Raw genomic sequence first — 53,548 nt, 5'->3', positions numbered from 1 at the left:
TGAACTGACCTGCTTCTTCCTCTGTAGTTTGCCACTCAACTCAGCTACTTGTTTCCTTAACTTACCTTCTTTTGAGACCGGGCTGCAGCAAAGAAATTGACATATATGTCAGGGTTTGCTAAATCCCACTTGTAAGGGAGCCATGGTGCCTAGATTAAGATTCAGAAGCAGAATTCTTTAATAAAAGTCTTTCTGTCAGGCAGCTTTGTTTCTGTTCCAAGTATGTCACTTGTAAAGCGAATAAAGAGAAGCTCATTCACCCAGACTGACTTTTTGGAATGACTTCTTGATTCAGAGAGAATCTGTAGAGGCCTGTTTATATATTACCTGACTGAAAGCAACTGGCACAATATGGCCTGGATGCCACAGCACTCTAAAATCTGTACTGTGTCTGTCTGTGCCCTCCTTGCATTAGCACAGATCCTGTTAGTACAGCCCACTGCCTCAGTGAGCAGAGGGTACTTACACACACATTGCTTTTGTTAATCTGCCATAGCAGTTGGACAGAATGCAAATTGGAATAGTTGAAAAAGTAGCAGAACACAGCAAAACTTGTCTGTGTCTTCTGTGGAATATGTACAGGGTATAATCTGCATAAATCACTTTATTTCTTTTCTTCCAAGGCCCCTGGAGGGATAGCAACACCACCTGTTTATGCCCAGCTCCTAGCTTTGTACCTTTTGCACAATGACATGTAAGTACGCATTCTTTTTAATATATCTGTACTTGGTAAGAGGAGTGTTCTGCAATTTATTTAGGAAAGCAACAGCTCAAGGACCACTCTAATACCTGAAAATAAGCACAAGAATGTTGTAGCTTCACTTCTGTAACTTTTTAACTTTAATCTTGTCATAAACAAATAGGGACAACTTAGGAAATGTGTTTGAAGTAAAGGTAAAGTGTGCTGTAAAGTCGATTTTGACTCCTGGCGCCCACAAAGCCATGTGGTTTTCTTTTGGTAGAATACAGGAGGGGTTTACCATTGCCTCCTCATGCGCAGTATGAGATGATGCCTTTCAGCATCTTCCTATATTATTATTATTCACATTTTATGTCCCACTCTTCCTCCAAGGAGCCCAGAGTAGTGTACTACATACTTGAGTTTCTCACAACAAACCTGTGAAGTAGGTTAGGCTGAGAGAGAAGTGACTGGCCCAGAGTCACCCAGCTAGTATCATGGCTGAAGGGGGATTTGAACTTGGGTCTCCCCAGTCCTAGTTGCTGCTTCCTGATATAGTACCAGTAGGGATTCAAACCAGCAACCTTCTGCTTGTTAGTCAAGCATTTTTCTGCTGCCCCATTAGGTGGCTTGTGTTTGAAGTAGGGATGTGAAAAAACTTATCTGAGAAAATCTTCCAAAAGTTTCTTTGGGGGGAACTCTGACATCCTTTTCAAACTTCCATTTCTGAACCCTGAAATACTCTTGGAACATCTTCAAATAATTTTTGTTGTTGTTTCAACCTTAGTATGAAGGTGGAAGATTCTATAGTACAGACACCAAAAGACTGCCTACCTGACATTCCTTGTAAAAAAAGAGAGTGCAAACTATATTTTATAGAAGCAGCTAATCAAGTATTGTTGCATTAGTCTGATTAGTTGTTTCTTGTCTCAGTTCCAAATATCCTCTACCCTTTTCCTCTAATCTTGTTCTCCACTTACCTTTCCTTCGATTTCTCTTGTGTCAGCTTTATGCCACAGGGCTCTCTACCACTTAATCTCTCTACTCTTCCCAGTTCTTAGCTATTTCCCATGTCAGATTTTAATTCCAGTCAAACTGACAACTTTCCCTTCTCACCTAAATTGGACTGCTTGTTTAATTCCCCGAGCAACGGAACATTCTGTGTCACCTAGTGTTCTTGACCAATTGTTGTTATTGCAAACCTCAGGCCACATAATAGAGATTCTCCCTCAGAAGAGGAGAGAGATATTTCTTCAGAGGCTAGGCTTGGAACGCTACCTAACTGTGAAGTGCACAGAGCAATTTTCCTAGTGTTATGGAAATCATTAATAAAAGTTGCCTGTTTTTCTGTCACTCTCATAGTTTCTACTATGTGCTTTTTAACACTATCAGTTTTCTTTTTACAGTCTTTGAAATGAAGACTTACATATGTTTGCTGTTACTGCAGCTTATATGAATGTGAAATGTTCCTGGGAGTATGAATCTTGTTCTCTTTAGCCTGAAGTTCTGTGCTTCTTAATATGTTTCTGGTAATAAATATTTAGTGCATTTTCAAAAAATATTCTAAACAAATTCTTTATTTTTATCAGGAATAATGCACGATATCTTTGGAAAAGAATCCCTCCTGCTATTAAGTCTGTAAGTACTTTTCAGTGCTGCAAAAGGGGAAGGTGGCATAATTTGTAACTTAGACCTATGGTATGTCCCAAAAGTGGTACCAAAAAACTTGCTGGTTTTTTTTAATAAAGGACTTTTCTAGTAACTAAATGGCATTTCTACTGTTAATACTGATGCACTATTTGGGAGTGTTGTGGATCATTGTGGTTCACTCCTTTTTACTGCCATTGTTATAATAAATTGGTATTAGTGTTTTATTTTTGTGTTTAAGGTTTAAGACCTTTTTAAAAACTTCATATTGCCTCAGGTGCTCGAAGCAGAAAGTGTGGTTTGAAAGTTGATGAATGGGTACCTATTTTATGTCTGAGCTCAGCCACTTTTCTAGAGTATGTTCTGGATGAGATGAAAATTGTTTTGACAGAAATGCATGCTTCTAACAAGAAATAGCCTGTCAGTGGTATGGCAGACTATTTCTTGTTGCAAGCATGCATTCTGTCATGACCCCTCTTACTTCACAGTAACGTTGTGTTCTTAGGCTTTAGAATACAGAATTTAGTTTTTTGCTTGGGAAGAATTGGAGAAATATCAGTTCTCCCTACTTGTTGCTCTTGAGTTGTCCAGTACTCTGTTGTGCAGTCTGTCCACTGGGAAGCAGGTTCTTTGAAGAAATACTTGCTCAAATATGGCTTAGGAGGTGCTTCCTAATTCCTCTCAGAGCCAGTTTGGGAGTTATGTTGAATATCACTTACTTGGGATGGGTTTTCTTGAGTTCTGCACCTATCATAAGAAACCAAATTATTTTCTTTGAAACACTTTGCACTGATCCAGCAGACTAGAGAAACTTTACGTTGTCTAATAAAATAAAACCACCTTCCCAAGAAGACTGGCCCTGTCATAGTCTGCTCCCTGTGCCAAGCAGCCTGCACTACTTGGGAGACATCTCATGCTTCTATGAATACATTTACACCACACCCACTGATCAGTGGCCTCTCCTCTTCACTGCACTAACCACTGCCATCTGTCTAAATGTGGAAGGCACTTTTTCTGTGTTAAAATGAGACACTTTTTTTTTACACACACACAAAGATGGGGGGCAGGTGCATGGGTGCATGTGCTTAATCACCTCCCAGAACAATTTATAGGTATCTTTCTCCCAGCTCCAAGACAGCTCAGTTATACTGCCTTCTGGCATCCTATTCTCCCCTTTCCCCAGTCATTCAGGGCTCAGGGATGAAACTATGTTTTCTGCATAATGGTGATGCTTTGGTGGCAGCATTCCAGTGCATCCTTGTTTTCTCCCTTGGGATGAGGATGTATTTGGGGAGGTGTGTATCAGTGTTCCCTCTAACAGGAATTTCCAGATGTTGTTCACTACAACTCACAGTATCTGCAGCTGCAATAGCCTTTGGCTGGGGATTCTGGGAGTTGTAGTCAACATCATCTGGGAATGACTGTTAGAGGGAACATTGGTGTATATGAAGCATCCTGGTCTGCAAAGGTTGGAGCAGGAGATGTGTGTTGATGTTTTCCCCAAGACACACTTTAACTCCTCTCCTGGCATATGGCTTAAATGGATAACAGATAGCTTTTAAAAAATGGTTATGGGGCTCTGTACTCATCTGTGTGTTGTTTTCCTTTGTAGGCAAATCCTGAACTAGGTGCAATTTGGTCAGTAGGGCAAAGAATCTGGCAAAGAGACTTCCCTGGAATTTACACAACAATTGGTGCACATCAGTGGTCTGAAACTATTCAGCCAATCATGGAAGCACTTAGAGGTACCAACATCTGGTCATACTCTGGTCATTTTTACTTGCTGTTACAATCGTCTGCTTTGACTTGCAAACCACACTACCAACATATCTTCTCAAAACCATGACACTACATTGGCATTGAGGTGAGGTTACTTTGCTGCTGCCCTCAAGACAACATGTTTTGATCAGAGTGCAAGCATATGCAGATTAGACCTTGTAAACTAAAGCACAAGATTTACAATGGGTATTGTGCACATTGTCAAGACAGAAGATTGCCCTACAGTGGAAGAGGTCATTGAATGACTGCTCCCCTCACTCCAAGACAGGGCTATGTAAACTGAAAAAGAGAGACCTTTTGGGGATTGTAAATCTGCATGAGGAGTGACCACATACTTCTGGTGGTCGACACATTGGGCCCAGGTAGCAAACCTGCTTATTCGTCTGGGGGAGACTGTTAGCTCAAGGCAGAAGGTTGGACACCAATAGTAGTTCCTAGAGAGGGAATTCACAAATTGGAGTTGATTGGCTAGACTGTGTTTGGGGTGAGGAAAGTGAATGCAGTCCCTTGAGTCTCTGCTGGTTTGGCCTTCTGGTTGCAGCTTCCTTAATCAGCTTCATCTTAGCTATTTTGTTGGTCTTGTTTGCAATGGGGTGGAAACCATAGATGCACTTAACCACGTGTCTCCAGGGTATCCCATATGCCTCTGGTAGCTTCTAGGTGGCTGTAACGGTAGCATTTTGGCTCTGATGTTGGTGGGGGGGTGGGCAGTGTCTGAGCATTATGGTTGCTCTCAATCTCTGTGGCCCTTTGTCTTGGGCTGCTGCATCAGTTTAGCTTTTTGGATGTGTGTTTCAGACTCTTACAATATGGACTACAATACAGGAAAACTGGACACATGTCTACTTTCGAGAACCTTCTGCCTTTTCTTCACAATGAGATAGTGCAAGCTCCTTGTTCAAATATCTTCAAGTGCCCAGCAAACAGCCCTGCCTATCATGCTAGACTCTAGAGCCGGGCTGCTCAACTTCAGCCCTCCAGATGTTGGCCTACAATTCCAAGAATCCCTGGCTGTTGGTCACTGTGGCTGGGGAGTATGGGAGTTGTAGTCCAAAAACAGCTGGGTAGCCTGAGTTGAGCAGGTCTGCTCTAGCGCAACCCCTGGTTGGCTTTGTTTGCAGTGTTTTCCTTACTTGAGGTTTGGGGATTTCCTGTGGGATCTGCACAAGACTTTCAGTATTCTTACAGGAAAGGAATAGCACACTCTTTTGAGCTCAAAATGAAACACAAATCTCCAGAATGTTTTGAGTGTTTCGAGCGCCATTTTGGATGGCTGTTTTTCTGTGAACAACTGGGCTATCAATTGGGGTCAGGAGTAGACCAGGCCTCCTCTCTGGACTTAGCATGTTGGCCTGCCTCGGAGGACTGGTCTAGTGACTCCAATCAGTAGACCAGCTCTCCCTGGAAAAACAGCCCTCCAAAATGGCACTTGGAACACTTGGCATGTTCCAACTCAGAACAGGGTTGTTCTGTTCCAAGCTGGAAACAGGCCCTTCATTTGAATCTTGGAACACTCGAAACAGCCCATTTTGAAGTTCAGAATGTTCCAAGCTCATAATATTTTGCACATGATTTTATGGAGTTCTTATTTGTTTTAGTATAGCTACCTCTCATTGTGATACACTCTGATGGCCTTATTTAGGTGGAAAATTGCATATAACTGTCAAAACTAAACTTAAAACACTCTAGCCCTCATGCATATACTGTAAGATTCTTTTCAACAGTATTTTTTGGGTTTCCTTACAGGACTGGTGCAGTACCTATTTTCACCATTAGATGGTGGCAACTTGCACTTTTCCTAAAGCATAACTTAGCTGTATAGAACCAAAGCCTGTGAGTAGAAAACTGGTTTTAGACTTAGCAGTTCTGGTGTCAAGTCTCTCCTCCTGCTGTGTAGTCCATTATGTAACATATAGTGGTGGAATTTGATGAAATTTGGTTTTGAGCCAGCATATTTTGGAATGTTGCTTATCCTCTCCTATTTGTGAAAGCTCTTTCCTGGGGTGTTGAAAATACAGGCACTCCCCAACTTATAAACACCCGTATTTACAAAGTTCCATAACCTATTAAATTAATGAAGTCCACAACTTAAAAATGCCAACCTGCGCATACACACAAGTCAACCCTCATAGGAACTATATGTGTTCCAAATTATGAACATGCAACTTAGAAACGAACTGCTGGACCACACCCCATTTGTAAGTTGGGGACTTCCTGAATTTGTACTTGGACATGATTTCTGATGGGTGAAGGGCCAATGCTGTAACACTTGCCATATACATATATATACATATATATAGCCTACTTCACAGGGCTGTTGTGAAAGAGAAACTTAGGTATGTAGTACACCACTCTGGGCTCCTTGGAGGAAGAGCGGGATATAAATGAAATAATAATAATAATAATATACTTCAAGGCTGTAGGGAATCTGACTTCATTACAGTAATACACAAAGTGTTTTGTAATACACGAAGTGATTTGAACATATTTTTACACCTATCTTTCTACTAGATGCAACCAGGCGGCGAGCCTTTGGACTGGTCTCTCAGGCATATACCTCAATAAGTGCGGATGATTTTGCAGCCTTTGTTGGGCTCCCTGTAGAGGAAGCAGTGAAAGGTACTAAAGACTCTACTTCTACTAGATGCTGATGGAGCATTACACACACAGTAAAACTCATAAAGGTTACTGTAGATACTGGATAGCCCAAATCTTCCAGTTATCATCAGATACCATGTCTACTAATACTACTTCTACTTCAGAAATTTAAATATTGCTTTTCAGTAAAAGTTTCCAAAGTGGTTTACATAGAAAAATAATAAATAAATAAGGTTGATCTGATGCATGTGATCCTTTTCACTTCTTCTTTACCAGCATCTCTTCCTTCCAGCACTTCTGACCACACAGTGGGATGTTTTATACTTTAGACCCTCTTCTGTTCTTGCAATCCAGGCTGGGGGGAAACCCTACATATCTCATAATAGGTGTTAGGGCTGTGCAGTCATATCTGTCCAATAGGAATATTTAACTGATATGCCCACTGTCACACATTATCTGTAGAATTTCAGATATGACAGGTTCATTAGTCAGAATTCTGAGTAAAATCCCTGCTGTCCTATTAAATCTTTCTACTTCCGATAGTAATATCAGAACAAAACCAGCCCAATGGAAGACTGTACTCCTGAAATAAGGGTTGAGGAGGCAACAGTAGCCCCCCAGGAAGCCCCTCCTGGCCCAGTGGCTGCTTCCTGGGAAGTTACCTTGGCCCCCCATTCTGGGGGTACAGTGCTTAAGAATGAGGTCAGGAGCCACCTTGGAGAGACTCTCTCCAAGTTGGCTTCTGATAAGAATTATTGGCAAAATTCAGAGTTGGTTTGTTTTTTGTAGGGATGGGGTATCATTATTGGATCAGCATTTATCTAATATTTCTGGTGATGCACAGGCCTAATAGTCCTATTGTCATGCATCTTTAGTGGCAGGTGCTTAAGAATATTCTTAATAATGAGAGGTTATTTGGAATAATCATTGGAATTGCATTTCAAGATTTGCATCCAATCTAGAAATGTCTTATGTTCTTTATGTAGCTGTAGAACTGTAATGCTAAATATAAAACATTCCTTACTCAAAAGATAAGAGTTTTGGTGAAAAACTCTAATTCAGATGCAACTTGGCAAGTATTCTCAGGGGCATGTGAGCAAATGTGCGTGGTTGTACTGTATTTTCCTTCTGGTATGTCTTAAATTTGGAAGTGTTCCTGTAGTCATAGGATGCATAACATTCCAACTTGGGATTTTGGCAGTTATTGAGATTAATGAGATTAAACTCAAGAGTCAGGCTTTTTATTTTTATTTCATCATCACCTTTCAATGATGATGAAAGGGCTTTATAATAAAATAAAGTAGAACATCTAGTCTTTTTGAACAGACTTGGTCCACTAAGAAAACACTAAAATGAAAGCTTATAATGAGGAGCAGCATCCAGACGAAGATTTGCACACAAGCTGAATGCTTGTGCATGGAGTAGAGGGGTGTTTTTTGCTGATTTTTCTGTGCTTGCCAAAAATATGTCCCTGAGAGTTGGGGGACTGTAGGGAAATATTTTTAGCAAATACACAGGGCTTCAAAGGAAAGGAGAATAGCAACAATTGCCACTGCACCCTGCACAAGTGGACTGCTTGTGCTAATCTGTCTGGATGCTGCCTGCCGTTGCTTATTGATTGCTTAAGGGTAGAAAACTGCTGAATAGATCTTTACTCCCATTTTGTTTCTGGTTTTCAAATGGTTAAATAAATTTTAGTCGCTCAATTTATGGCAAAGGGAAAGTATACCTGGGTGCAGTGAAATTATTTTCTTATTGTATAGAAAAAAAATGACAGAAATCAGGAAATGAGGGATTCTAGCACACTTTCACATGCTAGAATTCCTGGCTTTCAGATTTCTCCATGAGACTGGGAATAGGAATTACTTCCTTGTGAAGTGTCTGTGTGGCATTATAATAACTGAATATATTATGTTTTCAGGCGTTCTTGATCAAGGATGGCAAGCAGACTTATCAACTCGCATGGTTATGCCTAAAAAGCCTGGTAGGTGGCGCTCTTGTTCCATCAGAAATCTGGGCTGTGTGAGTGTTTTGAATTTAGATTCACTTTTTACTGTCCATTTTTTAGTGTAAAGTGTTCAGTTAAAAACCAGCAGGGTGTTCATAAAAACATAATGTCAGAAATATGAATTGGTGCTTTTCTCTTATGGGCACAGGCAGCTTTAATTAAGTGAATGTTCCAGAATGTGAGCTACTTGGGCCGAAGGAAAACAGGATGTGCCTTAACTTCTCTTCTCTGCTTTTGGCAGTAGAGATTCAGTTGAACAAGTTTTTCAGTGACCTTAACTGACATGTCTTTAAATGAATAAAAAGTAGCAAAAATTGCTTTGGTTGCCATATTAAAATATCGCCTAATTTGGAATTGGTTCTGTGATATTTCTGCTAACTGAATTAATGTTCTGTGCTGATGAGGTAAAGAATAGGGCCTGTCTTGTTGCTGATCATGTGTGGCTGAAGCCTGTGTGCGGCCAAGCCAGTTAAATACCTAGGGTGTGTTTGCAGTGTGTTCTTTAACTCTTTCTGAACCTCTATAATATTATACTCATGAAACATTTTTTTAAAATTGGTGATTTATTCTTTGGTATATATAAGTGAAACTTCAGTCCCATACTTTTTCAAGTCTTGGCTTCTTTAACAGTGGCAGGATTTCCTTGAAGTGAACCTCTGCTAAACAAAGGAGCCTGGAACTATTCTGTAGTATACTTATATCCTGCTTTTATCTTCTATAAACAGCCAAGGTTGTCTTATAACAATTGCAATCCAAAAGAGTGTACCCAATAGAAATAATCATTAACTTAAATCAAGAGCAATAAACTGGTACACAAAGAGAACAAATAATAAGGAAACTGTCTATTTCTCAAAGTATTTCCAAAGAGTTTCCTATCTAATTAAGCTATGTGGAAGCATACCCTTCAGGGCAGATGGTGATGCCTCGGGTTCAGTCTGCATATAAATAGAATGGAAGAAACAAGGAGCTGCAAATATAGTTGCATGGTCCAGAAAACCCACAATTTATTATTTTTTTCTTCTGTGGAGAGGGTTTTGCAATGCAAAGTAGAGCTCTAACTTAGTTGTATACCAAAGTTATAGGATTCCAGTCTGGATCTGTGTAGTTTGCTATGTCTCCTTGTCAGTGTGATGGAACAGAGGTTACTCTACACTTTCCTGGGATCTATCCTCAGTAGAAAGATTGCTCTGATCCCAGTCTAGGTGCATGCCACTCCTTCGAGGTAGGCTGCCACCAGTTAAAGACTGATCTAAAGCCACTGACCAGGCTTAGGCATGACTTCAACAACCTAGAGCTGCCTGTCTTGGGATTTAAAGGCACTTAACTTTAGACAACCCAGCTCTAGACAGCAATACATTATTCAGGAAACAACTCAACAGTAGTGAATGACCTTATGAGGCACATGGGGAAGTGTCTTGCTAGTAATCCTCCAGAGCCTGTTAAGTCAGACTGAAGCCACTTTAAGTATAAAACCAAAGCAACATAATCAGCAAAAAGACTGATTACATGTTCCTTATCAGTAATTTTTAACCCCCTAATAAGATCTTTATCTCTAATTGCCTGAGGTAATAGTTCCATTCCTTGGACAAATAATAAAGGGGAGAGGGAGATCTCGGCCAAGTTGTTAAGCCATTCTTTTTCCGCCAAAGTGGGGGCGGGGGGGGGGGGGGAATCACTGAATGTAGAGCATCTGTCTATATATTTCTAAGGTGTACCCATGACAGCTCTTGCAAGAGTTTTCAAGTGAGCTGCTGGCGGGGGGAGAGGAAAGCAGCAGCAGACAGACTTGTGGGTGAGGCAAGAAACAAACAGCGGGGGGGGGGGGATGGCGGCAGGTGGGCAGGGAAAGAAAATGGCCGGGGGGGGGGGGAACTAGAGCCCGGCTCAGCTAGTAGAAAGTAAAATGTGGGTGCTAATAAGCAACTTGTTTCTCTTCAGATCATATTAAAAGCTCTAAATGTTAAATATTAAGATCTAGATATTGATTATTAGTGCATTGGGACCTTTAACAGGTTTTAGACAGCTTGTGTGTGTGTTTCAGGTCCTCAAGAGCCTTTGTTTAACAGATTTCACCCATTATCAGGTATGTATGTTGTATTTACATAGATTGATACTGTTTAAGATGGGCTAGAATTGTGTTGCTTTTAAATGCAGACTTGCTTCACCAATTTTTAAGCACTGATATACAAATGTAAGACAAACCTTAGATGCAATACTAACTTGGGGCACACTCTAGTCCCTCTGAATTGGAGTGGATTGCCATAGGACTCAATGGGACCCTCTCTCCTCTCCCCAGCCTATCTTCTGCTGGGGTGCACAGTAACCTTCAAATGGAGACCATCACACTTCCCATATGTTGATCAAATTAGCTTCCTCCTCCAAGATTTTGCTTTCACTCTTTCAGCTATTTCTGAATGTTCTAGAAATACAGAAACATTCTAGTCGGTGGGGGTGGGTGGTGGGTGGGAATGCAAATATATACTCCTTAGAATTACAGATTACGTATTTCATTTGCAATGTAAGCATATGGGATGTTAGTTCAGGGCAAGCAGTGGTTACTTAAGAATATAATAATGCACTTGTGGGACAAAGTTTAATCCATATAAAGCATCTGATTATTAGCTCATGAACATGGACAGACTTCTGCACATTTACAATTAAACAAAATGTAGTAATGTTCTAGATTTTGCAAAGCCCCATTCCTGTATGGATTGGAATGTCATGCGTTCTGTGTGTGCGTAAATATCAGTGTTCCATGCTTTCTTATTATAAATTACCATTGTCATTTGTATGTATCTTTTTGGAATGAATGTTTTAACTTTTTAAATGTCCTATTTTGATATTGTATTTGCATTTGGTCCACTTATCATGAATTTGAAAGCAATGCCCAGTAACTTCATAGACTTGTGTGTTCTAATTGATATCAGGGGAATAAAAACAACAAATATTTATATACCGCTTTTCAACAAGAAGTTCCCAAACATATAAATAAAAATGACTCCTTGTCAAAAAGGGCTCACAATCTTAAAAAACATAAGATAGACACCAGCAGCAGCTACTGGAAGGATGCTGTGCTGGGGGTGGATAAGCTCAGAATTACTACTTGGATTGTTTTTATGTCGATTTCTTCTAATTCTCACCATGTTTTGTGCTGCCTTTTCAGAACCTGCTCCAGTCCCACCAATTCCTAATGAACAGCAGTTGGCCCGATTAACTGACTATGTGGCTTTCCTTGAAAACTGATAACTCATTCATGATGTCCTGTGTACTTCTAGACCCTTCGACATGTTATCCTGTTAAATGTTGCAGTGTATGCACTATTATGGACATGCTGGTATAAAATAGTGTTGTATTTCACCTTTACACTTATTTTGCTGGAGCAAGGTTATTGGTTCAGTATAGTTTCCTTAATGTTTATCAAACAGCAGGTGCAAGCAGTATTATGGTGTTAGGTTTGAAACCCTTTAATGTGGTGGAGACAGCTACACTTCAGCTGTAAATGCAGGGATGGAGAGAAGTGATTACCATTGCTACGCAGAATGAAAACCAAACATTGGAAGGATTGCTTGAAGACAAGGAAATCAGGTTCAGTGCATATCCAAGAAGGATCATAGTGGTGTTCCATAGGTAGTGGAGTTTGATTACTATGTACTAAATGCCATAGCTTGGTTCTGTTATAATGGGGCTCCGTAGTTCATTGCTTTTCCTACTTCTCGTTTCCTAATGTAGGCTCCCTATTTAAGACAAATGTTGGGTGCTCTACATAATAGTCCTCTTTTTAAAAAGAAACACACACTGATGATCAATCATTCTAGATCTGGGCAGATGTGGATATTTTTTCAGCAAAAAAGCTGGTTTTCAAAAAGCTTAATTGCTAACAGTATCCATATAATAGTCTCAGTGTCTTGACTTGTGATATTTTGAGGAAGTTCTCTCAAATATGGAGCCTGTATTTATTTAGGTCAGCAATTTCTGATTGCCTGTTCTGGCATCCTGGGAAAGTCTTGCCCTCACTTGAAAACCAATCCTATCATTGATGCATATGGGTGAAATTATACTGTCACTTTGGTTTTGGTAGAATATTTCTGGGTTGGAATACTGCTGGTATTAATTGCTACCTTCAGCGCTAACATGAGAATTTGAAGGAAATTATTTGCCATTCCCCTACCTCTAATGTCTGCATTTAAAGCACCACCATCCTTCTAAAGTCCCTTTCCTCTTTTTCCATCATTAGATGGTCATATTTAATGACCTGTCACTCGGAAAATGGCTGGTGTTTGTCCTCTGTAGTGACACTCTTCTCCTAGTGCACTACTACTGTACATTCTCATGATGTTTTGTATGTGTTGAGGTGTGAGAGGGTCCTGATATGTGCATAGTTACTTTGAGAGCCTCTTTATGAGTGGTAAACATTGATCTCAAGCTTTTATTTATTTGAAAATCTTTTAAAACAACTCTAAACAGTTGACGGAAACTTAATTTCAATAATATTAAAATATGTTTACACCACTGCAGTGTCTTATGTTCTTCAGTGTTTGTTCTAGTGATGGGTTAATATTAAACTCTAATTTCAGTGCTTTCGTGATTATCTAGCAATTACAGTGGCCTAGGTCACTGATCTTCACTGTTTTTTCAAGAGGGAATTACTTTGGCCTGTACTGCAAGAAGGCCATTCATTTTATTAAAGCATCTTTTATCTCATTTGTCTACTAAAGGATCAGGCTATCCTATCTACAGAGGTTTTAAAAAACAAAACACACACACACCAAATACTATGGGCTGTTGCTGAAAGTCTTCATCTTTCTTTTGAGCAATCTCATTGGCAAGGCAGAAGTTCCCTATAGGGTAAATTATCTAAGGGTTAAAGAGGGGAATGGGATGTTTCTGTAATAGGTTTCTTTAGTTAATGAAGTCAATAAACACTCATTCTTCTTTATAACTTAAAGTTCCAAAGAACAGCTCTCACAGTTCTGATACACATTTTCATCTCTAGACCTTTACCCACATTTAATTACTTCTGGGCCCCTTCTCCAAATGATGAGAATATTGTCAATATACTTCCACCATCTCACACAATTTTCTATAAAATGATTACCCAAAGAAACAGTCTTAAAAGCTTCCATAATAGGCCCGTTTCCAACCTCGCATGGCTGGGCAAGGTAATTGAAAGGGTGGTGGCGCCACAGCTCCAGGTGGTCTGGGAGGAAACTGATTATCTAGACCCATTTCAAACTGGCTTTCAGGCGGGCTGTGGGGTGGAGACTGCCTTGGTCGACCTGATGGATGATCTCCAATTAGCAATAGACAGAGAAAGTGTGACTGTTGGTCCTTTTGGATCACTCTGTGCCTTTCGGTACTGTCGACCATAATATCCTTCTGGAACGTCTGAGAGTGTTGGGGGTGGAGGACACTGTTTTACGGTGGTTTTGCTCCTACCTCCCAGACAGGTTCCAGATGGAGACTGTTGCTCTTCAAAATCTGAGCTCAAGTATGGCATCCCCCAAGGCTCCATACTTTCTCCAATGCTTTTTAACATCTACATGAAACCGCTGGGAGAGATCATCAGGGGATTTGGAGCGGGGTGTTATCAATATGCTGATGACACCCAAATCTACTTCTCCATGTCAGCTTCTTCAGGAGATGGCATCACTTCCCTAAATGCTTGCCTGGAAGCAGTAATGGGCTGGATGAGGGAAAATAAACAGACTGAATCCAGATAAAATGGAGGTACTTATTGTGCGGGGTCAGAACTCCAGAGATGATTTTGATCTCCCTATTCTGGATGGGGTCACACTTCCCCAAAAGGCACAAGTTTGCAGTCTGGGAGTACTAGATCCACATCTCTCCCTGATATCTCAGGTTGAGGTGGTGGCCAGAAGGGCTTTCTATCAGCTTCAGCTGATATGCCAGCTGTGTCTGTTTCTTGAGATGAACAACCTCAAAACATTGGTACATATGCTGGTAACCTCCAGACTTGACTTCTGCAATGTGCTCTACGTGGGGCTGCCTTTGTACATAGTCCGGAAGCTTCCGTTGGTACAGAATGCGGCGGCTAAGTTGGTCTCTGGGCCATCTCGGAGAGACCACATCACTCCTTTGCTGATAGAGCTACACTAGCTGTCAATAGGTTTCCGGGCAAAATACAAAGTGCTGATTATAACTTATAAAGCCCTAAATGGCTTAGGCCCTGTCTTCTTCATTATGAGCCCAACCGCCCATTGAGGTCATCCGGAGAGATCCGTCTCCAGTTGCCACCAGCTCGGCTGGTGGCCACATGGGGACAGGCTTTCTCGGTTGCTGCCCCAAGACACTGGAATGTGCTCCCTATTGAGATACGATCCTCCCCATCTCTGACAAATTTTTAAAAGCATTTGAAAACCCACCTCTTCACCCAAGCTTTTTCAGTTCTTTAAATTTTTAAGGTTTTAATTTGTAGGTGATTTTTAAATTGTTAACTTGTGTTTTTCTATATATTTTAACTTGTTTTATGCTATTGTTAACCGCCCAGAGATGAAAGTTTGGGGCGGTGTACAAATTTGATTAATAAATAGGCTCCAAGTCCATATGAATATCCAATGGAATGTTACACAAGTTAGATTTTCACACTGGTGCTGCTGGAATTAATTCATGCATTGGAAAATTATGGTTGCTTGCCCCCCTCAATGAGTGAGGCAGCTATCTTGGTAATATTGAAGCCTGATAGTGATACACATGCACATCTATGTTGCAGTTCAATATTCCTCATTCATTTATATTGCAACATTATTTCTATTACACTTGCCAGACACTTCTCTATTTGAATTTCTGATCTAATTCATCCAATCCAAGTTGGAATTATTCACAAATGCCAGGACTCTGGCCAAATTAATTTAATTATTTAGCAGCCTCAGTTGGGAAGGCCTTCTCCACCTTCATTTTATTCCTTGGACAAGGAGAAGGCCTTTGATAGTATGTTGGAAGTTTGTTTCCTGTCCTTGAATAATTTTGCTTTCCAGTGTATTTTGCTTTATAGATATGTGCCCTTTACAAATTTGTTTATTGTTCAATTCCCATAGTGCCTTGGGATTGTTTTAATGAAAGGTGGTATTCAAATTTAACAATAAAATACTGCCTTTCATAAAATTTATCCCAAGGTGGTTTACAAATGTTAAAACACAATAAAAGTCCATTAAAAATGCACTAAAATATTAACATCAATTAAAACCTATAAAACACTAGAAAGTAGCAGCCATAAAAAAAGAGAGCATCAAGGGAGCAGAGATAACCCCAAGGGCTAAAAGCCCAAAGGTTTTTTTTAGGTGTTTTTCTGTTTAAGCAGTGACAGATGTCAGTGAACAGATATCCCCTGGGAGAATATTCCAGAGCCTGGGGACAACAACAGAGAAGGCCTTGTTCCACGTGCACAAGAACTGAGTCTCCCTCATTGTTGGCAACATGGAGAAAACCCCTTCTGGGTGGGCAGAAACTCTTAGGAGCAGGCCGGCCAGCTGGCCTTCAGATAGCCAAACTGTTAAAAGTGGTAACCAGCACTTTTGAGTTGGAGCTGGAAAAAAATTGGCCGCCAGTGCAGCTCTTTCAAAATAAGTGTGATATGCTCCAAACAAGTAGCTCTAGAAAGAACCCTAGCAGCTGCATTCTGCACCAACTGAAGTTTCCAAATCTTAAGGGTTAGCCCCACACAAAGCACATTGCAGTAGTCCATCCATGATGTGACCTAAGGCACGCGTAACTGGCCAGATCTGCCTTCTCGAGAAAGGGATGCAGCTAGCCGAAGCTGAGCAAAGGTATCCCTGGCTATTGCCTCCACCTGAGGATCCAAACGCAGAGTTGGGTCCAGTATTACCCCAAGCTGTGCACTTAGTCTTACAAGGGAAGTACAACCCCACCCAAAACTAGTCCCCCCCCCCCGTTTTTAGCTGATTGGCTTTCCCACCAACCAACAGCACCACCTTCTGGAACTTCCCCTCAAGAAAGGACTGGAGCCACCCTAAGGTAGTACCCCCAGTCTCCATACCCGAGAGGTGATCCAGAAGGATACCATGCTTGATGGTCCTGAATGTGACTTAGAGGTCCAGAAGCACCCATGGGGGCACTAGTTCTGAGCAAAGGCCATCCATCAGGGCAACCAAGGCAGTTCCAGTCCCCAGTCCAGGGCAGAAGCCAGATGGAGAAGCGTCTAGATAATCCGTATCATCTAAGACCCTTTGCAGCTGCACAGCCACGATGCACTCTATCACCTTGCTTAAGAAAGGGAGATTTGAAACAGGCTTGTAGCTAACAAGGTTGGAGGAATTAAGGGAGAACATTTTTAATTGTGGTCTTTCCACACCCTGCTTGAGGCTGGATGGCATCTCACCCTCCCTTAATGAGGCACTAATGATTAGCTCCAGCTACCTACCTGTCCTTTTCCTGCCAGATCTGCTACATTATGAATTTAGCTGAAGAAAAATAGTTAAATCTGTTCCACCAGTAATAATACCACACATGGCTTTCTTAGATTTAGTTCTTGATAGGGTTGTGCGAACAGGCTCAAGGTTGAACCCCCCCCCCCGCCTCCACACATACCACATTTCAGGGGTTCTACATGAGAGAGATTTTTTAAAAATCACTTCTGGTGGCCTGGGGGTGGTGCTGCTGCCACAACTGCGGGTGGTGGGGGGGAAGGTCTTCAGCGATTCCTCCTCCCCACATCCCCATCTGTCTTTTCTGATCTTCTTGCCATCTCTTGTCTGCTTTTCCTCCCCCTCCGTCAAACTGCATTCCTATTTCCCCACCCCCAACATAGTCCTCGCTCTATTTCCCTTTCCTAGGGAAATAGAGAACAGATCTCGTTGCAAAGCCCTTCTTCCTCTATAAATCACAGTGGGGTAGCCAAAAGGCCACATGAGGATAAGGAGGTGAACCCCACATGGAAAGATGATGCTTTTAGAGAAAAGTGGGCTGTAACACCTTGCTACACAAGCTTGCTTCTTGCCTTTGGAATACTGTGAGGTCTCTGTTGCTTGTAAAACGAAAGGAAATGTTGCCTTCTTCCCAGTTGGATTATTCAGCAAATGTGATTCTTTGAGAAAATAACAAGAAATGTGTTGTGTGAGTTCTTGGATATTTGGAGTATTACTGCATTTCATTTAGTGTTAGTTCCATTGAATTGTTTAAAGGTGTAGTTATTATCAGCGCTTTTGGTGAAGATAACCCATTTCATAAACAGAAGTCCTCATAGATAAAAACATGGAAAGAAAGGTGGTGGCTTATATACAATAAGACAACTACACTAAAAATTTTTAGGAGGACAGTGATAATATTATCAAGGATATTACATTACAAAGACATTATTTTCTTGTCTGTGGAAAATGTTTTGATTATTTTTGATAAGCATTCCTGAAAAAATGATTTCTTTGTGGAAAGGGGTTTGATTTTTATTTGGAGCTTATTTAGTGATACACACAACTTTACAGCGTTATTCTATTAGTATGATAGGTGGTGCTCCTTCCAGACAGTATTTACTTCATCAAAATAAGTATAAATAATTTTAAAAATAATATAGGAACTTATTTAACAGCTTTTTAAAAATGTAGTTATTTTTATTACTTTTACTGTATCTTGTGTCTGTCTTATTGTTGTGAGCCACCCTGAGTAGTAGTGCACTGGAAGGGTGGGGTATAAATATTTTTAAATAATAATAATAATAATAATAATAATTTAATAATAATAATTTAATAATAATAATTGATTATTATTTTTATTTCATCAAAATAAGTCCCTCGTAACACACAGTTGGTTAGGATGTCAGCTATTGTGTTAATGAAATACCCTTTTTCTGCTGGAGCTTCCTGAAGTCTCTGGCTATTGGCAGCTAACACACTGGGTTGGCTGGACCTTTGGTCCCACCTAGTGTCACTTTATTGTATGGGGTGAGCAGAAAAGTGGGGTGGTATTCATTTTAGATGTTCCTGATTTATCCTGACCTGGATTGTGATGTCACTAGCAACTGAGGCTTTTTATGTCATTCAAATTTTAATTTTGGTAGAATAACCATCTGTAACGGAGAATACTGAAGTTCAGTCTGTCTTAAAAAAACAAAGCCTCACCAAGAAAGGAAGGCTCTTTGAGGTATCATTTGTGAAGGATAGAACAGAGATTCATTTACTGTATTGTAGTTCTTGTGTAACTTATGCTACAATTTCACACTCTAATGCTACAAGGAGGAATGGAAATAAGTAAAAACAGACGTTTTAGAACAAGTGATGCCTGAAACCTAATAATGACAATAGCACTCCATTGTTTCTGACTTTATCCATTCCAAATCTCAAGAGTATTAGCACCTCTTTATCTTAGCCCTCATGGGTGGCTGGGGAAGAGCCAAGAGTTCTATAAGTGAGTGGGGTTGGCTTTCTTTCTTATGAAGCAAGGAACATTCTGATCATGCTCCTGGAATGCCGCGCACCATCAGTGCTTGCAAATGGCAGGAAGTTTTAAACAACTTGGTTTATGTTTAGGAACTATTAGAGGGAAACTTTTAAAACCTCTAACCGTTTTTGCATTCCAGTGTAAAGAGAAGGGGTTATTTAACAGCTGCAACATCTGTTCTGAGGCAATTTAAAGGAACGATAACGCTGAATCACTAACTTTAATAAGAGAGGGTCGGCTGTTGTCTGGTAGAAATATGTTAAGTACACCGCAGTTAGAGTTGGTGTTGCCATGTTGATTCCCATAAACAAGAGCCATAAAAGAGATCTTCTTGAGAGAGATCCTACTTCTCAAATGAACATAAAAACATGCATTTTGATATTATACAGTTCTTTTTAACATACACGGCATTTACAATAATCGGTTTGTTACTGGTTTTTTAATCTTGGCATGAAGGGGTCAATAAAACCCCTTTTGCTTTAAGTAGCAAAATTGTAACAATGTATGAGGGAGGCAGTCATTATTGAAATGTGATGTCACATATCTGTTCATTTTGTCCAGGATGAGCATTATTATAGGGGAATTGGTTCGCATTCCCTTTCTAATCCTCCAGTTTCCAGTGTTCTATCACTAAACTAGCATTCATGGTGTGACAAACAGGCAGGAGCAGGCTTGATTGAATCTTCATAGCTGGGTTCATGCACATTAACCAAAACATGCACCACTTTACTCTCTCCTGTGTCAAGAAAAATGCTGTAGAGTCCATCTCTTTGTCAGCCCCAGAGGGTTTCAAACAAATGGAACACTAATAATCAGTTCACAAAAGGGGAAGATGGTGTGTTGAAGGTGCATTGTCTTGCACTAAACCAGTCCTTTCATTTTGGCAGGGTAAAGAGGTGATGCATTTCCAGTGCTTTCCTGTCCCTTCATGAACTCTTAAGCTGATTTTGAAAAATAGAGAAAGGCCGTGAAGCATATCCAGGGCAGTGTTCCCCCTAACAGGGATTCCCAGATGTTGTTGACTAGAACTCCCATAATCCCAAAGCAAAAGCCACATTGCAGCTGGGGATTCTGGGAATTGTAGTCAACAACATCTGGGAATTCCTGTTAGAGGGAAGACTGATCCAGGGTAGCCGAGGGGTAAGGTGATGCATTTTGCCTTCCATCTGAACTCAGCAGTCTGTGGCTGTCATTTTGGTGAATCTGAGGGAAGATGGAAGTGGAGTTTAACTTCTGAGCCTCTCTAGCCTCATATTCAGCCCTCACAGATAGAGAATCTCTTCTCACGATCAGTGAGAAGAGCTTCTGGAGGGTCTGCGGGGAGAGCCGGCTTAGCCTGCTCTCTCTGCAGACAATCTTGCATGCAGCCCTGGGCAGCCGCATCAGCTGCCCCCATGACTACCAGCTTGGTCATGGAACCAGGGGGGGCTGCGGGAATCGGGGGCCGCATGGCCCCCAGAAGTTCCAGGATTCTGGAGAGACCTCAGGCTGGGAGACTGGCTGCAGCTTCCCGGTCGGGGGTCTACTCATGTGTCTCTGCATGCCACAGTGGCACACAAGCCAAAAAAAATTAGGTAAACGGATCATTCTCGCCATTAACCTCATTTAAGGGGAGGGGGAATTAGGCGGGCAAGCCGCCTTGGAACCACCGGGCTCGCGGTGTTTCCAACAATCAGTAGAAAGTGGTCTAAGCTCCCTTAGCCCACTTTCTACTGATTGTGGGAATAGCTTCAGAGTATATCTATATTTGGCCCTATTTTATGCTCATCATGATGGAGAAGTTGAGGGAGAAACTGGGGTGATCACCCCAAATTGGTGGGGTGGAGGAAGGAAGGCCTGAAGCAAGGGGGAGAGGGCAAGAGAAGGTACTGGATCACTCTCCCTTCCCCTCCCAAATAACATCCCACAACAAAACTTTCGCTGACTTGTGTCCAAGCCCTGTCTCTGAAAGAAGTTTGAGGTAAATGCTGACAGCTACTGGGACCATCAGTATCTATTCTGAATTATTCACAGTGGTAAAATTACATAAGATTTTGTGAGTATGAGTGTTAGTTTTACCACCTTGTAAAATGGAAGTTGGCAGGTTAAAGGAAGCATGTTCATAAAATGTCAAATATTTTTCTTCCTACTTGCCCTTTAGGAACTTGGTGCTGTACAAGCTCTTTTTATCCTTGTGGGGCAAGTGGTTTGTAATCAGATTGCTTCCTAAAATAGAATATATATTTTTAAATAAGTTAAAAGACTCCTGGCAAATAAAGTATTCAAAAGTACAGCTTTAAGCCGCTCTGTAGTAAGCACTAGTCAAATTAAACTGTCCATGAGCTGTTGCTGCTGGATATCGTTCCTTCACGTGCTTGATATAGTCACACAGTAGAGTCCAGGCAGTGTCTGTTTAGGGAAGGGAGATGAACGATCATATTTAGATATATTGCACATCCTGTCCCTAATATTCACAGCAGCAATACTTCTCCTTCATCCTTACAGTGACCTAATAGATAGGTCACCATTTCCTCCATTTTAAGCTTAAAGTGGAATTTCCCAAGGCCACCATGGCAGGCTATGATTCAGTGGTATTTGAGGTACACATCTCCCATCATGCCTGATTCCAGTGCACTATTCACTGGGGTATATTGAAAAGTGCCCTTCTTCCAGGGGATCTTATAGCCCAGGGATCTTATCGGGCTGTTTAGGGACTTGTCCCACTCCCTATGTGACCCCTCAGAACTAGAAGTAATGAGCCATCTTCAAGGCTAGGGGTCGGATAGTAAGCAGAGTTAAAGTGGCTGGAAATGCTGGAGATAAAACTTGCCTGGCAGCCCTGCAGCCACATTCCAGATATGTGTGAATATCGGGGGTTGCCCAGAACACAGCAAAGTCTTGTATGTGTATACACAAGACTGTCTTGTTTTCTAAGGTTTAAAGACGGTGTAGTGGGCAGCCAGCCAGCAATTATAGGGTTAACATAACAAGGGGGTTTCCTTCATTGACAGTCTGTAGACCCTAGGTCATGACCCAGTCAGTTAACAAGTTGGGTGGGACTAAAAATGGGCTCCTGAGGGCCTTCTGGGAAAAAGGGGAGGGGGGTCCAGGTGAGAGGGGAGAAATGGATTCTTGCCAGATTTTCTCAAGGTGAGTTCTGCAGGTCCCTAGGGGGGTCAGGGATTGCAGGGGTTGGTCTCATCTAATTCCTGGCGAGGTCCAAGGGGAGGAAGCCAAGGCTTATGGCTTTGGAAGTTTAGACTTAGGAAAAGGTGTTTTAGTAAGACTTGCATTCTTTTCTGTATGTTGCTTTGTATACGCTAGTATCTGCTTCTCGTAACTATCTTCAACACTAGCCTAGTAAATGACCAAGTTAAGTACTGCCTGAGACCATCTGGGCATTTTGGAAAATCTCTTGTAACCATTAAGCTAATCCTATCTGCAACAGTTATGCTTGAAGCCTAAGACAAGACTATTTTTTTGGTAGTAAACTAATAAATTGTTTTCTTTGCTTTTACATGCCCTCTCAAGAGTGCTTGATTGGCTGTGGGAGAGGGGGAGGGGAAGCCTCCAGATCACATGGCCTCAGCCAGGATCTCTAAGCCTACTTAAACATATATAAAGTTTTTATATTGGCCTGTAAAAAAAAGTAAAGAGGGGACTGGAAGTTTTAGCATTCCTATTCCAGCCAGAGGTAACTCTCTGTTAACTAAGGAATGCTCTGTGGCAGCAATATAATCTACTGGAGATTCTTTTAAACTAATTTAAAACCCAGTCAGCCTACGAGGCTCAGAGAGGCATGGCTCGGTGAGAGTCTCCTCTCAGGTGGGCTGAGCTTGGATTTGGGTCCGTTACAGACAGATTAATCAAAGAGGCGAGTCTCATAATCAGTGAGACTCACCAGAAGGGGGTTCTGCTCTCCCTGCAGATGATCACTAATGCAGCCCTGGGTGGCTGGATCGGCTGCCCACACGACTGCGGGCTCTGTCAGGGATCCAATGGGGGCTACAGGGATCGGGGGCTGTGTGCCCCCTGGAAGCTCCAGGCTGCCCTGCAAGAGCACGCAGGGCATCCTGGGGAGACCCCCAGGGCTGGGAGGCTTGTTTCAGCCTCCTGCTGGAGGTCTCCTCGTGTGCTGCCGCAGCGCAAAAAGACAACAGACTATTACTTTCCCTGCAAGGGAACACACTGTGCACTGATAACCTTAATTGCTTAATGACTGACCTGAGATCAGCAATTAGATCAGTGAAAGTGCTTTTGCAAAATCTGCAGGCTGCAGCAGCAACCTGCAAAATGGAGGGAAAATATAAATACCTTTTAAAAAAATCCATATCTTAAGAACTAAAAATCCCAGGGACTGGGGTGTGCCTGGGATGGCTTGAGGCCAGCCCTGCCATTCCCCCATACCCACTTTGGGTGCCCTTCCACCCAAAGGGGGGGTTCGAGGCAGCCCCAAATCCCCATTATTCCCTATGGGGAAATATTTTTTTAGAAATTCACCATTAATAGTAGGGGCACCCAATTGCCTTGGTGTCTGGTGGGTGGTAGGCACCCCTGGGTGTCTACCACCCACCCACCCTTTTGCACCCCTGGATACTCCACATAGGGAATAATGGGCAAGAATAAAAACATTTCAAAAATTCATTAAAATCATAGGAATTTCCAATTGCTATGGGGTTTGGGTGGTAGTTGGCACCTATGGGTTCCTACCACATAAACCAGTTTTGGAGGTTCAAACTGGTTCAAATAGAACCAGGCTCAGTTCCATTCGAAATCAAACCAGCAGGTTGAACCCAATGTCTGGTTTGGTTCAAATTTGAACTGTCGAACTGAACCAGTTCGAATTCCAACCGGTTTGCACATCCCTGGCTTTGGGAAAACCAGGCTCACCTGTGAGTTCAGTGGTTCCCACGATCCGTGGGAAGCGAGCTAAGCTCCCTTAGTCTGCTTTCCACTGATCGTGAGAATATCTTCAAAGTTTCAAAAAGTGTTTTTGCTTGTTTTCAGTTTTATAGCCCAATCTTTCTGTTTACTAAGAAGTAAGTCCCACTGTTGCACAAGGTAACACAATTGCTTCTGTAGCAGATTAAAGCCTTTGTCTCAGAGCAAGTGCATGTGAGTGAAAGAAATGCTGAATCATCCCTGCTGAGCTGCCTGGCTAGGCTTCTCCAAAAACTATTCTTTATTATTGGTAGGTTCAAAATGCTGCTGTTGCCAACCCTCTTATTGACAGAGCTTGAACCTCCCTGGGCTTGGGGCAGAATCCCAGGGAAAACCTTTATTTTGCTATTGGATAAGTACAAAAATCTTCCACGTGCAAACCTACACGTGAGAAAACTGATAGCTGCTGACTGGGGATGTATTTGCACCAGAGAAGTCTCCACCCTCTTTCCCTGGTTTAAGAACCTACTCAGAGAGGCTTGTAAAAAGAAAAAAACTAAAATAGAACATTTTTATTCAATTACAATAGACTGCTTCTGTCTGAGGCTTTCTCAGCTTTAAATACAGTTAAGAATACTTAGTAAGGTAAGGTAAAGTGTGCCATTAAGTTTTTGGTAGGATACAGGGGGAGTTTACCATTGCCTCCTCCCGCACAGTATGAGATGATACCTTTCAGCATCTTTCTATATCACTGCCTGATATAGTACCAGCGGGGATTAGAACCAGCAACATTCTGCGTGTTAGTCAAGCATTTCCCTGCTGCACCACTTAAGGTGATAAGAATACTTAATAGGATTACAAAAATAGGTTGTCTTAATGCACGCTTAAATGTTTATAGAGTCTTTTGTGATGTCCTAGGTAGGGTGGGCATAGGATAGACGTAGGCTAGTGTTCTTTATTTTAATTACATTAGAGGTAAACAATATTAGAACAGTATCAGGAATATGCAAAAGCACACACACCAAATAAATATAAGTTTCTATCACAAAGTCTGACTAAATAAACTTTTCCCTAAATTAATCTTCCCAAAGCCAAAAGCCAGGCTTAATTTCCTTGAACTCACCAAACTCCTGATGAGAATTCAAGCTTCCTGCTCTCCTGTCTTTCAAGAGTCTGCTGAGTTATTCTCCTGCAGCCAACCTCCATGGCCACATGTGCTCCTATGCATCTCCAGCCCAGCTTCTTCTAACAAAAAACTCCCTTCTTTCTGGCAACAGCTCTCTAGGTCCCACCCATCTGGTGTGCTGATTGGCTGAGCCCTGGAGTTCACCAGCCTGTCAGTCAAGAAAGGGTTCAGTTCTGGTTAACTCTTTAGAGGGAGCAGAGTCTGATCACTATAGCTTTTGAACTGCCCATGCCACTCCAAGTATCTAAAGCAATGCTCACAGTGTTGCAGAACAGGGCTTTTCTGCTACGAATTTAAATTGTGCAAACATATTTCCAATGCACTACGTATATACATTATTTCCAATGTACACAGTGCTGCCAAAGTGTGATTGCACAATTTTAAGTAGTAGCAGACATGCCTTGTTATGCAACATCACAGGTGTTGCTTTAGATGCCTGCCATGGGTGGTTCAGAAGTTCTGAATCAGAACTGACTATATTACCATTGTAGTAATAGTAACTGACCGTCTGCTGATGGTCCATCTGACCATCTGACCAACTGACTGTAGTAACTGACCATCTGCCATTGTATTCAACAGGGCTTATTCCCACAGAAATATTACAGGACTGCAGCTTTAGTATGTCTAAGGCCGATAATTGATATCGTGTTCTTTCTTCACTCATCTACCTGTTCTCATAGCAAGGAAGGTGGTTGTTGTTTACATTTATATCCCGCTCTTCCTCCAAGGAGCCCAGAGTACTACATACTTGAGTTTCTCTTTCACAACAACCCTGTGAAGTAGGTTAGGCTGAGAGAGAAGTGACTGGCCCAGAGTCACCCAGCTAGTTTCATGGCTGAATGGGGATTTGAACTCGGGTCTCCCCGGTCCTAGTCCAGCACTCTAACGGTCCTAGTCCAGCACTCTAACCACTACACCACGCTGGAGTGGTGTGAGAGGTCCCCTTTTATAGCAATAGCAATAGCAATAGCACTTACATTTATATATCGCTCTATAGCCGGAGCTCTCTAAGCGGTTTACAATGATTTAGCATATTGCCCCCAACATTCTGGGTACTCATTTTACCGACCTCGGAAGGATGGAAGGCTGAGTCAACCTTGAGCCCCTGGTCAGGATCGAACTTGTAACCTTCTGGTTACAGGGCAGCAGTTTTACCACTGCGCCACCAGGGGCTCATTTATGTCAAAGAGATATATGGGGGAGAGGATCTGAGCTTTACCCCCACTCCCAATTCATACTCTTTAGCTCCTGGTCACTTCAGGTTCTTTTTGCACAGCATACTTCCAGTAACAGAACTGAGATGGGAGGAAAGTGTCAGACAGAGCTAAAGTGGGTAGGGCAGGACTTAATCCTCCTTCCTCTGCATTAAACAAAAATTAGACCCTTCCACATTTTTATATGTGAATGGGGCAGATATATAAACAACAAATGGGACAAGTCTATTATATCTAGTTTGATCCTTCCTTAGGTGTAATTCATGGCCTGATGTAAAATTCAGGTTAAACTGACTTTTAACTTTGTGTTTGACTAAGCTCCTTAACTTCCCTACATCCAAGAGCTGCCATGGATCTTGATTCCTAGCACGATTTCCAAGCCTCTGTGACAGGCAGCATTGTCATTTTGCAGCCCGAGACCAGATGTGGGCCTAACCAGCAAAACAAAATTAAAAAATAAAATTTTGACCACTTTATAAGTCACAAGATAATCTTTTTCGTTTAAAAGAAAATTAACATAAAAATCATCTACATGTCCTGGAAATTTCATTAATATTGGTCAAACCTCAAGTCACAATAAAAACAACATGGGAGAAGGACATGAGGTATTGACTCAATTTTGGGAATCCTTCTCTCCAGGGAGCTCAAGCATAAAGTGAGCTCATTGGTGTGCACCCAGGCAGTGCGGGGTACAGCATCAGCTGGTGAGGTGCAAATGCAAAGGCACCCTGAACAGTGTGTGGGCTTCCCAAAGCGTGATGGTAGTTGCAGGTGGCAAATGCAAGAGCAAAAATGAGATCCCAGCAAAAGTGTGATTCCCATGTTTGAGGGGAGTTTTTATAACCCTGAGGCTTCAACTGACAGTTAAAGGAGACTGTTAACTGATCCCCTTGAGGAATTTCCTGACTTCAGGAGTTTCTGCTCCTGATAGGGCATGAATATTTGTTATTGATTAGGTTATGTTGGGTGGCTTCCTATAAACTTCATAAATGAAGTTTTATTAAAAGAGTGATTGCAGAGACAATCACCTGACGAGGTTTTTGGAAGAGGGCACATCACACATTCTGGCATATACTTGCTTAACTTTAATAACAGGAGAGAGAAATTGATAAAAAGAGGTTCCTGCAATCTTGAGCCTAGCAAAAGTGGAAGAGGGCTTGCATTCCTTTCCTTTCGTCTCTTTTCAACTTTAATTGGGTCTGTTCTGCATCTCTCTCTGCCTATGCTCTAATGCAATCAGAGAGTGGCATTTCCTTCAGTCCCTTGCAGTCATTTGCAAATGACAGGTGCCTAGGGAGATGCCTGGCCAGAATGACCCTTTTCTCTGGAGTGCAGCCAGTGTTTTTCTTCCAAACAAGCTAAGGGAAGAAAATGGCTGAAAGGCTACGTTTTTAAGAGGGTGGGTGGGGAGTAGCAGAAGGCTTGAAAGTTTCAGGCAACTTGGAGGGAGGAAACAGAGGTTTCAGGAAGCAGAAGAGGAGCTCGGTCTCCAATTGTAAGCAATCAGAAATGAAAACAAATGAAATAACAAACAAGTAGTTCTAACAATAACTAATGGAGCCTAATTACCACTATTTCTAACATGGTGACTCTTATCTAGGAATGCCTCACATGTGCTAAGAACTTGTTTGTATTCAGCTGTTACCACATGAGTTACAAAGCTTATATTTTGAGTGGCTGCCATCCTGAATCAATATGGTGGATTGGCAAAAAAGAAAGAAAGAAAGAAAAAAGATACCCCATCAGACCCCCTCCCAAGTACTGCGAATATGGTTTGTATGACAGCACATGGGTTACACAGGGGTATTTTTCTATACTCTCCATGATTGCCATCTTGAAATGACATGGCAAATTGGGAGAAAACCAACAGCCACCCTCATTAGGTGTCATGAACCCTGAGTCTGACACAGAGGAGTCCCAGAATGAAGAGGTCATGACCTCCTAAACTGGACACCAGGGGCTCTTGAGGTGAAGTGGATGTGCCACAAGCAAGGCAAGTTTCGAGGGGTCCTCTTGTCCACCAATGGAAATGCCAGCACCTACTGAACCCTTCAACAGAAACTTCCTTGTGTCCTCTGAGTCGGAAGATGAACCAGAAGCACCCCCAATCCCCACCGGCAGCCATCCAGCTATGCTGCAACCAGCACCTAATAAACCGGGTGCAGCCCTTTTAAGATATTCCAGGCTGCTGGCTCTGTATTTAAGGTCTCAGTTTGCCTCCATTATTTGCTGAAGTAACTTTCTTCTGGATGCATGTGCCACCTGGGTTCTGCTCAGGTGGCAAAGGTGGTTTGGATAGTTAAATAGCTGACTAATACAGCTGAGACCTATCCTTCTAATAAACTATCTCTAAATACTGTAAACTGCCAACAAAACCAGTTATGAAGATAGAAAACCAGCAGCGGAGGGGGCACTTCCCGGTGTATTGCACAGAGGCAAATACAATTTGTTAGGCAAATTGCTGGTTAAATTGTTTCTAAGTATTTTTAATGGTTTTAAATGGTTCTGAACTGTTTTATTTTTGTATTATTTAAGGCAGTGTGTTTTAAATGTTGTATGTGTTTCTGTTTTTTAAACTTGTGCATCACCCAGAGCCTTTGGATGGGGTGGTTTAGAAACTAACTAACTAACTAACTAACTAGCCTAGAATGTAGGCTGATGCTTGCTCAATAAGAGTTCATAAAGGATCTCTAAGTGTGCTTGAATGTGAGATGCAGAACTTGAGGAAGGTAATGCTGCTTCCTCAGAAAAGGAAAGGAAACAGTTGTATAGCAATATCAATAGCACTTACATTTATATACCGCTCTATAGCCGGAGCTCTCTAAGCGGTTTACAATGATTTAGCATATTGCCCCCCAACATTCTGGGTACTCATTTTACCGACCTCGGAAGGATGGAAGGCTGAGTCAACCTTGAGCCCCTGGTCAGGATCGAACTTGTAACCTTCTGGTTACAGGGCGGCAGTTTTACCACTGCGCCACCAGGGGCTCTGTTGTATGGGGTAGGGAGGTATCAAAACTGGCTTTTAAGCCTCCTTTATTATTGATGCATTCTAAGATGGAAAAGGGAGGCTCAAGTCAAATGACTATGAATTTGGGTTGGTGTGGAAAGAACAGCATGAATAGTAGCACTGTACTAAGAAAAGGCATCACCTAAAAGAATAAGTATCAATTATTCTTTTGAAAATGCATTCTGCAAGGGGTCTTGTTTGTATCAACATGCTTATTGTATTGATCATTGTGCTGAAGCAGATTTTGAGACCTCCAGGTTCTGTCATGTGGATCCATGACAGGACACAGCCCTGAGAAGGAAATGTGTGGAGAGAGCTAAATGTGACGAGCAAAGCAGAAGCATTCATTTGGAAACAATGTGGACATCTGCTTACCACATGCTTATAGCAAAGAGTTTATGAGGACAAACAGCTTTGATACATCTGCGCCTCCAAAGCAGCATGAGATATTATTGTTTTTTAAAAGAGATTTCATATGCTTTAAAATAATAACAATAGAAGTTCATTTGTTCAATTGTCACACTGGTTCTTCTATGCTGAATACCATTGATATTTTCCATGTTGTCCAAAATTTGTTTACAAGCTATTCATGTGATAATTAATTTCTAATTATGCTTGAATCTTTGAAGTTGTCACATGATCTAGACACTCACCCTGTTTTGATTTCCTTTGATATTTTACTTGGGAAAGAATGTCCACATGAGTCTGACTGACACTGTTATTTTCTTTAGAAATTTATTATAATTCTCCATTACCACTTTTGCCAAAACTTGAATGCACAGCAAGAGAGCTGTGAAATGAGCGAATGTCTGGTGGAGTGAAAAGCATTTTTTTAAATTCTTCTGATAACTGTTTATGCAAGTGTTTTGGCCATTGAGAATCTAAAAAAGAACAATGTGTTTGTGTGGTTTTCTAAGGACAACAGAGTTCAATTTTCTAAAACAAACATGGCTATATGTAAGATCTGTACTCACAAAACTAAGGGCAAGGGTCCCGTAAATGTCACTGGGAATCAGATCAAGCTCCTGCAATTAAAAGTGCAATTTATTATTCAACCATTATAAAACTATTATAAAAAATAATCCATCCTATTTATATGCTGACTTTAAATTTAAAAATTCTCAGTGTGGCTCACACAATCATAAGGAAATATTACATACAAAAAGTAAAATTTGAGTAAGTACCATAACTAGAGATGTAACAAATGATGATGTAATCTACCCCAATTCAAGATGACAGGTGTATGAACATTTGAGGCAGAGATGGGCTAACTGGTGGGGATGGTAATCATCAATTAAGATTATAGTAAAGGACAGTAGGCAGATTTGTTCTTACTAGAACTTCTTGCTTTTAAATAATCCCTTTTGTGATTGTTATGAGGCCAATCTTTTTCTTATCTCAAGACTATTGTGTGCAATACAATTACACCAGACACAGATCTGAAAGCAGGATCTTTTTGAGGAAGGAACTGGTTAATAATTTCTGAGGTGGGTGGGACTACAGCCCACAGTATGAAGAACTGGCTCACAAACTGGCTTGGGTATACTTGTAAAGGGGAATCCATGAGGAAAGGGCATCCCTCATTTGAACTTAAAAGTGCGGGGGGGGGGCCGTTGAGAGAAAGTGGCCTCCGTACCTTTAGCAGAGGCTGTGGGATATGCAGCATAGGCCGACAGTGATGCATCAGGGCAGTGAAGCATCAGAGGGGCAGTGGCAGGGCTCCTCCAAGCCCCCTGCCGGCCTCCCAAATGATAGCCTGGGCTGGCTGCAGCCTGGTTCAGGCCTCTGTGCATTTGTGTGGCCGTGTGGCCATGGAGGCCATTTGCATGGTGATGCAAATGGCCTCTGTGTATGTGCGGCGGTCACAAAAAGGGCCTCTGCACGTGCACAGAGGCCCACAAAGGTAAAGTGTGCTGTCAAGTCAATTTTGACTCCCGGTGCTCACAGAGCCCTGTGGACAGGAGGGGTTTACCATTGCCTCCTCCCGCACAGTATGAGATGATGCCTTTCAGCATCTTCCTATCTCGCTGCTGCTTGATATATGTGTTTCCCATAGTCTGGGAAACATACCAGTGGGGATTCGAACTGGCAACCTTCTGCTTGTTAGTAAAGCATTTCCCCACTGTGCCACTTAAGGTGGCCCTGCTGAGGCCCATACCAGGCCACAAATGGCCCAGGCTGTCATTTGGGAGGCCGGTGGGGGCCTTGAAGCCCCGCTGCTGCCAATGCTTCACCACCTTCTCTCTGTCCACCTATGCTGCCTATCCCGCAGCCTCCACTAAAGATACAGAGGCCACTTGCTCTCACCCCTGCACCGATAAATTTAGGTTAGGGAATCCTCAAGGATTCACCTTTACAAGTATATCCGAGCTGGTCTGCAAGCCAGCTCAGGTAGGCTTGAGGGTCAAGCCGAGTCAGACCTGGCTTGACCAAACCCAGAACCGAGCCAGCCCAACCTGTTCCATGCGCATCCCTAAATTGTGTATTGCAATGTTTAAGGTTTTTGGCTTTATAGTGTGATCCATTCTATGCATGCCACAAGTACAGTTGGTTTCAATCAGATTTTCTCCCAAGTAAGTGTGTATAGAATTGCAGCCTTAACTAAAAAGCTGTTTGGTCTTTTTTTTTTTTTTTTTTTTAGTTTTTGTTCTATTGCTGCTGTTAAGATGTCAAACTTAGTGTAGTCTTATTTTCTATAGATATTTATTTTCTTTTTGTGTACGTTTTAATTTTGCTTTAAACCACCATGAATTCTCCCTGCCCCCTGCTCTCTTCCAGCCTATAATTATGTTGGTGTTACATTTTATAAACTTCTCAGAATGTAAATAGTGGCCATGACAAGGCTTAAGCATGAAAACCTTAATTCCTAGAGCCAGTTTTGTAGGGTCAAATGTAGAATTTAGTGGCAATGAAAATGCACTCAGCACTGCTCCTTAGCATGAGCTTTTTAATTTGGTATAGTTTGTGGACTCTCTTATCTGTGTTTTTATTTCTGCTATGGATTCCATTGTTCTTTGTTGAAAAAACAATTATTCTATCTATATTCATTAACTATATACTGAATACGTTTTCCAACATATTAACGCTCTATCATATTATTCCTTTCTTCCTCATTGGACAGTTTGGTGGGGTATCTTTTTGGTTCTTTTGGTGAACTTTGCATATGTGCCATTGAACAGAATGAAATGTTACATCATTTGTCAGTGGCATATACACAAGGTTCATCATTTTTATATTGGATAAGATTGTGTGCTTGCTCTACAAGCTGAGGAGCTTGTGAGACTCTTACTGCAAGTATTGTCTCCTAACAGAGTAGTCATTAAACAATTAATTACAAATAAAAACTAGCAAAGCCCTTTGGAGTGCACTATTAGCAAAGCGCAATGCAGAAGCGTATTAGATAAGTGCTATCTTGTGTATCCTGGCTGGAGAGGGGGTCCTGCATGTTTATTCTTGGTAGCATTTGTTGTGTTAATGCTTCTTGTCTACCACACATTCTAGCCAGTTGTCTTCCCTGACAGCTCTGGCTACTCTTGCAAGCCACTGAAATGGAACCCAGTTGCTTGAAGTGGTTAAACAAACAGTTGTGTTGGATACATCTTGGGAAAGGGCTGGTGGGAAAATGAATGTGGTGCCAAAGCCATGATGAGTGTGCTCTCTCCATCTGGGAAGACTGAGTCATCTCAAGAAGGAAAAGTGGTTGCATTTCTTAGGGATGAAAGATTAAGAGTCTCCAACACAGAGATGGCTCCCTCCAAATAATGTTTTCCCTGAGTCAGTCTAGGAAACCCTGATTCATTGGGTCAATGTCAATTAAAAATATACCACCAGTCATCTTGGATAGTGGTACTGCATATTTCTATGTGAGTGCCAAGTTCTGTTTGTCTGATTTTGCTTATATCTCCTATAGAAACCTTTTGGTTTCAGCCAAGCTTCTGTACAATATGCACTGATGTTTGTGCTGAATAGACATAGAACACTGATTATCACTGGCACAATCTTACCACTATAGTTAAGATGAGGAGTGTTTTCAACATTCCGCCATTATAAGGCCTGAACATTCTATAGCATATAAAGTCAAAGGTATCCACCCAATCCCTGTGTAATCATGCACACCTCATCTAGGGGACAAGAGTCACCACTCCTTCAAATCTGATGCAAAATCTGTTGCAAAATGGCTGAGATACAGCAGTTTATATTTTAAAGTTTTAAAAAGAGGTTTCAAAGTTTTGGCAACCTTTTTTCACCACAGATAATGCATATTTTAAAACGTTTGATGTCTTTTTTTAGCATTCCCCCAAAATTCAGATCCATGCAGGACTGATACCTTTTGCTGGTTTGAAAAACATAAATCTAGAGATTTTTGAGTAATTACCATTCAAAATCCCCATAATAACGGAAAATAGCTAAGGAAAAGTTAGCTAAGAGCATAACTGAGTCTGTCCACTGAGAATTCTGAAGCCAAATTTGGGAGGGGCAATTCCTGGCAATCTCTAGTGAGTGACTTCCTGGCCCTGAACGTAGGTGCCTGATAAGGACAGTCTTTGAGCACTCTGGCATTTGTATAGTTAAACAACCATTCCTCTCCCTCTTTCCATTCATGAGCATTTATTTTCTCCTTCTGCCAGGTTTCCCTCACCCCTACTAAAGTGGGGAACAGAGGCATACTGCAAAGCTTGGAATAAATTATTTGAAAGGAAGTCCATTGATTCCACTGGAGCTTACTTCTGAGTAAACATGCATAGGGATCAGGACGAGCAGAGATCCTAGGCAAGAATGTGGGTTCTATTTTACCCCTTCTGCAGGGAAAATCCCATTTATTTCTCTGGGGCTTACTTCTAAGTAAAAATGTATAGGATTGGAATCAAGGACCCCATACTAGGAAGTTCTGAAGGAGACTCCTCATGGAAATCCTAAAAACAATTCCCACCCAGCACCAAGAAACGGTCGTTCTGGTGTAGACTGCTCTTGAATATGTAGGTTCTACATCAGAACTAAACTGCCAGTGAATATGGAAGTTTCACTTGGCCACACTTCAGAAATGAAGCTTCCATATCCACAGGTGGTTTGTCTGTCATGTAGAAGCTCCATGTTCGAGGGCAGTCTACACCACAATAATAGTTTGTTGGCATTGAGTGGGAATGGTTTCTGGGATTTCCTTGCTGCACTTGTTTGGAGCTTTCTGGAAGCATGTAGCTGAGCACTGTGAGAACGAGGATGCTGGGCTGAGTAGACATGCCTTTTCCAGCAACATTTTGATAACTGAGACTGCAATTTTATGTGCACATCTAGAGGGAAGTAAACTTCATTAAAGTCAATGGGACTTGCTTACATATAATGAGGGAACCATTAAACAATCCCTGAAAAATGCTCTTGGGAGAGGGGAAAATAATGGAAAGGTCCTTTTAAAAATGTGTATGGAAAACAACATTAAAAACTTTTGAGATAAACTCACCACCGCTCCACCAAGCACACAGATTGTTCTCAGTGAATCTTTAATTGGCCAAAGCATTGCACAGGGAACAAGATCTGTTAGTATAATTAAAAGAAAAATGCCAATAATCCATCCTACTTTGTAGTGAATACTGCAGGAAAGAGATAGTGGCTGACATAATGAGGAACATTACTCAAAGAAAAGTTATCCGACTGAAATTAAAAGAACATGCTAAGGAAGGCCTAATGTCCTTTTAATTTCAATGAGACTACTTTGAGTAAGCCATTATCCTATCAGCCATTAACCATTAAGTGGAGGCCTGAAGCTTACAGGGAAGAAAATTAATCCATCTGTGCTCAGAGGCTAAGTCCTTTGTGTACAACTTTTTAAATATACTACTTTCTAGACAGAAGGTAAAGAGAAAGACACTAATAAGTATCATTAAAACATGCCACCACAACTTACTTAAAGAGGAGGAAGAGGCCAGAAGAGCTCCTCAGAGCTCTAATTCAGCCAGAAAACAGGTCCTGGAGAAGTGCGGGGGTGGGGGGGCTGCCACTCAAGGCCCATGTGTCCTGAGCGAAGGGAAGGCAGAAGGCAAGAATAAAATAAATAAATAACTGAAGGCTAGTCACTCAGTCTGGGGGGAACATAGTCTGACCTGGGCAAAATTGAGTTTGATAGTATCTTCTGCTCCGAAATGATGGAATGCTAAGCATATCCAAAATCAAAAAGAGAACTCCCTCAAATTTGCACTTCAAATTAGCAGTAAAATGTAATGAACAGTGTGCTGTTGATGTCACCAGCATTATTAGTTACCTGATAGCACTCGCGCTCACAAGTTTTTGGATATCCACTCAGTTCATTTTCAATGCCACTCAGGTTGAATCAGGAAGGCCCCATTCTGAATGCACATGCACACACACTGCCTTGATACTGCTACCCAGATCAAAACTCATCCCACACAGAGATGGAAAAAATTAGAGGGACCACTGAATGCTGTGCACATGCTACACAGGAGGGACTCCACAATAACAACAACAACAACAAACTTCTCTGTATACAGTATATAGAAAACTAAACACACATTTAGTAGTTGTTAGTTTTTTTATGGTGGAACATTCAATTATGTGAGCTCCCCCTGCCCTCTGGCACTTTGAAGGGGTTCAACCCAGACAGAGGTCTACACCTTAGTGAAAATAGCAGTGCTGTTGCTTGAACCTTTCCCCTATGGAAATAAGTTGTCTTTCATAGTAAAGGAAGACAGTTTTCAGAGTAAACAATACAGATACAAAGTTGACAGACCTAGTAGCTCCTCTAAATTCTTCTGGTCTGGTAAATAATTGGTGTGTTTTGCCTCTGCCTACTGTATAATTTCTGCTTTGCTTCCGGGTGTGTAGTCCAGTGAAGAGAAAGGAGAGATTTCCTCCAGCTTTGGGGCAAGAAGGTAATGTTATTTGGGGCAAACAATGTTTTCAGACAGTTTGTTCAAGCTCAAGCCTTGAAATCCCCCCTCACCCCTAGAGTATAATTTCCAAATTCCTTGACAGAGCAGTCCCCCAGTTGCCATGTACTGTGCCCAGTTTCCTAACTGGCTACATTTCTCATCAGATTAATTCAGTACCATACTCCCTTTTACCCATCTCTTTCCACGAGCTAAAATGTACAATGCCAGTAGTCCATAGAGCTCACACCAATTACTATAAAACTGGTCAGATTTTAAAACCAGCAACAGTGTACCCATGGTTTGTGTGTGATCCCTGTAAATACTCTTGCTTATTCACAGATGAGAAGTTGAGGCATTTTTAACAAAGCAGGTAGCACAAACTGCAGAAAAAGCCTTTTGGAGTCTTCTAAACTTTTGGGTTTTTTAAAAATATTATACCACACTTTCAACCATCATTATGTATATCATTATAAATTCCAGCTACTCCAACAAATATAACCAGACAACATTAAAGGTATAGTAACATCTGTCACTAATAGTAATATCTGCACAGATCAGACCATATAACAAATTAATACACAAAGTTTACAAAACTATTATCAGTGTGTAGCATATACATATATTAAGGCATTTTGTCAATATATCTAACCAGGAACCAGTCTTCCAAACAAGGGAAAAGTGACTTTGAGAGCCAATATAACCTCTTCCATCTATCTTTAAAACAAGAGAAAAAGTTTACACCTTGCCTATCTTTCAAAAGACCCAAGGAGACTGTTACCAGGTTAGTTCTGAAGTGTGATAATATTTAGACAAGATTTTAAGACCTCTTAGTGCATAAAACAAAGATCTTACAAACTTGAGCAAGCATGTTCCAATGTTAAAACATCACCATCAATGCTCTTTCTCAAACAGCTGGAAACTCTTGAGATTAAATACAGCAATTTAAATTAAATAACCAATCCAAGAATAGGAGAGAAGGAGGAGGAGGAATTACTGTGCAGAACAAATTTTTAACCCTTATAACAGATCAATAAATTCATTGCCTCTTTCATATATTATTTATTTATTTATTTATTTATCTATTTATTGCATGTCTATACTGCCCCATACAAAAGTCCCTGGACGATTCACAATCTATTTCTTCCCTGACATTAATAATTGGTTGCAGCTGCTAAATATACATGGCCTCTTTAATCTTATGCTTTGATTGTGTGATACATGGCCTCTTTAACCAGGCGATTAAAGAGCAGCGAGAGGCAATATGGCATCTGAATGAAAACTCCTGACTAAGTCAGCTGTTAGGGTTTTCTCAACCGTTTGGTCTTATCACCTTCCATTGGCTAGATGGAAGTCAGTATGTGCACGGGGCTTTGTCCTCCTTCCAGAGGTGGGAGTCCAGGGGGCCTTTGGACCCTAAAAAATCTGGAAAACCCTGGATGAACATCTGGAGAGACCTTTCTGCTATCATCGGACCGAACAGGAAGAGGCATTTTCACCTAGTCACAGACGACCTGCTCTAACTCTTAGCTTTCCTAATAAATCTCTGAGATGTCCACAGCCGTGAGTTTGGCAGATCTACGGCTTTTTAAATCGATAGTTCTTACTTATTTCCTGCTATCTTTATTTTGCTGGAGATCTCAGCATTCCAATGCCAACAGCTTTCAGTTTTGCCTTGAAGAATTTTTTAAAATGTCTGATACTCCAGCAAATACTTATTTCTTACTTTAATCTTGAACTTTAAACTATTTATAGCTTTTGTCAGAGATCATTATGGATCCCCCCCCCCATTTTAAACTCTTTGTGAACACCCCCCTCTGCCTTGAACTTCTTGGCAGATAAGAACTTGCAATGGAGAAATGGAATGGAGAAGAGGATAGACTTGGAGAGAAGAATGGCTTCTTTTTCCCTCTCTCTTTTGATTTCATTTTTTCATTTTATTGTTTTGCAAAGCCACAAGTTTAACCAGGATACGTATGTCTTATAAAGCCCTGCGTGGAAAAATTCTGCTTACCTGCTTGCTGGGAGGATTCGACTCTAGAAGATTTTGCTTTGAACTAATAGTTCCATTTACAATTCCTTCTGTTTGCACGCTGACAAAGTGTTTTAAGGCTGAACAATCATCTTTTTGCCATTAATTATCTAAGCTCTGACTGGGGAAATGAAAGTGTTGGAAAAAAAGTTTACCTCTTTTATGTCGAGAACCTGACTTTATCTTGAAGAATTCCCATATATATTACTTGGTCGAGCTGGAGCGGTGAAGATTTATTATTCCTCATTACTCTCATTCCTCACTACTTTCACTTTTACTGAATGATGATCTTGCTAAAGACAGGCTGGGCTAACCGGTATGGGGAGAGACTGTTAAGATGTGTTTCACTTTGAGATAAATTCAGAAGATTTTATCAGAATGGACCTGAAAGCTTTAATTTTAGTTGAAAGTTTACTTGCTTCAGTTGCTTACTTGTGTGGGTGTATTAATAGAACTATTTGGCTTTGGGAACTACAACTATGGTGAGGTTCTACATGGATTGATCTAGACTGGAGTGATTTCTCTTTGAAAAAACTTGATAACCCTTTGTCTCAGCCACAGAAGTTATAGTTCCGACTTGCTTAGTCTCTCCCCTATGAGAGAATGTCCTTGGACACTGTTTCTAAGATTTCAGATTAACCCTTTGTGGTGTGAGTGGGAAGATTCTCAAAGCCTCAAAGATCTTAACGCTGGCTTCTCCCTTTTTTCTATGATGTTTATCTCCTTTTCCTTGGTTCCGAGAAATGTGATTAACTCAAGGTCTATCTACCTATCTAAAGGTTCTAACTTTGAGTATAAATACATATTATACCTCTTTAATTGGCTCTTCAATGTATTCCCTGTGCTTAATGTTTTCTACATCAAATATTATTTAGGGAGTTCCACATAGGGTTTAATACTGAAATAACCTCAATATTCAAAGTCTTAACCTAAAGAATTAATACATATCATCAGAAAAGAAACTGAATTATATGTGATCATTTAGGGTTTTACTTTAGGATTGTAACTTTGAGTATAGCTTAATATTAAGCCTTATTACTTAGTCTTTCAAGGCATTCCCTGTGTTAACTGCCTTTCTTATTTCAACCATCAATATTTAGGGAGTTCTAAATAAGGTCTAACTTGGGTAATAATCTAATCAGGAACATGGCTTTATGAACCCGATTGTTTTAAAGACCTAAGGAAATTTCACATATATCTGCTTTGGGTTCTCTTTTGTTTTCTTGTTTTCTAAGGAAGAAATGAGAATGCATTGGGACTGGAGGATTCAGGGAAGGACTGAGAATATTCTTGCAAACTTAATTCTTAGAAGCAAATTGATATAATAGCACACATATTTTTAAAATTATGGAACAAGATTACTGGCTATACTCTATTGTATGACTTTTTTGTGGAAGGGCAGTATAGAAATCAAATCAAATAAATAAATAAATAAATAAATGGATACGAATGACAAGCAGCTGAAGATTATGCTATACTCTTTTTTTTAGCTCCAGTTCATTATTCCCTCTTTCCTCCCCTATGGGCTTTTTTAATGACCCGTTATGAATACTTTATAATAACACTTTGAGAAGCTTAGCTGGATGCAAACAACTGGAAGTAAACTGCGAAGGATTAGATATATGTATGGAGGGGATATTTCACTGCTGTAGTTTGATAGCTTATGCCGCCAGCTGTAGGTTATAAAGCTCAGTCAAGGCTGAATTTTGTCTCCCTCCATTTATCTCTCCAGCTTATTTGTTTGTTTTTCATTACATGTGGAGGGGCACTGTTAGAGGTTTAGCTGATCTTTGTTAATTATTTTACTATGGCTTTTGAATACCAGTCTGCAACGATGGGATATTTATATGTTGCTGGACACGTGGCCTTGTATTTACAACATGCATACTACTTTTCTCATGGCAGAATTCGTACTTACAATTCTTGTTTTCTTCTCCATTGAATATTCTTGTTGGAAATCGTTTTGTATATACAGTTGTCTAATAATTAATTGAATTCAGGGGGAGTGTTCCATGAGAGTTTTAAATTTTATCCTCTCTGACAATTAGATTTATAGATGAGCCCATAAACACCAATAAGTTTTTCCATACTGCTATTTTTTTGAACTTACCGTGGATTCTACAGGAGGTAGCTGAATTGTCTGTGGAGGAGACAGCCAGAATGAAGGGACTGGTGTGATTTAGGGCATGGTTTGAGCGCAGAGAAATGCATAACCAATTTATGTTTGGCTTGATAGATCTTCCCTTATTGTACTGAAATTATAATAATATAAACGTCATTGAAGTACATTTAAAATTACACACCAGGACATATTTGAGACATATTTGAGGTACATTTTAAAATACCCATCTATTTTTGAGCTCTTACTAGTGGGATTGAATTCATCAATTCTATCTAGATCTCTTCATTTGTTATTTATAATATTGAAAGTCAATTGGAAGAGAATTGCATAGCATTTTGCTGGTGAGGTTATTGTGGTTAACCTGTAATCTGGTTTGATAGAACAAGGATTTTAACGTTCTCTGAACTCATTTTTGGCTCTGCTAGAAACATAGATCTCCTTTGATCTTTTTAGATTCTCTCAGTCCATCAGCTTGACATATAAGATAATATACTAAATTTCTCATTTAATGTAGTTGGGACAGAAAAGACTAGAGAATCCAAGATTTTTCAGAATTTCCCCTGTTATTTAGCACTGGAGAGTAATACATAACAAAACATATTTTATTAAATATATACATTATGAGATTCAGTTAACTTAACAAAGTTTTCTAATAAACTTCTTTTCTTATTATTCTTTATATAGGTTTCAAATCAGATGCAGGATGAAAATGGAGTGAGAGAATGTATACTTTCTTTCCTCGAGAATACAGAATTTAACCACCAATATTTAACAATATTTCTTGAGCTTGTGGTGTGGAGCTCACACCACAGAAGATTGGGGATGTCTGGCTCTGCGCTTGAATTACTTGCATTTTTTCTATTTTGTACGTTATAGTTGGGTTGGTTCCCTCCTCCTTAGATTACCTGACAGTAGGATGATCAACCAAGTTGGGGCTGTTTCCCCCCGCCCTTTTTTCCTTTAGGGTTAGGGTTCAAGATTCTTTTATTGATAGCTACTGATACCCAGTTAAAGACTTTCCTTCAATTCTATTGTATTCTTCTTCTGTCTTGGTTTTGATAGATAAGACTTTGTATGTTAACTTGTTTGGTTTTGTTGGATTCTCAGAGATGTAACCTTTCTGTTTCCACTTATAACACTAATAGAAGCATTTTTTTAAAAAAGAGCAGCTTGTGATGCATGTTATACAGAGAGCTGTGGGAGCTTCATCTAATGAGCAGATGGAGGTCTCTAGGAGAAAAGCTGAAGAATTAGTTAGAAGGAATGGTTATAAATGCCCTATGGATCAATCTAAGAGTACAAAATTTGAGGAATACTTAAAATTCATTATGTGACTGGAAAACACAAAAGATCTTGAGAAAACATGTCCTGAAGACTAATGTGGTCTATACAGCACTCATGAAGACCTTGGGTTAGGGTGGTATAAAAATGTGCTAAATAAATAAATAAATGAACCTGAAGCAGCATCTGGCAAGTTCTAGGTTTTATGGCAGTAAAGGGGGCGGGTGTTGTTTGATTTGTGCAAAGGAATAGGTAGTTGCCAAATTAAAGGAACAGTGTATAAGATCATCTGTCTGGAATGTGAAGAATTTTACATTGGGGAGACCCCTGTTAAAAAGGTATAAGGTTCATTTGTCAGACATGCAACATAATAAAAACTGTTTGAAACCATAATAAAAACTGTTTGAAAAGCATATGAAGGGAAAACATAAGAGGAATTGTACAAACAAAGATGTTTATTTTGGCTATAACAGGAAATACAGTAAAGCATAAGATTAAAGAGGCTGTGTATACTGAACAGCTGCAACAACTATTAATGTTAGGGAAGAAATGAAAGAGGCAATGAAATTTATTGATGTATTAAAAAGGGTTAAAAATTTGTTCTGCAGAGTCATCTCCTCCTCTCTCCTTTCCCCTGTTCTTAGATTGGTTATTTAGTATCAGTTGCTGTAATTAATCTCAAGAGTTTCCAGCTGTTTGAGACAGAACATTGACACTTATGTTTTAATACTTAAACACATTTGCTCAAGTATGTAAGATCTTTGTTTTCGTTTGCTTTACCTACACATTAAAAAAAGTTCTTAAAATCTTACCTGCACATTAAAAAAGGTCATAAAATCTTGTCTGGTGTAAGGAAGAATACATATATCGTCACCTCTGTAACATATTTATTTATCATATTTATATACCACCTTATATAAAATCTCAGGGTGGTTTACAATAGTAACTACCCTTTGTGACAATGCTTTGCTTAAAGTGGGGGAGATTGGCTCCAAAAGGGTGCAAACTGGTATCCAGCTATGTTAACCTTAAAATACTAGGGAATGTTGATTACAGTATGGATGCACTGGAAGGAGAGAAGAGTATAGACTGGGGCTGCTCAACTTTGGTCCTCCTGAAGATGTTGGCCTTCAACTCCTATAAACCCTGGCTATTGGCCACTGGGACTTGGGATTATGGGAGTTGTAGTCCAAAAACAGCTGGGGGGCCTAAGTTGCGTGAGCCTGGTATAGACCCATGCCTTTAAAACAAAGTTGCTTTATTTAGTTGGAAGGCTACTCTACAAAATAGGTGAAGGCCTGAGAGCATAGCGAACAGAGCATAGCAAACAGGACATAGGAGCTTTGCAGGAGTTTAGCGGGAAGTGTGTGTGGGAGTTTGGATCACAAGGAGCCTGGTGGAGAAGAGAACGTAAGTACATATTCCTCCCTTGTATCCCTCATATTATTGGGAAAGGCTGTTTGGACAGTTAAATAGCTGATCATTACAGCTGAGACCTATCCTTCTAATAAACATATAATAAACTACTTACAATAAAATATTTCCAAATACTGTAAACAGCCAACAAGACAGTATGAAGATAGAAAGTCAGCAGGTGAAGGGGCACTTCCCAGTATATTGCACAGAGTGCCACATGTATGACTATTTGCCCCGTGGGCAGAAGTCATGGGTGTGTGCACGGTGCAAGGAGCTCCTGGCCCTCAGGGAACAAATCAGTTCCCTCGAGACCAAGGTGGCAGATCTGGAGAAGCTCAGAGAGACAGAGAGGCATGTGGACGAGACCTTCAGGGATGTGATAGAGGCATCCCACCCCAGGGCTGGTAGCTCCTCTGCTGTCAGGGATAATGAAGGAGGAGGACATCAGTCTGAGGAAGAGGGAAATGCTCCTTTAGAAGGGACCCCTTCTGTGGATGATGAGCCCATATCCTCTTGCACAGGGGATACTCCTCTGGGGGATGGGGGCCTCCTTGTAGTGGGTGACTCGATCATTAGAGGTATAGAGAGATGGGTTTGTGACCCACGTGTTGACCGCACGGTGACTTGCCTGCCTGGTGTGAAGGTTGTGGAAATCACGCAGCGTCTAGACAGACTCCTAGGCAGTGCTAGGGAGGAGACAGCTGTTGTGGTGCACGTTGGCACCAACGCTGTGGGGAAATGTAGTCGGGAGGTCCTGGAAGCCAAATTTAGGCTGATAGGTAGTGTATTGAAGTCCAGGACCCCCAAGGTAGCATTCTCAGAAATGCTACCTGTTCCACGCGCAGGTACAGTGAAACAGGCAGAGCTGAAGGGTTTCAATGCGTGGATGAGACGTTGGTGCCGGGAGGAGGGGTTTAGATTTGTTAGGCACTGGGACACATTTTGGGGCAAGCAAGGCCTGTACAAAAGGGACGGGCTGCACTCGAACCAAGATGGAACCAGACTGCTGGCGCTTAAAATCAAAAAGGCTGCAGAGCAGCTTTTAAAATGACACCTGGGGAACAGCCGACGGGAGCTGGGCAGTATCCCTTTTGGCAAAAGCCATCCCTTAAAGTCTGAGGGTGCAATGAATTCAGATAAAACAGAAGGGGACAGTGCAGAACCGCATAAAGAGCAGACAGGAGCCTGTGCCCGCAGGTCAAAGAGTCATAAGAATAGCATACTTCAGGGGAGAGATTCAGAGTATAGGTGCTTATATGCCAATGCCAGAAGCCTCCGAGCCAAGATGGGTGAGCTGGAGTGCTTGGTTGCTAACGCAGAAATAGATATAGTGGGCATAACAGAAACATGGTGGAACAGTGAGAACCAGTGGGACACTGTTATCCCTGGGTATAAACTCTATAGAAAGGACAGGGAGGGCGCATTGGAAATGGAGTAGCACTGTATGTTAAAGAAGAGATAGAATCTAACAAGCTTGAAAACCTAGGTGGACTGGAGTCCTCCACAGAAACCCTGCGGGTGACTATACAAGGCCAGAAAGGGAATGTGCTACTGGGGAGGTGCTATCGCCCTCCGGATCAAAACGCCGACAGTGACTGGGAGTTGCAGGAAGAAATCAGGGAGGCGACTGGGACGTGACTGGGAGTTGCAGGAAGAAATCAGGGAGGCGTCAAGGAAAGGCAGGGCTGTAATTATGGGTGACTTCAATTACCCACACATAGACTAGGTAAATTCACAGTCAGGTCAGGACAAAGAGGTCAGATTTCTAGATACACTAAATGACTGTGCCCTAGAACAGTTGGTCATGGAACCAACCAGAGAGAAGGCGACCTTGGACCTAATTCTGAGTGACACCCAGGACCTGGTGCATGATGTCAGTGTCATCGACCCTTTAGGGAACAGTGACCATAGTGCCATCAAATTCAGCATACATGCGGGGAGAGAATCACCAAGGATGTCTAACATGGACATTTTTAATTTCAGAAAAGGAAACTTCTCCAAAATGAGGAGTATGGTGACAAGAAAACTGAAAGGGAAAATCAGGACAGTCACTTCGCTCCAGAGTGCATAGGGTTTACTCAAAACCACAATACTAGAAGCCCAGTTAGATTGCATACCCAAAAGGAAGAAAGATACCACTAAGTCCAGGAGGATGCCAGCATGGCTCACGGGTACCGTCAAAGAAGCCATAAAAGGGAAGAAGACTTCCTTCCGAAATTGGAAGGCCTGTCCAAATGAAGAGAACAGAAAGGAACACAAACTCTGGCAAAAGAAATGCAAGGTGACAATAAGGGAGACAAAAAGAGAGTTTGAGGAACATTTAGCCAAAAGTATCAAGGGGAATAACAAAAACGTCTTTAAGTACATCAGAAGCAGGAAACCTGCCAGGGAGGCAGTTGGGCCATTAGACAATGACGGAGTGAAAGGGATTATTAAGAAGGATATGGAGGTTGCAGAGAAACTAAATGAGTTCTTTGCATCTGTCTTCACGGCAGAGGATACTCAGCATATACCTGTTCCTGAACCAGGCTTTTTAGGGATGGAGGCTAGAGAGCTGAGTCAGATAGTAGTGACAAGAGATGGTGTACTAAACTGTCTGGAAAAACGGAAAGCTAACAAATCACCAGGGCCAGATGGCATCCATCCAAGAGTCCTCAAAGAACTCAAACGTGAAATTGCCGACCTCCTTGCTAAAATTTTCAACTTATCCCTGAAATCGGGCTCTGTACCAGAGGACTGGAGAGTAGCAAATGTAACACCGATTTTCAAAAAGGGACACAGTCGCGATCCGGGAAATTACAGGACAGTTAGCCTAACGTCCGTTCCAGGCAAATTGATGGAAAGCATCCTCAAGGATAAAATTGTAAAGCACCTAGAAGAACAGGACCTGCTGGGAGTGAGCCAGCATGGCTTCCGCAAAGGTAAATCTTGCCTCACCAACCTTTTGGACTTCTTTGAGGGTGTCAATGAGTGTGTGGATCAAGGTGATGCAGTTGACTTAGTATACCTGGACTTCCAAAAAGCTTTTGACAAAGTTCCTCATCAAAGACTCCTGAGGAAACTTAGCAGTCATGGGATAAGGGGACAAGTACATGTGTGGATTGCTAACTGGCTGAAGGACAGGAAACAGAGGGTAGGTATAAATGGAGAGTTTTCACAATGGAGGGAAGTAAGAAGTGGGGTCCCCCAGAGATCTGTACTGGGATTGGTGCTTTTTAATTTCTTCATAAATGATCTAGAAGCAGGGGAAAGTAGCGAGGTGGCCAAATTCGCAGATGATACCAAACTCTTCTGGGTAGTGAAATCCAAAATGGATTGTGAGCAGCTCCAAAAGGATCTCTCCAAACTGGGAGAATGGGTGACAAAATGGCATATGCAGTTCAATGTTAGCAAGTGTAAAGTGATGCACATTGGGATGAAAAACCCCAACTTCAAGTATATGCTGATGGGATCTGAGCTGTCGGTGACTGACCAGGAGAGGGATCTTGGGGTCGTGGTGGACAGCTCGTTGAAAGTGTAGACTCAATGTGCAGCAGCTGTGAAAAAGGCAGCTTCCATGCTAGGGATCATTAGAAAGGGGATTGAAAATAAAACGGCTAACATTATAATTCCCTTATACAAAACTATGGTGCAACCACACTTGGAGTACTGCGTACAATTCTGGTCACCACATCTTAAAAAGGACATTGTTGAACTGGAGAAGGTACAGAAGAGGGCAACCAAGATGATCAGGGGCCTAGAGCACCTTTCTTATGAGGCAAGACTACAACACCTGGGGCTTTTTAGTTTAGAAAAAAGACGACTGCGGGGAGACCTGATAGAGGTCTATAAAATCATGCATGGTGGTGTGGTGGAGAATTTGGAGAGAGAGAAATTCTTTCCCCTCTCACACAACACTAGAACCAGGGGGCGCTCCATTAAATTGATTGCCAGGAGGTCTAGGACCAACAAACGGAAGTACTTTTCACACAACGCGTTATTCACTTGTGGAACTCTGCCACAGGATATGGTGACAGCCAACAACCTGGATGGCTTTAAGAGGGGTTTGGATGACTTCATGGAGGAGAAGTCCATCAATGGCTACTAGTCGGAGGGCTGTGGGCCACCTCCAGTCTCAAAAGGCAGGATGGCTCTGAGAACCAGTTGTAGGGGAGTAATGGCAGGAGAGAGGGCATGCCCTCAACTCCTGCCTGTGGCTTCCAGCAGCATCTGGTGGGCCACTGTGAGAAACAGGAAGCTGGACTAGATGGGCCTTGGGCCTGATCCAGCAGGGCTGTTCTTATGTTCTTATGAGGGGTAGTAGGGGTATGGAATAAGAGGGTAATTAAGGCAAAGATTAGTGCCTAGCTAGCTGCCTGGAAACAGTCTTCCCATAAGGGGTTAGCAGACTCTCTGATAATGACTTACGTTGCCCTTAACACACATTTACCATGTTATAGTGCTAGAATGGGGGACACAAATTTGACGGTGAAAGATTTCAGAGACAGAGCAAAGGAGTTTTTCATAGCTACCTGCCATCTAGGGATTGCTTGAGCACAAGGCAAGAAAGCTGGAGCATGAGAGGTGCAAGAGAGCAATGCCCTCATGAGAGAGGTTTTTATAGTCCAAAACATAGCTGGCGGGTATGAGTTGTGGGGAGTCAAAATTTTAAAGTATTTGTTCCATATAAGGTATGATTCTGTATCGAGCAGGCTGCATCCTGGGCCTTAAACAAAAAGCTTGCTTCACAGTTGCTTCACTGCAAGTAGCAGTCTGACTAGAATTGTGAGGGGGAGATCCCTTTCTAGCATTACTCCCCAAAACTATTAAATAGGAAGGAGGGAAATAGACTTCCTTCCACCTCTTAATGAGTCTCAGTAGACAATACAACTCAAGGATATATTTCCCCCACACTGGTGGGGGGAAAGTGGAAGGAGAGGTAAGTGCACCCTCCCCTGCCTTTAAAGTCAACCCCCCTGCCTTCGAACTTCCCCCGCCCAGTTCCATGCACATCCCTACTGGACTGGTCTTGTCCTGACTCTCTGTATGTGCTCAGATGCAACCAGAGTGGCATATCCCGGTCCCATTCCAGTTGCATTAATTGATCTGGGGGCACCAGAACACACTTAATCAGAACAAACTGTAATTGCAAGAATGCAGCAGGTTGATGCTTCCAAATAGGCTAAGAAAAGGGCTACATTTCTGATCTGGGGATGCAATGAAGCACCCAAAATGGCAAATGGAGTGAGCCTGGCAAGAAGGCTTACAGTAGAGGCTTACAACTTGGATGGCCAGCAGTTAATCTGTCCGGGAAACAAGTCTCTTCAACAGGAAGTTTTTCAGACGGAGCTTTTAAAGCCTTTTAACTCGCATCTCCTCCAGAATGGAGGTGGTGCATTCACGTATCGGCCACATTTACCCTGAAGTCCCTGCGAGTTCTGGGGGAGCAATTCATACACAATTCAGGTTTTTCACTGTGAGGTGGGTCTCACGATCCAAGAGACCCGCCTGGGGAGGATGAGCAGGGAAAGCGGGCTTAGCTTGCTCTCCCTGCACACGAGCAGGGTGGTTGCCCTGGGCAGCTGGATTGGCCGCCCACACGACTGCCGGCTCCGTGATGGAGCCGGCAGGGGCTGGGAGGATTGGGGGCCGTGTGGCCCCCAGAAGCTCCACTATGCCCTTCACGAGCGCACAGGACATACTGAAGAGACCCCTGAGCCGGGAGGCTGCTTTTAAGCCTCCTGGCCAGGGGTCTACTCATGAGTAGCCACGGTGCATCTACTCACGATTTTAAAAACTGGGTTTAAAGGGAGGGCTAGTTTGGTGGGTTAACCGCCAGGAAGCCACCGGGCTCCCCAGCAAGCCTGGTGGTTCACACGATCAGGTGAAATCGGGCTAGGCTCCCCTAGCCCGATTTCGCCTGATCGTGGGAATAGCCCCTGGGTGTTACAGTGTATCCTGATTTATATCTGGGGTTTAAAAAAAATCCACTACTTGCGTAGCGGGGTTGGGGACAACTTGGAATTCACAGTAAAGCCTCTCAGTAAAATCATGGTAAAGCCTGCTCTATGTAAAAGTCCTAGTACTCTTCTGTGGGAAGTACAGAGAATACACAAAGGGGGCAGGGAATTTTTTTGCCTTAATTGAACAAGAAAAAAGGAGAAGAAATCTGGCTGGTTAGAATGCTCTATCTAGGTTCTCCGAGGTCCCTTCCAAAGTAACGCTATTATAATTATTAAATTTTATACAGCTGCCCCATAACAATTGTTCCCTGGACAGAACTAGGCTCATCTCTTGTGCAAGAAAACTCACATGGGGCTTTCATTTCTGTTCCAGTAGCTGTTTAACAGTAGGGATGTGCAAACTGATTCAGGTGCAAATTGATTTGTACCCGAATCTAGCTGATTTGGGTGATTTGGAGACAAAACAAATCACCCCTATGGTCCATTGGCTAGATTTGGATACAAATTGAATTGTGCCTGATTTGATTCAAATCTATTTGAGATTCCGATCCCTCCTATTAATTTCTCCAGATTCCCAGCTTTCATTTAAAAAAAAAAAAAAAAAAGCTAAGCTCTAGCCATTGCAGAAGTGGAGTTATGGAGCAAAGTGTGTGGTCACTATTTTTCAAGTGTTTGAATTCTTTGGTGTATAATAACTTTCTCTCAATGAATCCCTATGAGGATTCATTACACACCTTCATTTCTTCTATTCATATTGACTGTCTTTTGGTCAGTGGAACATAGGGACATAGGAAACTGCCACATACTGAGTCTGACCATTGGTCTATCTAGCTCAGTATTGTCTTCACAGACTGGCAGCGGCTTCTCCAAGGTTGCAGGCAGGAGTTTCTCTCAGCCCTATCTTGGAGATGCCAGGGAGGGAACTTGAAATTCTTTAAAAATCAACCCTTTGCACAATCACTCTGAAACCTGAATGGTAGCAGGCACGCATTGGGGCACTACAACCCAACCCATTGTGGCACTCCTAGGAGGCACCCACAGGCAGAAATGGGCACTGTCTATCCCCATTGTCCCATAAGGTGGTTGCAGCACACATCAACAAGAACAGCAGAGCTTTGCAAAGAACAAGGTTTCCAAAAGTCACCCACATCCACTGTGTCACACAGTGAAGCTATTCAGACAAGCAGAAAACAGGGTTACAATCTGAAAGCAGATAGAACCCTATTTTTACCTCATAGCAAACAGACGGGTACATGCTGCAAGCCCAGCAGGGAGTGTGAGTGACAAACGATTTACTTTTTAAGGTTCTCTCCAGCCATTGCTAGCATTGTTGGTTCTCGAGCCCCACCCATGGCATCAGCAGTCCGTGAGTGGACAGAGCAAGCACATGACCCAAGGAGACCACTCAGAGGGCTCCAAGCTGCAGTCCTGCTTTGTAGCTCTATGATTGGTAGCCTCAGTTAACCCTTTCCTGGCAATTGCAGCACTGTCAAAGGAACTGAACTCCATCCTGATGCCCAAAAGGAGAGAGAAGACTAGAGCAGCTGCAGCTGCCAACCAGCCCCAAAGGAAGAGTCACACACACCCCCAACACATTCCTCAGATCCAGGAGGGACACAGCAGATGCCCCCTGGAGCAATTGCCAGATGCCCCCATAAGTAGCCCAGGCACAAGGTACACACACTATATGCTGATGGGATCCGAGCTGTCGGTGACCGACCAGGAGAGGGATCTTGAGGTTGTGGTGGACAGCTCGTTGAAAGTGTTGACTCAATATGTGGCAGCTGTGAAAAAGGCAACTTCCATGCTAGGGATCATTAGAAAGGGGATTGAAAATAAAACGGCTAACATTATAATTCCCTTATACAAAACTATGGTGCAACCACACTTGGAGTACTGCGTACAATTCTGGTCACCACATCTTAAAAAGGACATTGTTGAACTGGAGAAGGTACAGAAGAGGGCAACCAAGATGATCAGGGGCCTAGAGCACCTTTCTTATGAGGCAAGACTACAACACCTGGGGCTTTTTAGTTTAGAAAAAAGACGACTGCGGGGAGACATGATAGAGGTCTATAAAATCATGCATGGTGTGGACAAAGTGGAGAGAGAGAGATTCTTTTCCCTCTCACACAACACTAGAACCAGGGGTCACTCCATGAAATTGATTGCCAGGAGGTCTAGGACCAACAAACGGAAGTACTTTTTCACACAACGTGTGATCCACTTGTGGAACTCTCTGCCACAGGATGTGGTGACAGCCAACAACCTGGATGGCTTTAAGAGGGGTTTGGATGACTTCATGGAGGAGAGGTCTATCAATAGCTACTAGTCGGAGGGCTGCGGGCGACCTCCAGCATCAAGGGCAGGGTGCCTCTGAGTACCAGTTGCAGGGGAGTAATGGCAGGAGAGAGGGCACGCCCTCAACTCCTGTCTGTGGCTTCCAGTGGCATCTGGTGGGCCACTGTGCGAAACAGGATGCTGGACTAGATGGGCCTTGGGCCTGATCCAGCAGGGCTGTTCTTATGTTCTTATGTTCTCCGTACACCGCAGCATGGTTTGGGAAGGCAGAAAGGGGACCCTTCCCCTCGTCCGCTCACCCTCCCCGCAGCTGTGGCTGTCGCCTCTGTGGCACCCCACCCCCACTCCACTGTATAGTGTGTGTAGAAGGTTAAAGGGAGAACCCCCCTTCCCCCCCACTGCCATTGCCGCCATGAGGCCGAACCAGTGACCCTTGCAGGGACAGTCATTCCAGCGGTCGCTCCCACTCCACCAGCAGATTTATGGAGTAACTGGCAGAGCCCAGAGCCCAGTTCCTCCTCACACAACAACCCTGTGAAGTAGGCTAGGCTGAGAGAGAAGTGACTGGCCCAGAGTCACCCAGCAAGTCTCATGACTGAATGGGGATTTGAACTCGGGTCTCCCCAGTCCTAGTCCAGCACTTTAACCACTACAGCACGTTGCAGGCAAGGGCAGCTGCAGGCTAAGGCAGGGACACTCCTGCTCTTGTCCAGTGACTTGCAGGGGACAGGAAGGAGCACAAAAATCCCCATTCAGCCATGAGACTTGCTGGGTGACTCTGGGCCAGTCACTTTACTCTCAGCCTGACCTACTTCACAGGGTTGTTGTGAGGAGGAACTTGAGTATGTAGTACACTGCTCTGGGCTCCTTGGAGGAAGAGTGGGATATTCTATATTATTAATTCTTCTAGATGGGCCATGCACCCTGCGGGGCGGCTGGAAAGCAGTTTGACAGTTGGATCAGGGGCGTTGTGAAGCAGCAGGGAGCTCGGAGGCTGTCAGGCAAGCAGGCGACAGTCCCTGGCAGTGGCGGGGGAAAGCAAGGACTGCGAGACAGAGATAGGAAGACGGAGCTCGAGCACGAGACTTGCGGGGGGAGAGCAGGAGGTGGTGAGAGACTTGCAGGGGGTGAGTGGGGGGTGGAGAGAGACTTGTGGGGGGAGAGTGGGGGTGGAGAGAGTGAGCGAGAACATTGCAGGTGTGGTGAGAGACTTGTGGGGGAGAGCGGGGGTGGTGAGCAAGAGTGTTGCTGGGGCGGCGAGAGCAAGCAAGAGCATAGCGGGGGTGCAATGCCACAGGCTCAGTGCAAGACCACACAGATGCTCTGTGCAGGGTCAGCTAGTAAAATGTAAAATGAATGAATAGTATGACATGTTTCTGTGCAACTATTCCCCTTAGGGTATAGGGCTGCTATAGGAAGAAGGATTTGAGCTCCCTGCCTGGCATCTCCAGGTCGGGCTGAGCGAGAATCCTGCCTGAGAGCCTCGGGAAGCCACTGCCAGTCTGTGTCGACAGTACTAAGACAGTACTAATCTGGATGGACTAATGGTCTGACTCAGTGGAAGGTAGCTTCCTATGTTCATATTTTCCCTTGGGCTCATTTGCAAGGTGCCTGCCACTTTAAGGAAGCTCAGTGCTGTTTGCTGGACAGGCTTTCCCCAAGCAAACTTCTGCTTGCTTTGCAGCCCACTCTGTTATCCAGTCTCTATGGTATCCCTGGGGAGGGAGCCTCAAGCAGGGTCCCACAGCATTCCATGGCTCCACACGGGCAATGGGAGGGGGTAGGCAACCTCCTCTGCTTGCTGAACCTGGTTTTAGAGGAGGGGCTGGGAACTGAGTGACCCTCTTTTGACAGAGCCCTGTTTGAGAGCTTGCCAAGGTTCCACATGGTAGTGCTAACCCCGCCTTCAGACCTCAAGCCCTGTTTTTGCTGGTCATGAGAATAGCTTCAGTGTGTTCCCCCCCCCCCCGAAATGCAATTGATCTACACAAAGCAACAATGAACAGAAATGAGCATGCAAGCATGACATCACAGGTGCAGTAGACTAGGGCAGCAGACTAGGGCCAACAGCAGCATCAAATGTGTCCCGCCCTCCCTCCCCCAAGCATTTTTCATCCACAAGCAACAGAGACACAGCAACATCTATGGCACCCAGCCATAAAAGCGGGTTAAGTAAGGAAGGGTGCAA

At 42.3% G+C, this 53,548-nt stretch overlaps 1 protein-coding gene and 1 long non-coding RNA gene across 2 annotated transcripts in view; one reads left to right on the top strand and one right to left on the bottom strand.

Annotated features, from left to right (window-relative positions):
- The window catches only part of COPS8 (COP9 signalosome subunit 8), a 14,168-nt gene extending 948 nt beyond the window's left edge, over positions 1–13,220 (top strand). Inside the window, exons 2-8 of the mRNA XM_053284516.1 lie at positions 624–694; positions 2,269–2,317; positions 3,939–4,071; positions 6,617–6,724; positions 8,625–8,687; positions 10,753–10,794; positions 11,875–13,220. Of these exons, the coding sequence (XP_053140491.1) occupies positions 624–694; positions 2,269–2,317; positions 3,939–4,071; positions 6,617–6,724; positions 8,625–8,687; positions 10,753–10,794; positions 11,875–11,954 (546 nt within the window). The 3' untranslated portion in view covers positions 11,955–13,220. The remainder of the gene's footprint in view (positions 1–623; positions 695–2,268; positions 2,318–3,938; positions 4,072–6,616; positions 6,725–8,624; positions 8,688–10,752; positions 10,795–11,874) is intronic.
- A 5,849-nt stretch (positions 13,221–19,069) lies between these two features.
- On the bottom strand, positions 19,070–50,421 carry LOC128339964 (uncharacterized). Its single transcript, XR_008313362.1, has 5 exons — positions 50,291–50,421; positions 35,288–35,397; positions 30,363–30,413; positions 23,322–23,383; positions 19,070–21,506 (listed from the first exon to the last, which is right to left on the bottom strand). It is a non-coding gene; the product is annotated as an uncharacterized LOC128339964 (long non-coding RNA).
- Positions 50,422–53,548: the final 3,127 nt, after the last annotated feature.

This window comes from Hemicordylus capensis, chromosome 1 (assembly GCF_027244095.1).
Source record: "Hemicordylus capensis ecotype Gifberg chromosome 1, rHemCap1.1.pri, whole genome shotgun sequence".
Classification (NCBI taxonomy): Eukaryota; Metazoa; Chordata; class Lepidosauria; order Squamata; family Cordylidae; genus Hemicordylus; species Hemicordylus capensis.
This window is presented reverse-complemented; position numbering and strand designations above follow the sequence as displayed.